The sequence below is a fragment of the Prunus dulcis genome, chromosome 3 (assembly GCF_902201215.1).
Source record: "Prunus dulcis chromosome 3, ALMONDv2, whole genome shotgun sequence".
Lineage (NCBI taxonomy): Eukaryota > Viridiplantae > Streptophyta > Magnoliopsida > Rosales > Rosaceae > Prunus > Prunus dulcis.
The window spans coordinates 3,742,362-3,804,469 of record NC_047652.1 but is presented as its reverse complement, the minus strand read 5'-3'; the positions used below and the strand labels follow the sequence as shown (position 1 = coordinate 3,804,469).

Sequence of the window (62,108 nt, the reverse complement as noted above, 5' to 3'; positions counted from 1 at the left end):
TGACCAGGACATGCGCACGAGCCTTTATTTACTTTCTTATGGTGGTTTTATTTATGTTCTACAATTAACAAGCTTTATCTGTTGTTGCATAAACCTGTCTATAAATGTGAAATTTGGTTTTTCAAATTGAATCTTCTGTTATATAGGAAATGGGCCTTATGGTGAAGTAGGGTGAATTGTTTAGAGTTCTGCTAGAGCAAGGAATTCAGGGGTTGAAAGTTTCTGAGTTGGCGAAGTCATTGCAAGTAATGTTCTTGAAAATATTGTTATCATAATCTCTCATTTGATATTACATTTGAATTAGTGATGGACTTTGTTTTTGTTTTGCAGATTTGTGAATTGAACCTTTCCAGTGGAATAGAGGAACTAGAGTCTTTAATTGGTTCTACTCTTTCAAGTGATATTACATTATTTGAAAAGATTTCATTATCCACATATCGTGTGCGTATTAATTCTTCTGAAAAGAAAGTGGAGGAATCCCAATCAGATACTGAAGACTCTTCTGGAGCAGTTGATGATGACCTCGGTGACAGTGGTACATGTAGCAGTGATGCTGATTCTGGGTGCAATTCAGGAAATTCCAAAATTAAAAAGCTGACTTATATGAACCATGGCAAAAGTAAAGATAACATGGTGATAGTATAACACCGAAATTGATGAGAGCCATCCAGGAGAAGTATGGTTGTTAGGATTGATGGAAAGTGAATATTCATATTTAAGCATTGGAGAAAAGTTAAGCGCATAGTGGCACCAATTGATCTTCTTCATGCATTTTGGGAAAGTGTAACACCCCGACCCCAAATTTCCCCAAATTTAACCTGTATTTAATTATTTAATTATTTAAGGGTATTTTAGTCATATTTTTAGCCGGAGAGAGTTTGGGACCGTGACTTGTATTTTTGGATAGGTCGTGCTGAGACGAGTTCATAGACACGTAGTGGGCTCGAATCGGAGTTGTAACGAGAGATATATGGTCAAAAGAAACCCAGTGGCACAACCGTAAATATTTCAAAATGAGATTTTTATAAAAATCTGGTTTTCTCTCTCTCTCTCTCTCTCTCTCTCCCGCGACTTCTCTCTCTCTCCCGTCGGCCCTCTCTCTCTCTCTCTTCGTATCTCCGGCCACCGGCCGCGGCTGCAGTCGGGACCGGTGCCAAAAGGACCGGCTCGGCCTCGGCGTCACGACCCAGCCCTCCCCCGAGATCGGCCGCCGCTCCAGTCGCCGGAAAATGGTGATTTTCGCCCAAAACTTCGCCGGCTCAGATCTCCCTCCTCCGGCCGCCATTTCTGGCGATCAAGGTATGGAAATTCATCCCCTCTGCATGTTCTAGCTGATGGTTGGGTAGGAATTGATCGATTCGTAGCGTAGGCAATTCGATTTTCGAATTGAAAATCGGCCGAACTTCGGCCGCCGTGATCGGCCATTTTCGGCCACTTTTTGGGGGTTGTTCAAGAACAAAAGTGACTCCAAATGGGGTGTTTTACCTAGGGTAGGAGTTTGGAGTCTCGGTTCCAAGATTTTTCGACGGACCGTAATCGCTTTGGACACCGGTCTGCCCGCGCGTGTGGAGGCGCGTGGGCGAGGGTGGTGGCGTGTCTCTGGACAGTTTTGAGGTCCTCGTGCCGTCACGAGCGCGTAGGATTTCGCGGATATCAATTCGGACGTCGTTTGACTATCGAACGGATATCGCCTATCGGGCGTTATCCGGGTTCGATAGGTTGGGACCGTTGGATGGTCTCGAAAATAATATATGTTAATTTAGGTATTTCTAGGATCGTGGAGAAATTCACGGATCGTGAATCGGAGCCCCGGATGTTCCGATTTAATAATTTAAAGTTTATATTTTATATTAATTGTCAGATCGTGCGATCGTGAGCAATCCGACCGTCCGATCTGAACCAAACTCACAGGACAAGTGTCCTATACCTAGTAGAACCCATAGGGACTTCCGGATCGGAAATTGGAGGTCGTGGGTTCCGCAGGTCCGTTTGACCAGGGTTAAGGTAGTTTGACCCTCGGTTGACCGCGAGTCTCCCGGTGTAATCTCACCTCTCTAGGGGGGATTATCAGATGCTAGATGGTTGTGGAGGGTTATACAATATTAAAATTAATTTATATAATTATAATTATATATGGTTGTACAAGGGTACAACAGAGTCTAGAATGTCAGTATGGAGTGCTATACGCACTACTTTAGGTACCTCCCCGGATGTTGGATTTACTACAAGTACCACCAAGTGAAAGTGAGGTCCCACGTGGCGTAGGTTATCCGGCGTTGGGACAGGACCCATACGTGGCGTTGGTTGTACCGGCGTATGGGGAGATTTGTAATATGATGTTCAGGTCTCACGTGGCGTAGGTTATCCGGCGTTGAGACAGACCTCATACGTGGCGTTGGTTGTACCGACGTATGGGGAGATTATGTGATACTGTGTTGAGGTCGCACGTGGCGTAGGTTATCCGGCGTGTCGACAGACCCCATACGTGGCGTTGGTTGTACCGGCGTATGGGGAGATATTGTGATATTGTGTTGAGGTCGCACGTGGCGTAGGTTATCCGGCGTGTCGTCAGGCCCCATACGTGGCGTTGGTTGTACCGGCGTATGGGGAGATATGTGATATGATGTGCAGGTCTCGCGTGGCGTAGGTTATCCGGCGTTGAGACAGACCCCATACGTGGCGTTGGTTGTACCGGCGTATGGGGAGAGATTATGATAGTATGGTATGGTCGCACGTGGCGTAGGTTTTTCGGCGTGTTGACAGGCCCCATACGTGGCGTTGGTAGTACCGGCGTATGGGGAGATTATGTGAATTAAAGAGAAAAGAATTGAGATATTGCCTATGTGGGTATTTAGGTTTTATGGGAGAACTACGTGTGGCTTGATCCCTCAAGGAGGGTACGTAGGCAGCCTAAGGTTATTAGGTGCAGCCGCAGACTAAATGTTAGTGTTAATTGGTATTTGAATCGTTTGGTAGTTGATTGAGAATTTTTGGAAGGCCGAAGGCCATTTATGTAAATTGCATGAATTTATATTGTGCATGCTGCCAGTTGGGAATATAAATTGTGTTTTTATGCAGGTATAAATTTTGGGAAATGTCCAATTTATAGGGGAGACTTTGCCGAAATTTCGGCAGAAAGTCTCGGTCTTTAGTAAGTGGGCCCGGCATCTGGGTGATGTCAGGAATTTCAAAGGGTTCGTCCCGGGTTTTGGAAAAATTCGGGGCGGGTCCTTTCAGAAAGCATTTGAGACTGTTGTCAAACCTGGAAACAAGCGTGACGCAGAAGATGGTGGTGGTAAAGCTGAGGAAAATAGCACATCCAGGGATGTCCAATTCAGTTTCTCCGGAAGCTGCTGATGCTCTGCTTCTCGAGTCCAAAGCCATCAGTTATAAGCCAAATAAACTGGCTCTTATTTGGGATTTGTCTGAGTTTTAAATATGAATCAAACAGCTTATATTTGAGCCTCTCTACCGCTTTTTTTTTTTTTTAATATAGGGCCATTTTAATACAATGTTTAAGCCCATTTTACAAAACCCAACCCGTTAGTTATATTAAAAATTAGGTTAGAAGTCTTCTTCCCTGCGTAGCCTACACTCCTTCCTCTCGCTGTTTCGACTTCGTCTCTCTCTCTCTCTCTCTCTCTCTCTCTCTCTCTCAGTCTTTCTTCATCCAGCGCCTCAGTGCCACCTTAAGCGTCGACGCCTCAACGGCAAAACGCCAGCCCAGACCAACCCAGGCGGCCTAGGCGGGGGCTAGGCGGCCAACTCCCTGTTGTACTTTATGTTTGTATTTTGAAGCTGTTGTTTTAGTTTTGCTTAAGTTTTCTCTATCTGGAAAATTCAAAATACCCTGTCTTGGTTATATCTTAGCTGAATACCATTGTACTTCCTTCTCTTTTAATTGTTGAAAATTTTTATTGTAGTCTTTTGCATTGTACTTTGTGGTTTACGAGTTTGAGCTGATGGTTTATTTGCACATTGCATTTTCTTTTTGTTTTTAATCATCGTCCACATCTCTGGATGGCGCATCCTATTAGGAAAGCACATAGTACATGCTAGGCTGAATTTCTGACCATGCCTGCCTGAACTAAACTTAGACCAATCTAGTTAATTTGAAGTAGAATGACTCACTGATCCAGGCAAGAAGAAGCTTATACAAGAAAAGAAAAGTTCAAAGGTTAATCTATATAGGACAATGGTTTGATTTATGGTTACGTAATGGCATAACATGCAGGCTAGTAAAGTCCTGTTGTAATTTATGTTTGTATTTTGAAGCTGTTGTTTTACTTTTGCTTAAGTTTTCTCAACACTTTAAAATTCAGGGGTGATCTGGAAAATTCAAAATACGCTAGATGCAGTGCACAGGTCCTGCTTATGTATCATACTGTAGCCTTCTGCTCTTCGTAGTGCTACCAGTGTTAGTTTTGTCATGTGTCTTACTGATATTTCAATTGTATTGCTTCAATTTATCGTTTTTAACAGTATTAAAATTGACAACGTGAAACAAACAAAATGAAGCAGATATTAAAGTACTGTTTTATCATTGTTTACTACATAAAAATGCTTTAATTGCTCACTTACCAGCTATGCATATACATGTGTAGAAGTTTGCATATGCATATGTAAACATGTCCTTGGTGTTAGAATATAAAATAACTATGGGCTTACATTCTAACAATTTAAGCTTTTAGGATTAGTGTAAACCAACAAACTTATCATGGTGTTAGAGAAGGAGATCCTAAGTTTGAATCCCTCTATTTTCATCCCTTAATGTAAGTTAAATACCACATTGGGCTCTCTACTGGTGGGAAGAGGTCCACATGTGAGTGGGACTGTGGGAGTGATTGAATATGAAATAATCGTTGGTTCATATCCTAATAGTTTCAACTTTTGAAAACATTGGTGAACCAACAAAATTTATCAATTGGTAGACTGCTTAGCATCACGAAACTGCTTTTAACTTTTTATTTTTGCTAGTTGAAGTGATAGTTTGGTTGTTCTCAGTTGGCTTGTTGTTTGAAAAGATTCTCAGTTTTTCTTTTAATTTCAGGTTTATATCAATGTATCATCATTTAATGCTCATTTCTCCCCATCCATATATGCTGCAACTCTGGGATTAATTGCTTACCTAGTTGCTCTGCAATCGAGCTCTGAATCTGTATCCTTGGAAACTATTGATTCATTTAATGTCGCATCAAAGAGATCGAGGAGTCCTGTTTTCGGTTTCTCTACCAATGCCAAACTGGAGAGAGTCAGCTGTCGTGTAGAACTTGAAAATGAGAAAGAAAACAGTTCATCCATTATGCAATGGAAATTTGGGTGTGCCTTGTAAACAAAATGAGAGACAGGCACTTCTAATGTTCAAGCAAGATCTTAAGGATCCTTCAAATAGGCTTTTATCTTGGGTTGGTGAGGGAGATTGTTGCAATTGGACTGGAGTTGTCTGCGACAATTTCACCGGTCATGTCCGTGAGCTGCACCTTGGAAATTATTATTCAGATGAGTATCTGAATTACAGTTTGTATCAAGAAAACCCTTTGGGTGGCAAGGTAAATACTTCTCTACTAAATTTAAAGCATCTGAGCTACATGGATCTAAGCAACAATGATTTTGGAGGAATACAGATTCCTAGCTTCTTAGGTTCTCTTAAAAGCTTAAGATATCTTAACCTCTCAGACTCAAAAGTTCGCTGGAATAATTCCGCATCAATTGGGAAATCTCTCGAGTCTACGCTCTCTAGGACTCCAGAGTAAAAGCTACTACTGGATGAAGGTTGAGAATCTCCAATGGCTTTCTGGTCTTTCGAGCTTGCAGAACCTGGACATGAGTGTGTAGATCTTAGCAAAGCATCTGATTGGTTTCAGGTGACAAACACACTCCCCTCTATGCTGGTAGAGTTGCAAATGTCCGGTTGTGAACTCAATCAAATACCAGTTGGTGTTGCAAACACGACAAGGCTTAAAGTTGTTAATCTCAGGTGGAACATCATCTGGGGTACCATATCTCAATGGTTGTACACTTGTAGCAATCTTGAGTCCCTATCCTTTTATTTGAATCTCTTGCGAGGTGAAATTTCAAGTTCCATTGGAAACTTGACAGCCATTGTCAATCTTGACTTGTCTGCTAATCAAATTGAAGAGAAAATGCCAAACTCATTGGGAAATCTTTGTAAGTTGACGGTTCTTGATCTGTCAAGGAACTATTTCTGACAGGACCCGCCCCGGAATTTCCCTGTAGACCGGAGCGGACCCCGTCTTTGTTCCGACATCACCCCGATGCCGGGCCCACTTACTAGAAACCGAGACTCTTTACCAAAATTTTGGCAGAGTCCCCCCTGTAAATTTAAGAAACCCAACAGAATTCAACCTGCATCAAAATACAGAACAATCCCAACCAGCAGCATGCTTTAAAGCGAATAAACAATTTACAATGAAATGGCCTCAAGCCTCACAAATCAAACCCTAACAGGGCGATAACAAAGCATGTCTAAGAACTTCAATTTCAACAAAACAGAGTTCAAAGGAAATAACATGAAGAAAGAGTCCTACGAAGGTTCAAGGCTCGGAAGCGCACGATCCGGCTCTGCTGCGGAGCTCAGTCAACTACTGGCTGGGGGGCGCAAAACAGAAAATTGTGAGTGGACAAAAATAAATTCAGTTCAGTGTAAACCAACGTAATATAACCCCACCGTTTAGAAAACCATGCAAGAAATTCCATGCATCTCAAAACCTTCATACTCAAGTATAAATATATATATATATAATATATATAAAAACAAATCAATACTCGATGCCAAGTCCACAATCCATAAAGAACGCTTTATAAAACCCACCATCCAAAACTTATAAATCCCACAACCAAACTCTCAAAAGCGTACCCATTGGCACGACCGGCAAGGAAGTATCCACACCGAGAAACAAGAATGAATGAGTAGATATAAATATATAATATAAGAGATATGTATATAATATAAATATGACCATCACCTAGTTGTACCGGGGAAACAATCCAACCGGGGGATTGTTTGACTAGTCACCCTGGCAGAGTCCTCATGATGAGTCCTCAATCCACCATGTGACTAGGGAACGAGCCGTCCAACTGGGGGACCAACTCTCAGCCAGCACGTACCGTCGATAACCTCAAAACCCGTACGTCTGTGATCAGTCCTAAGCGCGCAGACTACCCAATCAAGGGTCTACAGCAACATCCCGTCAAGGATGCCCCGGGTTCCGATTCCTCCAAGTATCTCAAGTATTCGTATCCAAGTTCCAAATCAGGGAGGTACATAGGGTAGTGCTTATAGCACACCACACTGACATTCTACACTCACCACTTTCCACAATCTCATCTCAACAACCCAAGTACCTCGCACATAACCAAATATATATAGAAATCCTCAAATCCATATATTCATACTCAAGATACTCAAATATGTTAAAACCCAAAATATATTTTCAATGCCTCATAAAAATATCCCTTTCAACAACTGAATAAATAATATATCCAAAAATACCATTTAAAACATCATGCATAATATTTCTCAAAATCCATATAAATATACTTTCAATATCCAACTATGCCAAAGCGCTATATAGACATCAAATTCAACCCATGAATATAATATATTCAATAAATCGTTTAAACATTATGCATAAATCTTTCATTAATAAAACCATGCATAAGATTTGAAAACAAAGTCCACTCACAAGTAGTCCCACGCTGCTTGACCCTGAGAGGGTCCCGCCTGCTGCGTATGCGTGGTCGGAGTACCTAATTCAGAATACGTACACGAGATTAATACGAAGCGTTTCGAACAAGTACTTTGAATTAAATATCCTAATTTCCCAGGTTTCTAGTAAGTGTACTAGGAACGCGACGTTCTAAGGTCCAACTACCCAATTTGGACGATGGAACAGCTTCGGGAGACACTCGGTCAACCAACGGTCAAACTTCCCAATTCGGGTCAACCGGGCCCACGGGACCCACGACCTCCATTTTACAATCCGAAAGTTCCTAAAGGTTCCCCAAGGTCTAAGATACCCGTCTCGCAAGTTTGGTCCGAAACGGACGGTTAGATCGCTAACGATCGCACGATCAGACGGTTAATATAAAACACAAACTTTAAATTATTGAATCGGAACATCCGGGGTTCCGATTCATAATCCGCGAAGTCCTATACGATCCTAGGAATACCTAGAACAACATATTTTAATTCGGGAAGGATCTAACGGTCGGAACCTATCGAACCCGGATAACGCACAATATGCGAAAATCCGTTCGATAGTCAAACGACATCCGAATTGAGATCCGCGAAATCCTATGCGCTCGTGACAACCTAAGGATCTCATCGGGTTAATTTGCAGCCTCACCAGCCTCGCCCACGCGCCGCCACACGCGCCGGCAGCGCGTGGGTGTGTAGAGAAATTTCCGGCGACGGAAAAATCTCCACACCCGAGCTCACCCTTCCGGCTACAGATTCTACTCGACGAGTGGAACACATTATTCAACTACACCAAGGTCCAATTCGGACGGCAAGTGGTCGGAATCGGCGTCGGAAACTCACGGTTTTAACCCGGAACTTCACGGCCTCGATCCGACGACCACCGCCACCATGGTCGTCGCGCAACCCAGGAAATAGCTAGAAGGGAAGGAGAGCTACCTGTTCCAAGTGACGGCGCAGCTCGAGATGGCCGGAAACGTCGCCGGCGACGTCGGCAGTTTCAGCTGGTTTTCACGTCGTCGCCACCGCCGTTTGCCGGGTTTTCGATCGGAGAAAAGGGGTGGGCTGGGTAGAGGAGGAAGAGATAAAGCTTTTGCAAGAAACGGCGCCTCAAACGGAGGTCGGACGGCGAAGTTCTCGCCGTCTGAAATTCCGGCGAAAAATTCAAAACGGGGAGGGGGAGTTCAGCCGCGGGAGAGAGAGAGAGAGAGAGAGAGAGAGAGAGAGAGAGAGAGAGAGAAAAGTCAGATATTTTAAACCCAAATTTCGAAATAATTACGGTTTTGCCACTGGAAGTGTTTTGATCGTAACTTCTTCGTTACAACTCCGATTCAAGCCTACCGCGTGTCTACGAATTCGTCTCAGTACCACCTACCCAAAAATACCAGTCGCTGCCCCAAACACTTTCCGAGCAATAAAATGACCAATTTACCCCTACCCTAAGGGTAAGTTCGTAAATTCGCTTAAATAATTTAAAATAGGAATTAAATTCGGAGTCGGGGTGTTACAATTTCAATGGAAGCGTATCAGAAGTATTGGGATGCTTGTCAGGGTGTAGTTCAGGTCAAATGGAGTCACTGAAGCTGTCAACAAATGATTTTTCAGGTCCACTATCCGATCAGCTAGGAAATTTCAGACATTTCCGCCTCCTTGCACTTTCGAGTAATTCAATATCAGGTCCAATTCCAGTGTCCTTGGGAAATCTGTCATTCCTAGAAGAGGCAATCATTTCTGAAAATCATTTTAATCGAACTCTTCCAAAAACTACTGGTAAAGGTGTCTTATATATGTAAAGAGTATAGCCGGTCGGATATACTATTTATAAATAAAAAATTTAAAAAACCCTAGTAAAGCCGGTCGGCTGTACGCTTTAAAAAATATATATATATATATATATATCCAGATTATACCCGGACGGCAATATATTTTTTTTATAAAAATAAAAATAATTAAAAAAAAGCCCCGCCTGCGCCTGAGCCCATTTCGCTAATTATCAAAAATATATAGTATAGTCGCGGCTATACTATTTTTTAAAATAAAATCCATAGTATAGCCGTCCGGCTATACTCTATTTATATTATTATAGATAATTATAAAGAAACCCATTTTTAGCTATAGAATCATAGAAAAACACTACATGAAACTGACTTTATAAACACACCCAATCCTACATGAAATAGATTTTATAAATATACCCTATTATTGCCAGCTATCTTTTTTTTGAATATACAATTTTGAGTATAATTGTGAATCTCCAATTTTTCTACTACTTTGATTTTGGGTTGCTATTAGACGTTGCTGCAAAAGGAATTTCACCATTTGTGAGGGAAGACTTGAACCTTGACTTTTGTTCCATTTTTAAAAATATCATAATTGAGTTGTCAACTCCTTCAAAAGATTAGAGTCTACTTTGACTTTGCCACCCATGAACAGAACAGAATCTACCTTAGAATTGCACCGTATGGGAAAGAAAAAAAAAATCAACATTTAGCCTGCCCTTTCTTTTTCCATTATAAAGTAGCATCAATCAAACTCTCAATTTCAAATAATGTACCATAAAAATAAAAATAGTTATACAAATTAGTTAGTAAATTGTGTTTACATATAGCATTAACTTATGATATCATGCACCTGCTCGTTGGAAATGTAATATCATCGCTCACTGTAGTCCTTGGTTCAGGATCAGGAGCCGACTCCATTTTCAAGCATTGCTCTAAATCCTTATAGACAACATCTATGTCTGGCCTTTCTGCTCCGGTTAGAGGCACACAAGCCATGGCAGTTTGTATAGCTTTCCTAACAGAATCCATCTTGCACTTTCCCTGTAATTTTGGATCCACTACGCTTTCGATACGCTGGTTATTAACTTCATTACGCACCCATTCAATTATGTGGATACATACTTCTGGTCCTCCAGGTTGTACTACTTCAGTGTTAATGGCTCTTCTACCGGTTATTAGCTCTAGCAAGACAATTCCAAAGCTATATACATCACTTTTTTTGTTAAGCCGTTTTGTGTTGTGATATCTGGACAAATATAGCAAGAAAACATGTCAACAAGGTCGAATCTAATAAAATAATCCCTGGGATAAATTGGCTATTGAAAATATATACCACAAGGTACAAAAACAAAAGCAAAAAACAAGATATATATAGTTAATTCTTACTCGGGATCAAGGTATCCAAGTGTTCCTTTGGACAAAGTTGATACATGAGTGATACTTTCAGTTGCAAAAGCTCTAGAAATACCAAAATCACCTATCTTGGCTTGCAATCTTTTGTCTAACAAAATGTTGGCTGGCTTTATATCTCTGTGAACTATCGGCATATTGCGGTGAGAATGCAGGTAATTCAGTCCTATAAAATTCAGCAGCCATTACTCACTACTACAAAGCTGGTCAAAGAGCAGGAGCTAGCATAAGAGGATACAGCAGTACTCATATCATATGAGCTAGCATAAGAACAAAACCGGCTTTATATCTCAACTCTCTCACACTGTTTTTCCTGAGCCTCACCGTATGTACAGTGACTACTCGTATCATTTCTATTGTAATTTACTAATCTGCTTACCTCGTGCGGCATCTAGAGCAATACCGAGTCTCTCCTTCCAAGTCAAAACTCTTATAATAATATCTGCACCCAAGAATTTGTTATCAATGAATCATGTAGTTATACAAGGAAAATTAAAGAGGGAAACTTACGGTGTGTTTGGATGAGGAAATTTAAAAGTATCTAAGGAATTCATAAACAATAGATTTTAAAATAATGTAAATTAATGTTCTATAATTTGTAAAGTTAAATGAGATTAATAATTCGATCATGAGTTTTGAAAGGAGATGTAGTACCTGATTCGGGGCCATGTGAATGTGCTGTGTGAAACAATGTGGCGCCGGTGTGAGGCGGCTGTGCAAGTGATGCAGATGGCGAAGGTGAGAGCTCTGCATTTGAGGTGTACACTGAAATTAGGTTTACTCTTTTCATTTGTTAATAACACTTGTCCAACAATTTGCTTGGGCAGCGTAATACTAACGGGAAAAAAGGGGGAGCGGCGGGGGGAGAAAGATCTCATCATAAATGCCATTTATGAATAAATAGCAATGGTATACCTGAGTCAGAGCGATGCGACCGTACAAGCAATGGAGCTGATGATATGTAGCGGTGGTCCGGTGACTGCGTGCTTGATGCAGGTGGTGAAGGTGAAAGTACTGTGTTTGGGTTCAACAGTTGTTCAGGATGAAAAATAGAAAAGATTCGGAAACTGAAGTTAATTAGCTAGGTTTAATTCTTTTTCCCAGTATATTTATCTTTTGTATATGATGAAATGCGATCAAATAGCAGCAGGTTCACTTGCAAAAGTCCATATGGTATTATATTTTACTTTATACATATGAATATACGATCATTACCAGCTGATAAATGCTGTTTCAAATTTCCGTAGGCCACGAATGCATAAACTAGTGCCATACAGTCAACGTCATCACAGTATCCAATTAGGGAAACCACGTTTTTATGATCAGCAACACTCATCAAAAGCGCAACCTGCAATTCGATATGCATGTGTTTCGTCTTTGTGAATCTTCAACAAAGAATCCAGACAAGAAAGAAATATATATAGTTGGATTATCTATACCTCGTTATTAAATTCTTCTAAGCCTTGACTTGATCTAGGCGAGAGTATTTTTACAGCAACTTCAACCTTATTTTCCAGCGTGCCACGGTAGACTTTTCCGAATGCGCCTTCTCCAAGCAGTGATGTATAATTACTGGTGATATTTGTGATCTCAACTTTAGTGAAGTGTTGACCCCGACGGGGGTCAGAAGGGGGCTTCAAAAGGGTGGGCTTAGTATCAGTATGGCCAACTTCTGGCGCCTCTGGCATTTTGTTAGCTTCAAAATAGGTTTCAACTATGTTCAGCACTAAATTAACAGCTCAGCGGATACGGATTTGATTAGCTTAGCCTAGATTAAATCACACTCATCTCGCGGCAATTAGTGTGGTGGTAATGCTCACCCCAAAATTTTTATACACTTTTACTCCAAACAACTCATGTGGGGGCTCTTTTTTGGCTATTCCTTTTTATGAAACACTGTGGCTATTCTATTTCGGCACTCTTACCTTTTTCTCCTTTGGTTTTAAAGCAGTGCCACCAAATAGCTGCAGCTGCTACAACTAATAATATGCCGATTGAAATTCCAACGGGGACTCCTACCGAAACACCGAGATTGTGCTTCTTCTTCTTCTTATTGCAAGAAACCTGTCCGGATAGATTTGGATTTCCGCACAAACTGAAAAAGTAATTCAAGGCAAATGTATTAAGATTTCCATGCATATACTTCTTCTTTTTTATATAATAAGTGTAGCAGATGCTAAGATTCTCAATAATCTAGTTATCTGAAAATTAATGTACACTAGAGAAATTTGAAAGTAGAAATTGAACATGCGCATGTTAAACACAATTTAGGCAGAGTTACACACAAAATTCAAAGATCATAGCTTCTTCTTTTTCTTTTTTCTTTTCTTCTTTTTGTCACACCCCGGACCGGCTCCGCCGTAGCACGATATTGTCCGCTTTGGGCCTGGCTACATTCTCACCAGCCCGCACGGTTTTGTTTCTGGGAGCTCACGAAGCAACTTCCCAGGGTGGTCACCCATCCTGGGATTGCTCCAGCCTCCCACTCGCTTAACTTTGGAGTTCTTACAACTCCGAAGCCAGTGAGCTCCCAAAAGGCCTCGCGCTATGAGGATGCGAGGTGTGCCATATAAGGCACATCACCCCCTCTCCGTTTGGTCGATGTGGGATCTCACAATCCACCCCCTTAAGGGATCCGACGTCCTCGTCGGCACACTCGCACCACACGGCAGAGTGGCTCTGATACCAAATTGTCACACCCCGGACCGGCTCCGCCGTAGCGCGATATTGTCCGCTTTGGGCCTGGCTACATTCTCACCAGCCCGCACGGTTTTGTTTCTGGGAGCTCACGAAGCAACTTCCCAGGGTGGTCACCCATCCTGGGATTGCTCCAGCCTCCAACTCGCTTAACTTCGGAGTTCTTACAACTCCGAAGCCAGTGAGCTCCCAAAAGGCCTCGTGCTATGAGGATGCGATGTGTGCCATATAAGGCACATCACCCCCTCTCCGTTTGGTGGATGTGGGATCTCACACTTTTTTTTTTTTTTTTGGCAAAATAAAGGAGCACCTTAATAGAAGCAAACCATTCTTGCTTCTGTCACTGAGTCTCACTGGAACTGAGCCTGTGAGCTTGTTGTTCTCCAAGTTTCTGCAGAAGTAAAGACATACTCTAACCATGCTTTCTCACTAGGGATTGTAATTAACTTAGCCCCATGTATGTACATAATCTTGAGAATGAACTTACAAGACATTTAAATTCGGCAATTGAGACAAAAAGTCTGGAATTGGTCCTGTTAAGTTGTTGTTTGATAAATCCCTGAAATCATGAGCATGAGCCTGACTGAGCCGAACAACTCATATGCTAAATGAAACCAATATAGGGGCGAAAATGAAATTACGATCTTACCATATATGCTGCTGTAGGCTACACCACATGCATTAGTTTTGTAATACTCATGACAGCATGTATATTAATTTACTTACAAAGTTTGTATCATCGTGAGATTGGATATAGAAGGAGCTATCAGCCCTGTTAATCCACTAGACGACAAATCCCTACAGATTGCATTGCATTTACCCGTAACTATAAACCAAGTTAAAAAGGGATAATTAAATCAAATCATCAATAATTTTGTCTGAGCACACACACACATATATATATATACACACTTACAAGGATTTGATATTTCGGGACTCATTTTCATGAGCACTACAAGTGACACCTTCCCACAAGTAATTCTTGGGAGCACACGGATCTCCTTGCCAGTTCTTAATAATTATATAAGTTGACTTGATGTTTGCGATTGCGTCAACTAATAATATTGTCATCATATACATAAAGAAGGACGTTATATGTCAAGAAAACTGAAGGGGTTTTTAGATTCGAGCCCGACTCATGCCACTATTATTTAGGGAGGCTATAATGAGGGGTAAAAATGTGGGCTTATAATGAGGGATTCCTCAATAGCCGTCCGATTTAGTGCAGAGCTATTATTAGATTTAATCATCGATTTAGAACTAATGACATTGTGTGATACATATCCGAAAGGTAGGTACGTAATAATCGAGGGAAGGAGTACTTACAATCTTTTTGGTTTGTTTCTGATTCTAAGAATTCTTTTACCATATAAACCTCGAACGCATTGAGGATAGGTAGGAGGAAAGAGTCTTCAGTTGTAAAGATGGAAAAATTATAGGATTGTGCTCCTCCTCCTCCTCCTCCTCTGAAAGCCAGGGTGCTGTTAATAGTATTTGTGTACAAGTAACGAGGAACAAATGGGTCCGAAGTGAGCTCTCCATTTATGGTAATAGAGATCTCTCTGATCTGGCTGGCTTGGAGCTTTGCAACTTCTGCAAAGTGAATGTAAGTATAATATTCCGCATATCTATCAGCAGGCACCCAGGAAATATTCAAGAATTGGCTCGAAATATCTTTTGGCGTGGCAGCAGTACGCATGACATCAGATGGTAGTTGGTATGTGTTTTGATCGTTGTTTATGATGGATAGAGTACTTAATTGTGCCCAATCATCGCGGGGATAGGAATACCATAGGCGATCATAAATATCGTTCGGATACCTGTATGCCATACAAATATACAACATCAGTTTAGTTTTCGGCAAAAATATACCATTGAATACTTGCAAATGTATATATTATCTCCTGCGCCACAAGTAATTTTAGAGTGCTATTAGAGTACGGCCATGTCAGATGGATAACTAGTTCACATCTTATAATAAAAGTAGATATTTATTGACGTTATTTTCTAAAAAGTAGGAAATATCTATTATGTCGTCTACCTTATGGCGGAACTAGGATTTCATGTGTGGGGGCCTCTCACTAAATATATATATATGAAAAGATTCGAAGTCACAATACATGCTAAAGTAACTAAGAGGACCAAAACATCATATATATTACATATATACAAAATATTTACAAATTTTTTCCTTTCGTAATCTACACATAAATTTTTTGGAAGACCCATTAAACTCAAGAGAGATAATAAATCAAAATTTTACAAACCTAAACAAACCATATGTGGAGAGAACACAATAAAAAATTTCACAAACCCAAAAACAAACCATAGTTGGAGAGAAAACAATAATAGATATAGTAAATTAATATATATATATATATATATAAAAAGTAGACCATATATTAAAAAGAGGTGAGGGGTCTGCGTCTAACCATATATTATCTTGACCAAAAAAAAAAAACCATATATTATAAACACTAGCTCCTTGGCACATGCTTACGCATGTGCCAATTGGTTATTTATTTATTTATTTTATTTTTAAAATTAAGAAAAGATAATATGAATAGTTATGTTTCATAAAAGTATGACATATTATCTTATTTTATTTTTAATATAAAAAAATGTGAATTATCATATTATCTTCATTTAATTAATAATTTCAATCAAAGGCATTTTTTTAAATTTGTTATGTTTCATAATTCTCTGCTTTTTGCTTTATATATATATAGATAAACAAATTATATTGTCGTATTTTAATACCATACATAAATTTTTCCTAAGCAATGGCTCACCTGTATCCAGCTGTATTAGCTGTTTGACCAACGTCATAGCGCAACAGAAGTGCCAAGGACTGTTTGGGCATCTGTGTTGGATAAGATGCAGTGGGTAAAGGCCTGAGTTCGATTGCTGATATAAACGGAACCCCAGTGCCGATATTGACCAAACAAATATGTATATGGTTTTGCGCAGGGGTATGCAAGAGCTCCTTGATTGTGATGCTGGACGCATTCGAAAACGCCACTGAATCCCACAAAGTAGCTCCAAGATGTAGTTCAAATTCTGGTAAATTACCTTTCTGGCTATCGTAATTTCCATACACGAAGCTTGCTCGGATCAAATATTTATCGCCGCCCGTAAGGCGTATGCTGTAGCAGTTTCTGGTTCCTTGGGGAAAGCTCCTAAGGAACCAGAAGGGCCGTGTATATTGATCTCTGTAATCGAGCGATATGGGCTTGCTGTCTCCTGTATCTGTTAGAGAGGAGTCTGAAATGTAGTAAATGCCGGTAGTTCTTTCTGTGTAGCCGGGACTTTGCTCTAGACCACAATCTATACTTACGAAGCCTGGGAAAAAGCATGAGAATTATTTACCAATTAAGATCAACTCTATTTTCTCACTGGAAACATGCATATATATTATATATTATATACCTGATTGATCCTGGGCATGAGCTAGGAGCATCAGAGCAATACCACCAAGCAGTGCCCAGAGGGGTGGCTTGAATACCCACGACATCATAATACTTGGGCAATAAGATTCGTATTTTTGTGTTTCAGAGACAGCATTATATATAGGGTTTTCTAGGGTCTAGTTGTATTTTTCTAAAGTACTTTGTTGTCTTTTTATATCTAAGTTTACTTTTCAAAGTAAATAAGTTCTGGTGAGAATAAATAATTCTGTTTACACACTATCCAAATTTGATATATATTTTGAGTCTAGGGGTGTAGTTGTATTCTTCTCTTGTCCTTTTTTGTTTGTTTACACACTATATATATCTCATGGATGTAATTAGAAATTTCAAATCTTTATATGCAAACCAATTAGCTTACTTCCCAATGTTAAAAAAACTGATACCGGTCGCAATGTGTCGCAACAAAGTCTAATTGGCAATGAGTAGCCCAATTCTTTACAAGATAACATTGCTCTGATATCATCAACAAAATTTAGGTTTCAACCAAAAATCAATTGGCAATAGAGATAGTAGCCTTCTTATAAGTCCATTAGTCATCTTAACTTTTCAACGTAGGACAAAATACTCTCAACATATATAATATAGATAAATTTTCTAAGTTTGGAGCTTATTATTATTTAATCCAAATCAATACGACTGTGTAAATCCAATAAACAGTTGTCTAAGGGTATTTTGGACATTAACTTCTAAAATAGAAACTAATTAGACTACTAAGTCAACAAATAATTTTTTTTTGGTTCGAAAAACTGCTAAGTCAACTAGTCGTGAAGGGACGTCATAAAAAATGTGTCATTATCCTCAATCTTGAAAATCCTTTAAACTTCTGTCCAACATTTTTACCTTTGTTTATAATGCCAAGTGGATGTTCACCACAATTTCCAATATAGTTTGATTATCAAATAAATCTAAGCGACTTTTTTTGGTACTGCTAGATTATGGAGGTTCAAATACGTCATGTATACACACGCAAATGCACGTTGAATATGAATCATGAGTGGAATTTTACAAAGAACGGGGTTGAAGTTATATATAGGTCACGTTTGATGGTTAGAACATGATTAATTCATCTTCTACGTTCAAGTTAGACAAAATTTAAAAATTGCACGCATTTTTTTTCTTAACATACTTTGAATCTAATGAGTTAACTCGCGTATTAGTATTATGTGTGGATGAGAGAGAGGGGTTTGAAGTTCATGGGATAATGCAATTACTATAAATTATTCATTATTCTTTTTACAAATTATGAAAATTATATGAAGCAATAAGAGTAAATCAATTTCTCATATATGAAAATTATATAAATTATTCAACTTACAAATCAAAGTGTGGTCGACGACTTTTGTGGTGGACCGTGGACGGGCTTGAAAGACCCATCATTAATAAATTATGCATTCTTAGTGTTAATATATAATTTAAATTATTATTGATTCCATTCATACAAATAGGTTGAACCAGTGGTCTTTCGAAATCTGGTCAATGAATACGTGTACGTACATTTCACTGATGACAAATTAACACTTGTTCAACTATAATAATGCATCTTTCTCCTCAAAAGGAAAAAACTAATACAGCATCTTGGCAAGTGTCGCTTATTTTACCAGGAAAAGAAACAAAATCGTTATCTCTCTTTTTTGTGGTTTCGGTATTTTGTAGTAGTACTTGCATGTTGTGGAATATTTGACCTTTCAGAAGTTTCACCGGTGACTAGCTAGCCTAAAAAGATAAATACCAAAAACAGTTCATGACCATACATTTCATAACATTTAATACATGTCATAGCTCACGTCAATTAACATACCCAATTAGGTTCATTGGAGGACTCAGAAATTTTTTTTACAGAGGTACAATTTTGAAAGATTAAAAGCTTTATTAAAAAATTAAATAAAATAAATAAATTATAATTGATCATACCTCTAGTTGTGTCGAATTTGCTTTTGAATACTGATCATAAAAGCCAAATCAGAAAAGGAAAAAAAAAAAAAAAAAAACAGATTACAAAAAAGGGGGAAAAAAAAAAACAAGCACAGCAAACTTACTTCTGGTGAAGAGGGAAAAAAAAAAAATGCAGCAATAGCAATCCAATTGATTTCCTTCTTTTTAAAATCTTTTTATAATCCTTGTTTAAATAAGAAAGAAAAAAATGTTTAAAGACCAAGAAATGCAGGCCTAAGCATATTGTTGAAAGCCCATGAATTGCAGTCTGCCTCCTCTTAAGGGTTTCTTTTTTTTGTTTTTTTTGTTTTTTTGGGGCCTGGCCCAAAACGACGTTATTTTGACCAGAACTTTTTTTTTTTATTTATAAAAAAAAAAAAAAAAAAAAAAAAAAAAGAAGGAGCGCAAGCAGCAGCGCATCAAACAGACTTTGGCTGAGTCATTTTGTCGAACACCTAGAGTGCACAACCATTAGCTGAGCAAATATGCAATTGAAGCACCTACAATGGTTTTTCCGGTGAGAGGTGCAATAGCACCTCTTTGCGCCTTAATAGGTCCACTACTGACTATGTTAGTATGTCCATTAACCTTTTCTCCATAGCTATTGCTTGCACAAGTACTCGTAGGCCTCTTTTGTTATTCAAGACTGTCTTAGCATAAACTAGTTAATCATCTCTTTCTACATGAGTTTATTAGTCCCCTCCTAAAGAGGTGTTATTGGTGGGCTCGGTAGTGGCAATCCCATTTAAGTCTAAGATTAGATGAAACAAACATGAGACTAAATTTAGTGCAGGCCAATCCAAGCCAAGCCTGTGTAACAAAAATTCCCGTAAAGAATTCAAAACTTTAAATAATATATTTTTTCTGTTACAAATGTTCAAATAATATTACAGAATTACCAACTAATAGGGTTACTTTCAGCTTCAGACCTGATGTGGGAGGTCTTTATAATTGAGCCGCTTGAACTGATTGTATCATCGCTCTCATAAGCTTCTGTAATCTTTGTTATTTCAGAAGGCATCTCAGTTTCCAAACACTCTTTCAAATCATTAAACACAACAGTTATATCGGGCCTTTGGATTGATGTTGAAGACACACATGCCATGGCAATTTCTATGGATTTTTTAGCAGAAGAGTTGAGGAAGGTTCCTTGTATTCTTGAATCCACAATGCTTTCGATTTCGATTTCGATCTTCTCAAATTTAGGCCTCACCCATTGACATATGTGAATAGGTAATTGTTCCAAATCTCTTATTATTGCTGCTCTACCTGTTATGAACTCTAGCAACACAATCCCAAAGCTGTATATGTCACTCTTTTTGTTAAGTTGTCCAGTACTGCAATATCTGGAGAGAATACGAAAAAATAATAACTGTGAACAATATATTTAATAAAACAACCCCTCAGTCAAAATGGTTTAAAAATATTGAAGTAACAAAATTTGAACTTGTCATATCAACAACTGGAAGAAGAATTTCTTGGTTTCTAGGCAACACCAACATATGACCCCAAACAATTTCTACGAGAACTCTAGCTATTAGCATGATTAAAACTTACTCAGGATCCAGGTATCCAAATGTTCCTTTGGCCGCGGTTGATACATGAATGGCACTTTCAGTTGCAAGACCTTTAGAAAGACCAAAGTCAGCTATCTTAGCTTGCAACTTTTCATTCAATAAGATATTGGATGTCTTTAGATCTCTATGCACAATAGGTGGCTTGCAACCATTGTGTAAATATTCCAGTCCTGCAAAAATATTTCTGCCATGAGCTATGGTAAGTAAACTAAATTAAAATTATATTTATATATACACGTGATATTCAGGGAGGAAAGTATCAAACACAGACCTATTAAGGGATCATTTCAGATGTTCAAATCTATTCATGAATCATGAATGTTCAAACACTAAAAGTATGAATTAGCTCTTATTTTAGTGATATTTCTCTTCTCAACATCAAGTAAAGGTACGGCATAACAAGGTTTGTCCTCAAGCCAATAGAAAGGAAAATTACTTGCCTCCTCCTCCTAGAAACAGGAACTCTTACTTCCTTCCAATCACAGTTTGACATGTATGCATAAATTTTTGTGTGTTTTTAATGAATTTTTTTTGCATATGTGTAAAACTGTGATTTGTAAAAATGAGAAGTATCTCCTTATTCAAATCCAAACATTCATTTAGAAGTACTTAAACATAAGGTGTCTGGACATATACACCAAACTTATATATACCTAGTATAGTTATTTATTTAGTGTTCAATTACCTCGTGCGGCATCTACTGAAATTTGAAGCCTCTCTTTCCAAGTCAAAACGTTTTTACCTACATCTGCACCCAAGAGTTGTCGATCATTACGATTCCATATATCTCTGAATTGTTCAAGTTCAAAATAAAATCATTTGCAAAATCATGCATACCAGATGAAATATGTTGTTCCAAGTTTCCATTGGCTACGTAGTCATAAACAAGGGCCATAGTGTCACCTTCATCGCAGTAACCAATGAGAGAAACCAAGTTTCTATGATGAGCACTCATTAAAAGTATAACCTGCAATTTTGTATGCAACATGTGTATATATTTACATCTGTACTTTCGGGATCCAGAGGTAAATATGAAGTAACCCATTGGCATATATCTACCTCATTTCGAAATTCATTTGAGCCTTGCCTTGATGAACCGAGTAACTTCACGGCAACTTGAGTCTTATTTTTCAGAGCACCAAGGTACACTTTTCCAAAACCGCCTCTTCCGATTATTGATGCAAAATTATTGGTAATCTTCACAATCTCTGAGTATGTAAACCGTTGACCTTGTGACTCCAAAAATTCATTTTTGTAGAAATTCTTCTTCATCTCTACACCAAAAAGGGTTATCAACTTACAGTAAAATACTCCCCAAAAAAAAAAAAAAAAAAAAAAGAAGTTATTTGGCAGTCTTACCATGTTGTCTTTTCCTTTTAAAGACCACCCATAAAACAGCTAATATTGTTGATAAGAGAATGAAGAATCCAAGGATATACACCGGTAGGTGAATATTGGTACGGTGTTTCTTCTTTAGTTCGCAAGGGACTTGTTCGGATTGATTTGGATTTTCGCAGAAACTGATAACAAAATGGTTGAGGCAACTGTTAAGATTTTGATGGATAATCAACCAAGATGTTGTTTCTGTGTTTATTTAATAAACAAACAGACCTGAATGATAGAAACCCATCCTTCCTTCTTTGAATGAGTCCTTTTGGAACAGAACCTGTGAGATTGTTTTTGTCCAACTTTCTGAAAAGCCAAAACCGCTGCATTTTGTCACCATAATTTGTACTTGATGAAGGAATTATAGTTTAGTCCCATTAGCAATTCAATAACTTACAAGATGGTTAACTTTGGCAGGTGAGACAGAAATTCTGGAATTGATCCCGTTAATTTGTTGTTCGATAAATCCCTGAAATGATGAACATCAACAAGTCATTCATTTGGTGTGTATGCAGTAGATATTTCAAACACAGTAATTGGAGCATACTTACAAAATTTGTATCATGGTGAGATTGGATATACTTGGAGATATCTCCCCTGTTAATCCACTTGAAGACAAGTTCCTGGAAGATTGCATGTGTTAGGCAAATTATTATATTAATTCACTAAAACATAAGTGGTTGAAAGTTTTTGTGAAGAGTTACAAGGATGTTATTCTTGGCTGCTGGCCATTTTCATAATAAGTACAATTTAGACCTTCCCATGAGTAAACTTGAGGGCTGCAGGGATCTCCTTGCCAATTCCTTTTGATGTTATGTGCTATTTTCATATGACAACACAAAATCTCGATCACAAAAAATCACTTAATATGTATCTATATATAGGAAAGTTTTCAAGGGAGGATAACATATGAGAACATCCTATTTTCAGTCTGTGTTCCAATGATTGTAATCCATTTTTTAGGCTCTCTTATAAGGATCGTCCCTGCAAAAAATCGGTCAAATTGAAAATTGTTTTACCCTTTGTTCATCGACAAAATGATTTCAGTTTTTATCTAAGACGGTGTCACATTGAACTTTGTAAGGAAGCATACAGTAATTACCATCTTGTTGGTTTGTTTCTAGTTCTGAGAAGTCTTTGACCATATAGGTCTCGAAAGCATTGAGGATCGGTGGGAGGGTAGAGTTCCCAGTCTTAGAGATTGAAAGAGTAAATATTGTCCTCCGCTCCAATCTGACAGGCTAAAAATCGTACTTACAGACAAGTAATCAGGAGCAAATGGCCCAAAATAGGGCTCTCCGTTCGTGGTAATGTTAAGCTGTCTAGACTCGTTGCCTTGGAGCTTTTCAACTTCTGCAAAGTGCATGTAAATATAATATTTTCCACTGTTATCAGAAGGCAGCCAGAAAATATTCAAGGAATCATCTACATTTTTTGGTGTGGCAGCAGTAGTCATCACGGCAGATGATGGTTGGTAAGTATTGTTAGTGTTAATTGAAGACGAGGTGTTTAATTGTGTCCACTCATCGCGGTCATAGCCATACCAGAAGCGATCATATATATCGTCTGGATACCTAAACACAGATGATATATTTCATGGTTAATGAAAAAGAATGGAAATTCTAATTTATACATATACATAAACATAATCCCCTTTAAGAGGGATCCCGTTCCAGTGTATCTGGATCGCAATACTCGACAACAGATTACACAACATATAGAATATATCAACATTCATATATCGAAAACATGACACCATCCACATGGAGCACATGCATGTACATGTCGACATCCATATTGGCACCAGACTGACACACCGTGGCGGATTTGAACTCACAATACATGCCAAAATAACCAAGAGGACCAAAACATCATATACATTACATACATTAAAAATAATAATATATTTACAACTATTTTCCTTTGGTATAAATTGGAAGACTCATTAAACTCAATAGAGAGAATAAATCAAAATTTCACAAATTCAAACAAACCATGGGTGGAGAGAATATAATAGATGTAAAACTCATAAGGGTGTCTTTCAAATAAGCTTATTTGAGAGATTTCTCAAATGAAGCTCTGTATATGTGTGTTATAATATTCATAGAAATTACTAGCCTAGACAATTGCTTTGAATTTGCTATTTGACCCGTGTCATACCACGAATCAAGTGCCAAGGACCATGCCTCTGCTACATAAGTTTTATTAGGCAAAGTCCTTAGCTCTATTGCTGATATAAATGGAACCCCCTTGTTTGTGTCCACCAAACAAACATGTATATAGTTTAGCAGAGGGACATGTATGAGCTCTTTGTTTGCGACGGTGGACGCATTCTCCAACTTCACTGAATCCCACAAATTAGGCCCGAGATGCAGTTGGAATTCTGGCAGTCTATACTGGTCGTCATAATTCCCATATAAGAAACTTGCTCGGATCAAATATTTGGTACCCCTTGTAACGTTTATTTTGTAGCAGTTCCGAGTGCCTTGTGGAAAAACCCTAAGAGACCAGTACGGCTGCATCTTATTTTGTTGATCAGTCAATATAACAACCTTACTCTCATTGGTTTCTATGAAGCCTTCATATATAGTTAATGCCTGTTTTCTTTTCAGTATAGCTAGAATTTGTTGCTAAGCCGCAATCGATGCTAATGAAGCCTGAGACAGAACATCCACATAAACATATATACATATTTTTCCCTATGCAGGCGTCTAGAAGTTATACATATATATGAAAGAGAGAGAGAGAGAGAGAGAGAGAGAGAGAGAGAGAGAGAGAGAGAGAGCACCAAGTTAACTTTTATTTATGTGCTCTTGCAGAGGTATATAATCATACCTGATTGATCCTGGGCATGAACAAGGAGCATAAGATTGAGAGCAAAACCACCAAACTGCAGTACTGCAAAGAGGAGGAAATGCTTCAATGTCCGCCACATATCGTTGAACTCAGGAGACACTTAGCAAATTTGTTTGTAATTTGATGTGATATCATTCAATATAAATTTTCCTCCATTTGTGATGGAGGAACACCACACCAAGTGCCATGGGATGTCAGCTTGAGGGTTGACCCTAATTAGCTACTTGGTTTAGTCTTCCCTCCAAGTGATTAAGATGCATGCTGTAGAATAAGTTTAAAATACTCGTTGTAAAATAAGTTGATAAAGAAACTTTAACCAATCGTTCTAGAACAGGTGGGGACTACAATGACTGAAGCCAGCACCAAGTCAAGGTTTTTACCTGTAAAACTAATTCCATAAACCCTCACACACACATGAAATTACATGAAAGAAAAGGTCTTAAATCACACTAGGACATCTCTGAAGATTTCATATTGATGAAAGCTTCAAAGAAAGTCTTCTACTAGTACTTTCTAGATAATATAGGTTCTTATGTTCAACTAGCAATAGGACTAAAATGTTTTTGAACTTATATTTCTAACAAAGATGGGACCTCATAAAAGGACTCCTTAGTATCATGTATTTCCTTATTCACACCCAAGGTTTTGAAAAGCGTATTATGTACGTATTTCCTAATATTCACACTTACTAGTACTTTCTATGTAGCATTTTATCTTTAGTCACGCTCACCTCTTTAATAAAATCCCCTTAGATTAAGCCAACAGCATATTTAATAAAGACCCTACTTTATAATTGATTATATATTTACATAATACTTTCTGTTTAGACAGATTCACTAACAGATACTACATAACTAATTTTCAATTTATCAATATGTGCAACACATGTCAAATCTAATATTTATTGAAATAGTTAAATTTGGCACACAAGAATATCAGAGCGGGGATAGCTCAGTTGGGAGAGCGTCAGACTGAAGATCTGAAGGTCACGTGTTCGATCCACGTTCACCGCAATTGATTTATATAATTTTGGTTTTTTTTTTTTTTTTTTTTTTTTTTTTGGGTGCCAGAGGTTTGTATATCTAATGTGAAGTACACTTCAAGTATAGCATTTATATCCTGCTGAACCTGAAAGTATGAGTTGAATTATTTTAAACCCTTATTTTACTAGTTTGATCCTGCTGAACCTGAAATTAGCCTTTAGACTTGGACACAGAGCAAAAGGGGAGAGGTATTCTCACATCATATAATCAAATCATCACGCCGAAGTTTTATTAATAGCTCACACAAATACACCATACATGAAAGATAATTTTACATGAAAACTTTTATGAACTAACAAGGAAATGCAGCTACGAATCGAAATGTCGTCTTCTTTGTACAGCTAGTTAGCAAGGTACTGGTACGCATAATCCACCCTCAGTACTCATCAAACGGCAGCAGATCTGAGAAATTTCACCATCTTAGATTGGAAGGGAAGTACTGCACAACAGGCATTGTTTAAATAAAAATTTAAAAAGCCAAATCATTAACGCGGTGAAGAAAAATCAGGTTGTGCTTGAAAAGGAAGTTGAACCAAATGAAAAATAGGTTGTGCTTGCTTACCTTTTCAATGAGAGAGAGATAGTATGGCTTCACCTTCTCAACATCAATCCGTTCCTTGCTCTTGCTGTAAAGGTGAGGTCATACTTTCTGCATGGAATTTTAGACGAATATTCTTTGGGGACGAAAATCGCTCCCACAAATTGGTGCTTTCATTGAGAGTGCGAAATAATACTCAAAAGGTGCTTCAAATCCATTTTCCACACTTTGTTTCACGCAAATCAATTCTTCGTACGTTTGAGTGAAACAAAATGTGGAAAATGGATTTGGAGCACATTTTGAGTATTATTTCGCACTCTCAATGAAGACGCCAATTTGTGAGAGCGATTTTCATCCCCAAAGAATATTCGTCTAAAATTCTGTCTTCCTCTTCGCTTCTCTTTCTCCCTGCAAAATAATACGGAGTAAAGGACCACATCCAGGGGTGTTGGCCAAAGGCCCTCTGATGCCTAAGTTAGTTCGAGTGTTTGTAGGAAAACAATAGCTAACGAAAGGATGAAGATTTCTCTAGGGTGAGAACCGAATGGCTGGAGCCATGTGTGGTGGCCAGAGTCTTGTGTGAGAGAGTAAAAGAATTATGGCAGTTAGGGTTTGTGAGATAGAATTTTTGCAGAGTTTCAGACAGAAGTTTAGACGAACCTCAACTCCTGTGTTAGACATGGATTTATAGGAGCCTCGGAGGCTAGGGTTTCGGAATAATAATTCCACAAATGGAAAGGAATTATTTTTTCCCGATTTAGAGAGATTGATGTAATTATGGATTTGATTTAAATCAAATCCTTAATTACTGCAAGAATCAAATAATTCCCAATTAAATCAAATAATTCCCATTAAAGTCAAATAATTCCCAAATTAATTGACTTAATTATTTGACCTAGGATCTGAGATATTTTGCTTCAACAATATAGCTAGAATAATTTGCTAGGCCGCAATCAAAGCTAATGAAACCTGACACACATCTGCGTTTGCACACATAAGAGAGAGAGAGAGAGAGAGAGAGAGAGAGAGAGAGAGAGCACCAAGTTAACTGTTATTTATTTTCTCTTGTAGAGGTATATATATATATATATATATATATAAATTATATAATATATATAGTCATACCTGATTGATCATCTTGGCAATGAATAAGGAGCATAAGATTGAGAGCAAAACCAGCAAGGTTCTGTGCAAAGAGGAGGAAATGCTTCAATGTCCGCCACATTGTTGTGCTCGGGAAACACTTAGCAAATTTGCTTTGTAGTTGATATGATCATTTTACATACAATTTCCTCGATATTGTGATGAACACAGCTTTTGTTTGGGTCGATATTGTTGACCCTAATCAGCTACTGGTTAGTCTTCCTTCCAACTTGTCCACAAGAAAAGCCTTCCCTTCTGAGGGTAGTACTTTGACTTTGCCACTCATGAAATGCGAACATTTTGGTGCACATATCAGAATATAACAGCCCACTTGAGGACAAGTTACACACATCTACATCAACAGCTCAATTCACCTTCTCAACATCACCAGCCCAATTCACCTAAACCTTCCATTAGGAATAAATTATCAATGCGGGCAACAAATGTCAAGTCTAATATCTAGTTAAATACCTAGTTTTGTCTTATGAAATCATCTAAGCGGGGATAGCTCAGTTGTGAGAGCGTCAGACTGAAGATCTGAAGGTCACGTGTTCGATCCACGTTCACCGCAATTAGCTTTTCCTTTTTTTAAAACTTTTTGCGTTAGAAGTCTAGTGTGAAGTCTGCTGAACCTGAAGTTAGCATTCAGACTGGGACACAGAGCCAAAAGGGAGAGGTTACCTCACTGACATCACCATGCTGAAGTTTTATTAAGCAATCTAAATAATAGCTCACATACACAATACATGAAAGATAATTTTACATGAAAACTTTTATGAAATAACAAGGAAATGCAGCTACAACTCGAAATTTCGTCTTCTGTGTACAGCTAGTTAGCAAGGTGCTGGTACATTATACACCCTCATTACTCATCAAATGGCAGAGCTGGGAAGTTTCACCATCTTAGCTTGGAAGGGAAATACTGCACAACAGGAATTCTTTAAATACAAATTTAGAGAGCCAAATAATTAACGCGGCGGAGAAAAGAATTAAGAGGATGTTGAACCAAATGAAATGAGGTTGTGCATGCGTACCTTTTCAATGAGAGAGAGATAGTATGGCTTCACCTTCTCAACATCAATCCGTACCTTGCTCTTGCTGTAAAGGTCATACTTGCTGCATGGAAAAATTGAAAATGCAGTGTGATATTAAGCATTTAGACCAACAGAGAAATTAGTAAAAGGTTAAGCACAAAGAGCATGAATTTAAAACCCAGGAATTACTTGAATACGTGAAGCCAGTTCAGGTTTTCGACATCCTCTTCGTTCATTAAGTGCTTATATGCTCCTGCCCTGTGTAAAGCTGCAATTTCAAAAAGATTTCATCACAATCAAATTATTCACACAATGAGTTTTTAGGGGTATAATTTATAGTGCTTTTCTATTATCTCACAGACCATAGAATGAGTGGTATCTAATGATGAACAGAGCTGCTGAGGGTAGAGTGCAATTATTCTCCTTGGCCACCTGAATAAAAATTTTATCGTATGAATACCAAAAGTGTTTGATTATACTGTCTAAAGGGTTACAGATCTAGGTTAGAAAATATACCAAATACATGTAGTCGTCATGCCCCCACGACATCATTACATTTTCGAGTCCACATCCCTCTGAGTAAACTCCAAATTTGGTGTTGTAAGCAGGATTATAGTAGTCAGGATTTTCCTTGAAATACTGCAATAGCAATGTCATGAACAGAATGTTTGATCAGCCAATTAAATTGTATATACGTTGTTTGAGTGTTTGTAGTAAGTAAACTTATGATAAAAGTACCTTGTGATGAACATTGGCTTGGTCAAAAGAACAGCCAACTGGGAATGTGTCACCTGAAAAATAAGGATCAGGATTGGTCATTTTGAAGTTGAAAATATACATATATATTTCTGCATAATATAACAAAAGTGTGATGCATGAAATTCGATTCGTACCGACAACAGCCCATTGAGGAAGCTCCCCAAATCTAGGAAGAAGAAGCACCTTCCCAAGATCTAAAAGCACATAAAGGATCAAAATTAGCAACTTACTTCACTTACTGGTATGAAGTCCAGAAGAGCAGATAATATTGAAGATACTAATACCATGGATGAGGCCAGTCAAGTGCAGCCAATCTTCATTGGGATAGTCCTTTCTAATGGCTTCAGCTGTTTGCAACAAGTGCTCGATTTGAGGTTCGTCCAAGTCCGGATCACTCTCATCCACAACCTCATTCAGAAGCTCACAGCATTCCCATATGCTCATCTCCACCCTGTTCAATTTGCTGTACTCTTTTCTCATTCTCTGAACCTGTTTTACATTTTTTTTTTTATAATAAATATTTGGTTTTAGCTACGCAGATGCAAATGAAAATAGACCTATGTTTCAATCTTTTCTCATACCTAGGAAGTAAAATGGTGTCACAAAAATGTATCGTGATGTTAGGGAAAGTTACTTACAAAGTCATAAGTCTGGTTGATGTGATTGATCTGGTAGAAAATCTCCACACTTGGTTGCCTCTCACCTTCTGCATCATAATCCCTGTTTTCCAATCCATGTAAAATTATTAATAACTAAATTTAATTGATAATTCAATGCAGAGGGGAAAAAATCAATGAATTTCCAAAACAAGACCAAAAAAAACTCTTTGTTGAAGGCAAAAGTATGGCCCTGGCCAAAGGCCCAGCACAGAGGGCTGCACAAGAAGCCTTGGTTGGTCAAAAATAAGATGAACAAATAGACCTTCACTATTTCTGTTGCTTGAGCTAATGATAAGAACTCATGTCTTTCCATGGTAGGAAAGGTTTTCATTTGCCATCGTAGGAAAGATTTTTTTTTTTTTTTTTTTTTTTTATTACCTTTTTAGTTGGGTAATTAGAAATGAAAGTGAGCAAATGCTTTGAAACCTTGGTGTCCAGGTTTCCCAATCTCTGTTCTTTTTTATCATTTTCCTCTTTTTCTTCCAAAATTCTTGAGAAAAAGGCACAGCTTCAAGGGGATCAAATTACCAGGTCATTTGTCTCTAAGTATGATCAATAATTAATTAAGTGGTCACATACATTTTATAGTGAATTTTACTTGTAGATGATAAGAAAAATAACTTATAACATAAGTCAAAGGGCTAATAGGAGACTATCCATATTTGCTCTAACTCTAGATCAGATCATCTCATATCGTATTAAATCTATTAGATCTAGACCTGGCAAATGAGTCGTGTTTGCCGTGTCCGTGACAAACGGGTCGTGATTCAGATCTCTATAGATATAATCCTGAAGGGTACATATAAAATAAATTTATGTTTGCAAAAGTGTATAACCTAAATGTCTGTCCAAATGAGTTGGTATGTGGCACCACAAATAATCCGTCATCCAACACCAATTCCTTCTCCTCTTCAAACACCTTTTTCTCCCCTGCCTCAGTTCCAACTTCAACTCCTGTGATTTTAAATCAGACAAAAATCATATATAAAAATAAACTGGCTCATATTTAAATCATTGATGAAAATAAATATATTTTTTTTCATACTGAAAACCCCAAAAGATCCCACCAAACCAAACTGGCTCAGATGAACCAAGGATAAAAATAAATAATAATAAAAAAAAACTAAAAATAGAGAATACCAACTTGGAAACTCATGATCAACAATGAAGAAAAATAATTTACAAAAATATAAGAAAATAAAAACTTGGAAGTAGGAATTAATAATGTACCAAATTCAGGCTGCTCAATGAGGATGGTCATCCTGAATCAAACCTGAAGCAGCAGAGAAACCCAAGAAAACAGAGGAAAATAATGAAGGAAAAAAAAAAAAAAAAACAGTTTGGCCAAAGAATTTGGACAGTGGTGGCATTTTGTGGGTTGGAAAGTGATAAGTATTTATAGTTGGCCGGAGAGTCCTTTCCTGACAATTCGGAGATCTCATGTCCTTCCCTGAAAAATCCACTTCCTTCCTTACAATATTTACTCCTGTCAAACTACAAAATATTATTTTAACTCCAACTCAAGTAAAAGCAGAAAAGAAAAAAAAAAAGGGAAATTCACTATAATACCCAATATTGGAGCCTAAATTATAAAAAAACTCTATATGAAATGGACTTTAGAAACACACCCAAAACTCATTTACAACATAACAATAAGGCTTTTAACTTCTTTTAAATTACAAAACTGCCGTTGATTTCTTAAAACAAACCCAACCCAAAAATCTCATAAAACAGCCCAAAACACTCAATGTGGTATCAAAGTAATTTAATAATTAAAATTAAATTCAATAGGGTCAGCTATTATTTTTTGGGTTTTTTTTGGGTATGTTTATAGAAATTAAATAGTGTAGGGTTTATTTATAATTTTAGTGCTAAAAATGGGTATTTGACTAAATATCTCAAAAAATAAACAGAGACAGCAGAAATAATTGATTTTTTTTATATAAAAAAATTCCACTCTGTGGGACCCATGGGGTTCTGTCAGGGCTGAGTCAGCCTTGCGTTGGACGCAACGCAGCACCACCACCTACGGCAGCGCGCGTGTTGTCGTTATTAGGCATTACTCTTTTTCACTGCTGTTTTTGCTAGTGGCGTAGCGTCGGTCGCAGAGTCTCTGGTCTGGTGGGTGCCACCCGTCCAGCTGCGAATCGCGGCTTGTGGTTGTTGGGAGCGTGAGATCCCGAGACAAGTGTAAGAGTGGCAGCTGTTAAGATCTTGTATTCGTCGGCGTGTAGTTTCATGAGCTCCACAAAGAAAAATAGTCGCCTGTACAACACACTATTGGCTGTAGGAATGTAGTGGGTTACACGTCGCCACGTAGCCATCAAGGTTTTGTTTCCTAATATATAATTTTTTTTTTTTTTTCCGGATAGAATGTGTAAAAGTCAAAATAACCATTTTATTTACTGGATTATGGGATAAGGATACAACAATTTATATGTCAAAAATGTAGAATTTTATGTATACAGATAAGGTTGGACTAGATAAGGGAAAAAATATAGAATAATTGGCAAAAATAATTTTAGCTTTGTCAACATTTCATAAGTTTAAATCCTTAATATATATTCTAATATAAATTATTTGGAGAGCGATTCGAACTCGAGTGTAGAAGGAAGCACATCCGTTTTAACTAATTTTATTAAGTCGATGTATGCATGATAAATTATATATTAGATTAGATTACAAAGGTCTTTGTGGTAGGTTAATCAAACTCAATTTAGATTTTCTCTGTCGTTTACTTTATTACGAGTACGTAGGACGGGATTGAATTTTTGACCTCTCCTAATAATCATTTGTTTTCATATTTTATTATTATAAAGAGTTGAGTCTAGACGTTATTTTTAAAGTTCGGTTCTTCACAAAAAGGTCCTTCAAAAAGCATTTGCAATCCACAGTGAAAATAGATCTGGGAGTGATACTTGTGTTGGGTGTGTGATTGATGACAATGACTTTCGCCTTACGAACTACCACTATTTTGCATTACGACAACGTCGGCCCGGTGCTTGTCCTTGATATTAAAGGTGTTTGATATTAGCCTAGATTTGTGTGGCTATTGTATGTAACAGCAATTTAAATGTGAGTGTGAGTTGTGACACTCGAACGGTTTGTGTAGTTATTGTATGTAACATGCAATTTAAATGTGAGTGTGAGTTGTGACACTCGAATGGTTTGTGTGGCTATTGTATGTAACAGCAATTTAAATGAGAGTGTGAGTTGTACAACAATTTAAATGTGAGTGTGAGTTGTGACACTTGAACGGTTTGTGTGGTTATTGTATGTAACAGCAATTTAAATGTGAGTGTGAATTGTGACACTCGAACGGACATCACTGAGGCCGAGTAGTACTCCAAGATGTTGACAAGAAAAAAATATGGGGAAAGGAAATTTATAAGCGACATCCATGCATGTCAAAGAAAAATCTTTGTGGTATTGTTAATTTTAATGTACCACTTATTTTTACATATGTGCTATATTGTGATGTACAAATATGGTGAAATAGTCTCTTATATGTAATCAGCTAAACAGTGTTCTTAATAATATATACGCAAGTATATGATAAGAGAACGTTAGTCGAGTTTGGCTCTATTAAGGATTTTATGTTTAAAAAAAATTTAATATCAGTCATCTAGTTGCATGTAAGTATATATTAAAAAATCCTTTAATTAACTAACTTATTTAATAGATGACTGATATTAACAATTCTTAATAAATCTATAACATAACATTTTTATTGGAGAAGCTCCCACGTTAGTGTATCTCTTATCATTACATTATATCTATTATACCTCCAATTTCTGAAAGTATTAGAGGGAAAAAGCTCGGCTCCTCTAACGTATTCTTATAAGATTTATTTGTCACCTCCCAACCAAAAATGAACACCTATGAAATGTTACGGTACTCAAGTTACACCTTATGGGGGAAGCATTTGTCAAATATTTTAAGCTATAGTTGAATAGTGTCACTCTGACTAATACGTAAGAAAAAAGAAAAAAAACAAAGCCATATGATATGAATTGCATGTTGTTTATTTTCTCCCAAAAGTTTTCCAAGTTTAGATAATATAATATAAATTATCAGTCAATGAGAAGATGTTTTCCTTCCTGTTTTCATGGTCGGCACGCATGCCCTTTACCTCTAATTTTCAGCAAATATCTTTAATCAGATTTTTCGGGCAAGTCATTTCACAGGCCAAAGTACATATATGTTCCTGCTCTGGTCACTTTATTTTAAGTAAATTTATATGTCCACATGGAGATGGAGTAAAAGGAAAAACAAAGACACAAATATTTTCACCTGCTCTGCTCATTTGCACGCGACAGGTGGCAGCTACCATGAAAGTTGAAACTGACATTAACACAAAATATTAGAGAAAAGAAAAAAAAAAAAAGTGATGCGACACCAGCGCACGACAGCTTCTGCAGCACAAGCAGCGCAGGCCCTAGTGTTTCCTCCTTGCACATGGCTGTGTGGGCTTCGCCAAAAAAAAATCCAATCCAGGCAATAGCTGATAGATTGGTATTTGGTTCAAGTTTGGGTTTTTTCAAATTTTAGCCCCTTATTTTTCTTAAATTGAGGGAGAAATTGAGCTAAAATTTAGGTTATATGAAATAATTGTCTTTGAACTCAAAATATTGTTAAATTAACCTAAATTTTCGCCTTAAACGTTATAAAAAAATATATATATATATCAAAGAGAATTATTTAAGGATACGAGTACTGCTAGAAAGTAACAATAATGTTTCATTGATACATGACTAATATCTTGTACAAAAGCCATTTTCATATAAGTATGTCAGTATGTTACATATCTAAACAGCATCGTAAGACCCTACCCAAGCATTCTGAGTACTGGTAATACGCAAACTCTGAATCTTCAGTTATAAATTTACAAAAGAGATTGGTTGATACTCTGTCAAAGTTGCAAAATAAGTATCCATTCTTGTCAAATGGGTAGTAGCTTCAGTGTTATACATAGTTTTCTACTCTTAACAGGATGCAGAATTGGAAACTCTACTCTAAAATTTCATTCTTTTGGCCGGGCCTTGATCAATGATAGGATCCATCTGAGGTTGTTGGGGCTCTCCAGCTTGCTGGGTTTCAGGGCCGTTCTCCGCTTCTGCTGTGGGAGCGGGAACATAGCCTTCTGGAAATGGCGGTGGTGGTGGGGCTGGTGGTAGCTGCATAAACAGAGTGATTGTTAGGAGTTATTCCTAGTGATACATTTGTGATGAGATAAAAAATCACAAGTTTCCCTCCCAGATAGCCTCCAGTACATTAGCTGCAAAGCAATCTTGATTGTCTTGCACATTGTCATCCATCATATTAATATTCATCCATTGCTTTAGTGCCATGAAATTTATTCATTTCAATATAGGAGCATGGGATAATATTTGTGGCAATACTATGGCATAATTACCTTGCGCTGTAAGGATTGAAGAATATGGTCTACTCGCTTTACTTCCTTAAAGTCAATTGTCTCTTTGGTAACCTTTGATTCAAAGGCTGCAGTCTCATTTTCAGAATCAACTGCATCAAAAAATGTGAACAAATTAAAACCATGAACACTGAACTCATAGTGACACACAAAAAAGCAACCACTTAAACATATGGAAAAAGGACAAGCAAAAACTAGTCTTCTCATATTTTAATTGTGCACAATATGCAGAAGGTTTTTAGCATTGCATTCACCAATCATCCTTATATGCATGATACTATATGAGACCATCTTTAAAAGGGTATGGTTTCAAGAATTCAACCAAGATGATCTGTGATCAGAGAGCAGTATGATCCAGGCATAGTTGCATACACATCAACCCAGCCCAAACTAATCCAACAAATTCTTGGATTCGATTGGTGAGCTTGAGTTGGCATTGGTTTTTTAATTTCTCAACTCCCTGAGGTCAATTTGGTTGGAATTTGACCTAAAATCTGATCTGAACTGTCCCATGTACACCCCTAGTGTCCAAGATTCTCATGTTCCTTAAACAAATCTCTCATGAAACACAAAAGCAAACCAGTAATAGATACTGCACTTCAGAAAAATTGATAACTAGAATACATGTCCCTAGAACTTGAAAGCAATGGTTGGACAACAAGAGGTGGTTGCAGGATTTAGTATGCTAATAAGCCCTATTCCAACTCTTTTCTTGCCAAAACTAAACCAAAGAAGTGTTCATTTTGAATTCATCTGTTTTGCATGATAAACTTTGATGAGCGAAAATATAGTGATTTATCATGATCGAACTTGCCTCTATTACTTGTAACTCTCAAAGACCCCTAAAGCCAAATAACAAGCACATGGTAAAACTAATCAAACCATGAGAATTTGGGAAACATCATGGTTTTGCAAGGCATTTCAATCTTCAACTTTCAAGCTTGACATATAATATAAAAATGAACAAAACTGATACGACTAGACCCTTCCCATAAACTTTTATGGAATACCAACAAAAGTAAGTTACTGTTGCTATAACAACAAAAACAGTGTTGAGAACCCTTCCCACTGCTGACATATTATCATTTGTTTAAGCTCATACTTATATAATTAAGCAAAAGGAGAAAATAGAACTCAAAATACCGTATCCAATCTTTTCCAGCTTCGAGGCAGCAGTGGTAAAAGCCTTAGATATATAGTAGAGAGCACGTCCCTGCAACATGTGTAGACAGAAAATCAGAATGAATACAGATTTTCCTTTGAAATATTAATCCCAAGATCTTTGAAACACACCAGATAATAGTACCACTATCCAACAAATGGATGGCATGCGCGGTCTTAACTTAGATACTAGACAGAACAATACCTAAGCACAGGTTCATACAAGGACTTTAAGCATAAATTTGAAATTACTCGAGGATAATAATTCTTTTATGATTTTCTTATGGCACCGTTAGGCAAATGCCATTCAGTTAAGTCCTAATTTGTTCAAACCACTCCGAAGAAAAAACTTACAATTCGAGCTGCAAAAACATTGCAAAGCTGTGGTGCTTGGTAAATTGTACCATCCAAGACATAATAAGTCAGCATCGGTGTAACTTTCTCTGGACCATCCCTCTTTTGCTTGCGGAAAACAAAAAGGTGTGGCTCCATTACTTCATTCAGCGAGTATTCAGTGCCTGTCATTTTCCTGTAAACCAATCAACTAACCATCACGAACTGTGCCTAATCCCAACCATATGGGGTCAACCACAATAGCCATATGAACAATCAGCATTCTGGTTGAGTGGGGTGATGCCAAGGAAACCACACAATTTTAAGTAGTTCTTTATTATATCTATATCTATTCAAATTGCTCCGTCGATTAACCTAGTCAGGTTTCAATAGTCCATACAACCAAAATAATTTGTAACTGGGTTCTGCTAATAACATTACAAACCTCTTCTTTTTAATGATCATGCCAATGTAGAACACACAAACACCACGCAGTAATGTTTCTTAAACCTCTTCTTTCAAATCCCTAAACTTCCACGCCCTTTAGCTTTAACCACTACACATGTCACACAAATTCACTTAATTCCAACTCCAGAAGAGTCCAACATACAGGACACTAATATAATCTTCCCAACAAATTTCAGAAACCCTAGCTGCCTAAAATTCACTAGAAAAGGCAAAAGCTGAAGAACATTTCCAAAAATTGGGGAGGCGGGTTTTACTTACGAGAGGTGAGAGGGATCGAGGGGGTGAATGGAGCGTTGACGAAGCTGTTCATTGTTGCAGGTCCAGTCGTAGAAAGGAGAGATAGCGAAGTAATCGAAGACCAAATTGCGATCGAGAGGATACGAGTTCAGCCATAGCTGGTCCTTGAAGCATATTCCGGTCATGTCCGTGCCCGGTGGCTGTACTGCCATGGGCGGTGGAGTGCCCTCCATGCTCGGCGGTGCCATCGGTGGCGTCGCCATTGATTCTCTTCTTCCTCACTCTGCCTCCTCTTCAGGCAACAGGCGGGCGGGTAGGGAAAGGTAATGACTTTCCTCACTGATTAATTAATCAAATCTCATGGGCAAAATTCCTGTAAAAATACAAAACAGGTTAAACTGTCGAAAATCCCTTGGACTATATCGACTATCGAAATGTCTTCATATATTATTTTTTCAGCCAATTTAGCATTCGAGTTAAAATAAATCGCCAATTTCACCTATGCCGTTAGTTTTTCCCCAATTTCATCCAAATGCCCATAAAAAAACACCACGTGAAAGGCACGTGAGTCGTCTGATGAGGGTAATATCGACATTCTATACCCTTAGCCCTCAGTCCCCTTTGACTGAATCGTTTGTAAGGTCAATTCCCAAATCAAAGTTAGGGTTTTCGAAAAAGGGTGAGAGTGAAAGAGAGAAAGTGACGGAAAGATTCGAAAAAAGGTGAGAGTGAGAGTGAAAGAGAGAAAGTGACTGAAAGATTCGAAAAAGGGTGAGAAAGACAGAGACTGAGAGATTTGATTTTGGGAGATATTTTGTGACTTGAAGATTCCAAACGAAGGCAGAATGAAAATCAGAGATGGTAAGGAAGCTCCCATAGACAGTAAGTTGTGTACTTTAGTTTATTTGTTTGATGCAATTGTTTGGGTTTTACTGTCGGATTTCATTGCTAGACTTCATGAAAAAGCATAATGAAAGGAAAAAAGTGGTCCCTATGGTCGTTGTTTGTTGACTGAGATGTAGGTTGGGTTTTGAATGTGGTCCATATGCATGTTGTTTGTTTATTGTTTGTCGGGTTCTTTGTCTGAATTTGTATTGTATAGGGTAAATAGTAATGTACTGTATATGGTATTGTATAGGGTAGATAGTAAATGTATATTGTACTGTAAGGGTAGATAGTAAATTAATGAGAAAATTTATTGTTGTGCAGCTAATCCTGACATGTTTCCACTTGAAGTACACCATAGGGGCTACTTTGTTGATGGTTTATATATGGGAGGTATTGTACAATGGGTTAATAGGCAAGATGCAGATGAGGTTTCAATGCTTGAGTTATTTGAACTGGTTAAACACCTTGGTTATGATGAGCAGAACATTCAATACTATTACAAGCACAGGACAAATGGCTGGGTTGAAATTAGGACATATAAGGATTATTTTGGAGCATTGAAGTTGGTGAAACCGAGCCAACTATTTGTGTTTTACATAACTGACAATCCAGCACCTAAGCTTCTAAATGTTCAATCCAGGTGAAGGTGACACTGATGGTTATAATAAATCAGACTTAGAGAGTTTGCATGAAGATAGTGAAGATGAAGATGGGAAGAAGAGAGGCTTGAGACAGCCAAAGTTTAAGCAGTACAATAAACAGCATGACCGTTTAGATCCAAAATTCCACTTGGGTTTAGAGTTTCCTAATATGCAGGAATGTAGAGGGTCCATAAAGTACTATGCATGCAGGTGTGCTAGAAGACTAAGGTTGTGAAGAATGATCCTAATAGGGTGAGGCTGGTATGTGATGGTAATAAGGAGGGTGATAAGGCAAAGAAGCCTACTAAGGGTGAAAAAGCAAAGAGGCATGCTAAGAGTGATAAGGCAAAGAGTCATAGTAAAAGTGATAAGAGTAAGAGGCATGGTAAGGGTGAAGAAGGTGAAGAGGGTGAAGATGAATCTGAAGATAAACTTGAAGACTGTCCTTGGTTATTGTATGTTTCACATGTTGGGAAAGGGCCCACTGTTAGAGTGAAGACATACCATCCAATTCATACATGTGGCAGATCTCAAAGAACTAGGTTTGCCACTTCACAATGGTTGGCTAAAAGGTTTGATGAGGATCTCAGAACCAATCCTAACATGTCACTTGCTCAGTTCATGACATTGGTGAGGAAACATTACAGTATAAATGTTACTAGGGACTAATGCTACAAGGCAAAGAATTTGGCAAAGGAGAGGATTCAAGGAAGCATTGAAGAACAATATGCAAAGTTGTGGGATTATTATGAGGAGCTTAAGAGGCAAAACCCAAGAAGCACAGTTTTAGTGAAGACATCATTGAGGGGAGATGATCCAGTTTTTGAGAGGCTTTATATATGTTTTGCTCAACTAAGGAAGGGGTTTATTGAAGGATGAAGAACCATGGTTGGTTTTGATAGGGCTTTCATCAAAGGACAACATCCAGGACAACTTTTAAGTGTTGTTGGGATTGATGCCAATAATGGCATGTTCCTAATAGCTTTTGTTTTTGTGGAGATAGAAAGCAGAGACACTTGGACATGGTTTTTAGAGATTTTATTCAATGATGTTAGGGTAAGAGGCACTGGAAATGGGTGGGTTTTTATCACTGACAAATAAAAAGGACTGGGGCAAGCAATTGAGGCTTTAAATCCAGATGCTAAACATAGGCATTGTGTTAGGCATCTGCACAATAATTTCAAACTTGCTGAGCATGGTAGTTTGACACTTAAACAGAGGCTATGGGTTGCTGCTAGAAGTACAACACTTCCTTGGTGGGAAGCTGAGATGGACAATATTATGGAAATATCTGCCCCAGCTCATGCATGGCTTCAGGATAGGCCAGCAATTCATTGGAGCAGGTCACATTTTACTACTGGGCCCAAGTGTGATATGCCGCTGAACAATTTATGTGAATGCTTCAATTCAACAATTTTGGAGGCAAGAGATAAACCAATAATCACGATGGTGGAAAGGATAAGAACCTATTTGATGTTGAGAGTTGCAGGACAAAAGGAGGTGAAATGGACTCAAAGAGTTGGGCCAAAGATATTTCAGATTATTGAGAAGAATTTGAAAGATAGTGGCTCATGCATTGCACAGAATGCAAGTGGAAACAGGTTTCAAGTCACCCATATGCTTGGTGGGCAATATGCGGTTGATCTAAATACTCACTCATGCTCTTGTAGAATATGGGATCTTTGTGGCATCCCATGTTGTTATGCCATGGCTGCTATATCAAGGCAACAGAGGAGCCCAATGACTTATGTGAATGAGGTGTATAAAAGTGAAGCTTATGATATGGCTTATAGCGATTACATTTCACTAATGCCAGCTAACATTTATGGAGGAAATCAGGGCATAGGCCAATTAACCCTTATTGTATCACAAACAGAGTGGTAGGTCAAAGAAGGCAAGGACTAGACCTGTTGATGAGATCCCAAAGGGTGCCACTAAGCTTAGGAGATATGGACTTGTAATCCATTGCTCAGTCTGTAGAGGAGAAGGCCATAATGCTACTAATTGTGGAAGGGTAGATGACAATATGGGAAGAGGGAGAGGAAGAGGAAGAGGAACCAGCTCAGTCTATCAATCTGAAGAGGAACAGGTAAATGATGTGAAATTGTGATTTATTTCAATTGTTTTAATTGTGATTCATTTCAATTGTTTTAATTGTGATTAATGTCATTTGTAGGCAATTAGAGGAGGGTTAACAAGGACTGCAGCCACTGCAAGCCAAATAGCTCTAACCAATGTTGCTACTCAATCAAGTGGAACCAATGTTGCTTCACAACCAGCTCCTTGCAATTTAGCTTCACAAGCAGGTCCAAGCAATGTCACTCAAAACACTTCCAGGCCACAAGGGAAAAGGTTCAAATTCCCTGCAAAAAGGGCAAGGCCATGGAGGTAAAATACATTATGGATTATGATGGATTTTGGAATGTATATTTTTAATACCTGGGCTGGTATATGTGTGTATTTTGAACAGATGGCTCTTTTGGATGGATTTTGGCTTATTAAGCAAGGTTGGAATGTATATTTTGTAGTAGAAGTTCCCCCATTGTATTTTGAACTGATGGCTATTTTGGATGGAATTTGGATGTATTTAGGTTGGGTTAGAATGTATATTTTGAAGTACATATGGCTCTTTTGAATGAATTCTGTTTCTATTGTAATTTTGGATTAGTGTCTTTCCTTTGCTTTTGTTGTATTATGTTTGCAGTTTATGAGTATTTTGCCTTGGCTTGTGCCAAAGGGTAAGTATCCAATTTAAACAAGCTTAAAAGACAATTATATGAAGTTGTGCTAGGTTAATTTGGTTTTGAATATGACATTGTTGAATGACAGGCAAACCCATCATTGAGTTTACAAGAACTAAATTCAGATTTGGGCCAAATTTCAAACTCATCAAGAAATTGTGCAATCTACATTTAACCTCAAAATGTACATTGAACCAAATTCAAATGCCACTGCATTGTTTAAGCCAAAACAAGGCACAAAAAGGCCACTACATTCAACCAAATCAACTAACCTACACTCAACCAAATCAAAACCTAACCTACTACTTAACCAAATGAAAGGCTAAGTAATAAAACAAACAACAACATAATCACAACCAATCAACTCAACAGCAGTCTTTGAAATTTTTTCTCTCCATCTCTTAGCTCTTGCACAATCTTCTTGTCTTTAGCTCTTTTCTCTTCCAATGAGTTGATTCGTCTCAACAATCGACATATGATATGTTTGGCCTGCTCAGACATTTTTGGGTCCTTCCAAGCCTTCCAACCACAGCCACCACCATACTTCTCTCTACAACACACATAGAACCTCCTCATTGCATTTTCATCAGACCAGCAAACAATCGTTTCAGCCTCAAATCCACATCGGCAGATACGCACCATATCATCCTCCATAATAAAAGTGGTCGAACTTGATTCGGTAAAAGTTGCACGTCTGTTCCTATGCATCCTATCTTCAACTGCAATTTCTTCTCTTCGTTGTGAAATTGATGAACATCAGTCAGGTGAGAAGGTTGGAACGCTTGCAAATAGGGTTGGGTTCTGTCATCAAGGATGGGTTCTGTGAAGAAAGGGTGGTTTCTGTCGATTCTCCATGGCTGAAACGAAGGCTTCGTTCGAATAAAAAGGGGCTGAGGGCTGAGGGTATAGAATGGCGATATTACCATTATCAGACGGCTCACGTGGCTTTCACGTGGTATTTTTGATGGGCATTTAGATGGAATTAGGGAAAAACTAACAGCAAGGGTGAAATTGGCGATTTCTTTTAATTCGAAGGCTAAATTGGCTCAAAAAATAATCCAGGGGGGACATTTCGATAGTCAATATAGTCCAAGGGGTTTTCGGCAATTTACCCAAAAAAAATCATGGGCAATTTCGTAACCTAACGAAAGTTTTGTTTTGCCTTGATGCGATTTGTTAACCAACCAAAAGCTTTCCTTGCAATAGAGATTGGATTCACTTTAGTAAATGTGATCGTAATACTTAGTATTTTATATTAACGATTGGTTATACACTTCTAATTTTAGTTATCGAATTATATTAATTAAATGTGTTGATAATCTCTTAGATTTAATCAAACGACCGAGATTAGAAGTATGTACTAATTAATCCTTAACTTAAATACTTATTGGAGAATCCCCCACTTAATTGATTCAATATGAATTAGTCAATGTCAAATGCATCGAATTGAATTCATACACTAAGTTTGTTATGGAAGGGATAGGTGTTGTTAGGATTTAAACTTATGAGACCATTGAATTGCAAGTAAACACTCTTACCACTGAGTATCAAGAGTCAAGACAATATGAAGTACATTTACCCTATCACTCCCTAACTTATTCAATGGAATTATTTGGTTGATCTATGAGCTCCTTAAATTTGACCCCAATATTCTGATAATTGTTTAAAACAAATTAAGTTTTCAATTTAGGCTAGGAGCTTTGAGTGCTCTATTGTGCCCATGAGCACCAAGAAAAAGAAATGAAAACATATTGCCTTGATTTTTGTTAACATTCTTCTTTAAATAATTATGGTAGGTTCACAATAGTTTGGGATCAATTTCCGGCTTGGTGCAACTCATCCGAGTTCAAATCTCCAACGTTTAGAAGACATCTTTCTTTCAAAAATTATTGAACCATGCTTTCAACCCAAACAATATTATTGGCTCATTAGAAAAAAATTCTCAATTTTTGCATTTTAAATTTTCCATGAATTATAAGTTGTAAATCTTATTTTAGGATTGTCTGAATCGGAATAAAAATTTGCCAAAATTTTAAGAACTCGGAAAGAATATTTCCATTAAATTCTAAAGTTTTGAAATTCCAAACTCACCTTCAAGCCTTCAAAATTCTTAAATTTCAAAGTTTTCAAATTATGGAGGAAAGAAGAAGAAAATGGGAGATATAACAAATTTAATAAGCAAGGAGAAAGAAAAATCAAGAAAACACACGGATCGACAAACTTGTTTATCCGAGCACGAAAAGAAATTGAAAATCAAATATTAACCAAATAAGTATGAAAATTTTCTCACAACTTTCAACCCTAAATAATTCAAAGCTCTCAACTTTTCTCTACTCCTCTTTAACATGTTATCTTACTATTAGAGCTAGACACTAGCATTTACACATATAGACTTGTATCATAAGGCAAAATAAAAAAGAAATGTACATAAAAACAAAAAATGTAAATAAAAAAGTTCATAGTGTTGTAAAATGAACAGTATATGCGGGAATATTGAGCTGCACGTAAAGTAAATGAGACAATATTTAACGAGGTAGTTCACGACTGGTAGGCCTTCTACCTCCACGAGGCATTGCTCCGTTAGGCTTTCGTCCATTGCGGAAAATTCCCCACGTTCAGCCATGCTTAGGTTTTCGGAGAGCAGTAGTAGTAACTTTTTCACTATATAAAATAATAGGACAACAACTTTAGTGTTTACAATTTATGTGGCTCACTGATTTTTCTCTCCTCTCACTTTCCTTTCTTCCTTTCTTCCTTTCTTCCGCTAATTGAATGAAAGCAGCCAAGCTTCATGTAGGTGTATAGAAAATTCCTCCAAAATGTGGCTGACATAGAATCCAATATATTTACAACACATGGTGCTTTGTTGAGAAGGATGAAAATGTGACACATGGTGCCATATTTTATTGGCTTTTTATCACAAAACATCCATGATGTTTACGAAACTATCATATTACATCCTTAAAATTTTTTTGTATCACTCATGGTCCCTAATGTTAATATGGGTGCTCTTAAATAGTCCATCTATCAAAAAAACTGTTAAATTTGGGGATATAATCGTCAAATCAATCCAAAATTATAAAATATATATATCTTATTTCCTTCCCTTCTCTCTTTTTTTTCTTTTTCTTCTTTCTCTCCGCCAGATTCCTTATCTCTTCTCTCTCTGTTTCTCTTTTTTTCCGCTATCCTCTGTAACTCTCCTTTTTCTTCTTTCCTAGCAGCGGTCAACTATTACAAAAGAAGAAAGAAGGCTTGTGATTATTTTATTGAATATAAATCTTTGAATATTATAATCAATGATGACAAAACTAAGGCTTGTTTCTCAAGAACATTCGCAGTGGCCACCTAAGAGCTTTCGCCACGCCAGGCTTGAGAGCTAATGCTGCTTTATCCTTCCTTGGATGTATGAGATTGCAAAATAAAAATACTCTGGTTTTTTAAATTTGATGCTGTAAATTGGTTTTCTGCATGGTTTCTAGATTTCCATTAATGTTGCGAATTGTTTTTAAAATCTAGCATATTTGATTTGGCAAAATTTATATTTTCTTACAGTTTTAAAATCTCATTTAAATGTGCTGTATGTTTGGTTTGAATTGTTGACGTGAGTCTCCTAACTAATCAAGGAGATTTACTTCCTTGATTAATTAAGGATTTACTTTCCTATTTTTTATATAAGTGATAAATCATTGTACAATTAGGAGATACTTTCCTAATTCTTTACTATATCTAATTCCTTGTAAAACCTTCATATGTAAATTCCTATATATATCTCCTTATGGAGAAGAATAAAGAACAACCTAATACATTCAAACCATATTCATATTTTAGCATAGTATCAGAGGAATCGATCCTCAGTTGTCTCTAAATTCTCATATCAAATTTCTTCAAACTCAAACCTTACATTATATTCCTCATCCTTATCTTTCCCAAATTTAGATCTCTGTACACATATCCCTCATACCTTTCAATTCCTAAACACATTATTTTTATCCTTCTGCTGCATGGATACCGTCTCGATTTCCGAACCCACCCAATCCACTCCACCATCCTCCCAAATTGTTACTATTCATAGTGACAACACTCCATTTTCGACCGGCATCATCTTGACTGAGACCAATTATGCCTTATGGTTTCAGGTCATGGAGATGCGTATTGCTGCCCGCGAAAGATTGGGGTACCTCACCGGCAACACCCCGCAACCTTCTGAGCTCTGCAAATCGACACATCTTCTGACTCAGCTTCTGTTAGTCCTGTAGTTCCAACGGCACCAGCTCCTGCCTCTGCCTCTGTAGCCACGACAGGACATCCTCAGCAGCAAGACGATTAGTTGTGGTACTAGGAGGGGCAAACTCTACCCAAAAAACAAAAAAACAAAAAAAGTGAAAGGGCCATGTTTATTGACGTATCCCAAGAATATGTTGCTTATTTATTGAGTCTGACGACCCCTTCTCTTCAAGGGGAGAAATGGTGTGAAGATAAGTTGTTTTGTCTCTAAACCCTTATCTCAAATTTCTCATATTCAAATCCAAAACCCTAAATCAAATTCCTCATATTTTTTTTCCCCAAATCCAAATCCCTTAAATCTAAATTCCTCAAATCCTCTTATCCAAATCCCTAAACACATACCATTAAACCTTATACACATACCTCTTATGTAATAACCCAAAACAAAAATTCCTATTTAATTAGTAATTTATTTTAAGAAAAGACAATTTTGCCCTTGGAATATTTTATTAAGGAAAAATTGACTTTTTGACCGAGAAGGAATTTGACAATTCTACAGACACCGTTAGGTAGAGCACGGTGAAATGAGTTCATAGACACGTAGTGGGCCCGAATCGGAGCTATAACGAGAGAGTTATGGTCAAAAGAGTCTCAGTGGCAAAACCGTAAATTTTTCAAAGTTGGTTTTTATAAAAACCAGCTTTCTCTCTCTCTCTCCCTCACTCTCTCCTGCGACTTCTCTGCCCCTCCTCCTTCTTCAGCTTGTAACTCCGGCCACCTATCACGGCTGTGGACGGGGCCGGTACCAAAATGACCGGGACGACGTCCTCTTCATACCCAAGCCACCTCCCGCCGCCAGCCGCCGCGGATTCGCCGGAATCTAGAGATGAAGCGGCCGACGTCGTCCAAACTTCAAAGCCGCCGATCACCCTCCTCCGGCCACCAATTCCGTCGACCCAGGTATGAATTTTGAACCTCTCGAGCTGTTCTAGCTGCCTGTTGGGTAGGAATAGATCGATTCTCAGTGTAGCTATTGGATTTTTGAGTTTGAAGTTTAAGCCAATTTTCAGCCTCCGTGATCGGCCACTTCCGGTCAGTTTTTGGGGTAGGTCCAAGAACAAAAGTGGCTCCAAATATGGTGTTTTACCTAGGGTAGGAGTTTGGAGCCGCGGTTTAAAGTTTTTTCGGCGAGGCGTAATCGCTTTAGACACCCATCGCTGCCGCCGCGTGTTGCGGCGCTTGGGTGAGGGTAGTGCAGTGGCACTATGTCTTGTTGCGATCCTTAGGTTATCACGAGCGCGTAGGATTTCGCAGATCTCAATTTGGATACCGTTTGAGCCTCGAACGGATTTTCCATATTGTGCGATTTCCGGGTTCAATACTGTTGAGCCGTTGGATCGCGCTCAATTTCAAATATGTTGTTTCAAATAATTTCAGAATCGTGTAGGATTTGACGGATTGTGAATCGGAGTCTCGGATACTCTGAAATTGCGAACCCTGGGGCTAGGGTTTAGAAATTTTACGATTACACAATCGTGGTCAATCCGATCGTCCGTTTCAGACCAAACTTGCAGGACATGGTTTCTTAAATGTGAGGAACTTAAAGGAACTCTCAGATTGGTAATGAGAGGTCGTGGACCCCACGGGGTTCCATATCGACCAATATGGAAGTTTATCGCTTAATGAAGTCTCGAGTTTTTTCAGACGATTTTAAACATCTGAAATGCCTAAGTGGGCCGAAAAATGACTTTAAAGTTAGTGCACGCACTTCTAGAAGTCGGGGGTCAGGGTTTTACTTAAAATCTTATACCGAGCAGTTTTATTAATTAAATATTCATAATGGTTTACCCAGGCACCCGGGACCAGGCAGACCCACAGAAGAGACCTTCAGGAGGTCTAGCTAGCTTGGACCAGGAGTGAGTGGACTTTCTTTCATAAATGATTTTATATAAATGAGTTTACATAAATGAGTTTCATTATTTGATCTTGAATAAGTTTATTAATTGTGTCCTAGCATGATTGTGAAGTGAAATAGCTTTATTTTTGTGCTGCTTAGTTGAATATGCTAAAGAATTACAGAAAGTAGAGTTTGAGACTTATATCAGATAAAATAGCAGCACAGCTTTATATTTAACAAAATTCAGTTATTTATCAGACTTTTCAAAAAAATATTTTATTTTAAACCACCGTGAGTATCCAGCTACAGTTATTACCCTCAGTTATACCGATGTCTACAGACATCCAGTTTACCCTCAGTTTTGTCAGTGCACTTGACATTTGCCTCACGAGTTTCAGGGACGCTCGAACCGTGAGTGCCAGGATTTGGGCTTGGATTGACTTTGTGTCACCGAGACCTGCCAGAATTGCGGCTCGGGTTGACTTTGTGTCACTGAGACCTGCCAGGATTGCGGCTCGGGTTGACTTGGTGTCACCGAGACGTGCCAGGATTTACGGCTCGGATTGACTTGGTGTCACCGAGACCTGCCAGGATTGCGGATCAGGCTGACTACGGTCCCCTGAATTCTGCCAGTTGCGACTCAGGTTGACTTTGTGTCACCGAGACCTGCCAGCGGATCAGGCTGACTGCGGTCCCCTGAATCCTGCCAGTTTGCGGCTCGGATAGACTTTGTGTCCCGAGACCTGCCAGGGGAATTGACGGAATTACAGGGGTACATCCGAGTGGTAGTTTTAATTGATTGCAGTGCTTTTATGCAAGGTTTGAGTACATTGCTTTTATGCAAGTTTGATTACGGTGTTTTTATGCAAGTTTTGATTTAAGTGCTTTTATGCGAAATTTATCAAGCGTGAATATGATTTACATATAAGTATATAAATATGTGAATGCCTTGAGTTTAGTATGCTTCAAATGCAGAGTACATATTTAGTTTTACTTAACTATTTTTACAATTGGGGTAAGTATATTCTTAGGATATTTTATGAACCTTTATTTTTGTCCACTCACATTTTCAAATGTTTTGCGCCTCTAGGCTGTAGCGTGCACAGGAAATCCACCACCGGGCCATCTTGCCTTCCGCGTCTTCTTGTTACAAAAAGTGTTGGTTTGTAAAAAGATTAACTTATCTGTAAACTATTAGATCTGCTCTGATATTTACCATAGATTGAGAACTGGATTGAGTATTGTATCTTAAGTATGCTGGCAGTTGGTTGTGTGGATATTATTGCTTGTTTTGACAGGTGAAAATTTTGGGATTGAGTAAATTACAGGGGAGACTCTGCCGAATTTTCGGCAGGAGTCAAGGTCAAAATACAGTTCGAAAGGCAAATAGGTCAATTGTGCCCGACATTCGCCAAGTGTCGGACACGCACAGGGTCCGTCTCGAATTCCAAAGCGAAATTTGGTTCGGGTCCTGTCATCTTAAATCCAATTCATACATCAAATTCATACATCAAATTTCTCACATCACCTTCCTCACCTTTTCATATCACATCTTACTTCCGCTGCGATGTCAAGAACCCATACGATTCTCCATCTTATTGCAAACTCACAGAAGTATACGGTCAACCCAAACTCCTTCTTCTATCACCATCACCAAAGGTTCTACTCTTCATACGTCCTCTAAGATCAGATATTGCATATGCTGTGAGTGTGGAAAAGTATTTCATGACTCACTTACCAAGTTGGGCATTCGTGACATATATGCACCAACTTGAGGAGGAGTGTTGACGTGAGTCTCCTAATTAATCAAGGAGATTTACTTCCTTGATTAATTAAGGGATTTACTTTCCTATTTTTTATGTAAGTGATAAATCATTGTACAATTAAGAGATACTTTCCTAATTCTTTACTACATCTAATTCCTTGTAAAACCTTCATATGTAAACTCCTATATATACCTCCTTATGGAGAAGAATAAAGAACAACCTAATACATTCAAATCATATTCATATTTTAGCATGAATCACCTGTGACGACAAATCTAAGGCTTGTTTCTCAAGAACATTCGCAGTGGCTGCCTAAGAGCTTTTGCCTTCACCAGGCTTGAGAGCTTGTGCTGCTTTTATCCTTCCTTAGATGTCTTAGGCTGATTTTCTTATACAATCAATCAAATTGGCATTCTAATTATGTTTCTTGTTTTACATCTACTGTTTTTTACAAGTTGGTGTTGCTTTTCAACTGGTGCTGATTAATCACATGAAACAGTCCCTGATTCCTATTTCTACTGGAAATTTTAGCACGGGAGACATTGAAAATAACAACATTTATAATTTAAAGTAAAGACATTGAGAAGGAGAAGTTAGAATACTTTGATGCTTGGGACAATTGGTGGTTGAACTTGCAAGTTAAAGGCTTCCATGCATACTGTTGATGCGAAAAAGTGGTTTATCCACGTGGCTCGCCCAACTTAGTGATATGATGTCTTCGGAAGGGAGTTAGTCTTCGGAAGATCGAGGTCCTGCAAAAGGACACGTTCGGTAAGACCTTGGGGTACCGGTGTGGTACCGGCCGAAGGCTCTCCGATGCTTAAGTAAGTACGGATTTAGTAAAGATTAGACTACAGATCAAGCGGTAGCGTACCGTTTTGTGATTCTGTCCCTCTTTTTGGGAATAGGGTTATCCTTATATAGGCCTTGGGAGGCGTGCTTATATCCATTTTTCCGATGTGGGCTGCACGCCGGGTACAGAAGACGAAGAAAAGATGGGAACAAGTATTATTCAACCATGCCATTAATAAGTTGTCACAAACTTTTTTTGTAATAGTTGACCGCTGCTAGGAAAGAAGAAAAAGAAGAGTGACAGAGGAGAGGGGAAAAAAAAGAGACAGAGAAAAAAGAGATAAGGAATCTGGTGGAGAGAAAGAAGAAGAAGAAAAGAAAGAGAGAAAGAAGAAGAAAGAAAGAGAAACGGAAAGGAAATTATATATATATATATATATATATGATTTGACAATTATGTCTTTGGATTTATCAGTTTTTTGACAGAAAGATTATTTAAGAGCACTTATATTAACGTTAAACACCATAAGCGATACAAAAAAATTTTAAAGATGCAATCTGAAAATTTCGCAAAGGTCGATGACGTTTTGTGATAAAAAAACCTATTTTATTATCTGAAAGAGTGGCACTGGTCAATGGTCATGAGATCGGATATTTCCAATTTGGATCTACAGTATAATTCCATCAATTCTGGATCGACTTGCTCTCATCAGTTTCCAAACTATTTTTTAGGCTAAATTTCTTCTTTCATTCTCTTAGCTAGAAACAACGAAAATTCTACGGTGCCATTATTTTTTAATAATGGGCAACATCTTCTCGATCTCTATATCATGTGATGGCATTCTTTCTGGCTGCTGGGATTGCACTGTTGGGCAAGCCGCATACCCATGTAAGCTGAAATCCAACCTTCATGATCTGCAAACTGCTTTAGAAGAATTAGCAGACCAAAAGAATGATGTGCAGAGAAGGGTTGAGAATGCTGAGCAGCAACAGCATTTGTAACGTTTAGACCAAGTACAGAGATGGGTATCAAGGGTGGAAGCCATGGAAGCTAAAGTCAGTAGCTTGGTAAGAGATAAAGATAATAGCACTCAAAAAGTTGAGAAATTGTGTAAATTTGGAGGGGGGTTATTCAGCAACTGCAAAACCCAATACAAATTTGGGAAAAAATTGACTAAATTGTTGGTGGAAGTGAATGCTTTGCAGAGGAGGGGAGTTTTTGAAGTTGTGGCTGAAAGGGTACCTGCAGCTATAATGTATGAAAGAAGTACTGAACCAACTGTGGGCATGGACTCAACATTTGGCAAGGTTTGGGGTTACCTTGAAGAAGAGCAAGTGGGAATTATTGGCTTGTATGGCATGGGAGGTGTAGGTAAGACTACCCTTTTGACCAAGATCAACAATAACTTCCTCCATACCCCCAATGATTTTGATATTGTGATTTGGATAGTGGTCTCTAAGGACCTAAAGCTTGAAAATATTCAAGATAGCATTGGGGGAAAGACAGGGTGTTGTGATGACACATGGAAGGATAAAGATTACCTTTGAAAAGCTGAAGACATTTTCAGGGTCTTAAAATCTAAGAAATTTGCATTGCTATTAGATGATATATGGGAGAGGGTTGATTTAGCCAAAATTGGGGTTCCTATTCCTGACAGACAGAATAAGTCCAAGCTAGTATTCACAACTCGCTCTGAGGAGGTGTGTAGCCGTATGGGCGCTCACAAAAAGATTAAGGTAGAGTGTTTGGCATGGGACAGAGCATGGACTTTGTTTCAAGAGAAGGTGGGTGAAGAAACACTTTATATTCATCCAGATATCCCTAAACTAGCAGAAATCGTCGCCAAAGAGTGTGATGGTTTGCCATTAGCTCTAATTACAGTTGGTCGGGCCATGGCTTGCAAGAAGACACCCCAAGAATGGAATCATGCAATTCAAGTTCTAAAAAGATCTGCCTCTGAATTTTCAGGTATGGGAGATGAGGTATTCCCTCTTTTGAAATTTAGTTATGATAATTTACCTAGCGAGAAAGTTAGATCTTGCTTCTTATATTGTGCATTATTTCCAGAAGATTTTCTCATTCACAAAAGAAGATTAATATATTGTTGGGTTGGTGAGGAAATTTTGGATGAGTATGATGACATAACTGGAGCTCAAAACCAAGGGTATGATATTATAGGTACTCTGGTTAATGCATGTTTATTGGAAGGTAGAGAAGATTATGTGAGAATGCACGATGTGATTCGTGACATGGCAATGTGGTTGGCTTGTGAATGTGGGAAGGCCAAGGAGAATTTCCTGGTGCATACAGGTGCTCATTTGATTGAAGCTCCCGATTTCGAAAAATGGAAAGGTGTGAAAAGGATGTCACTAATGGCTAATCAGATTGAGAATCTAGTAGAAAGATCCATATGCCCTAGTTTGTCTACCCTGTTTCTCACTAATAATCGTTTGAAAATGATTAGTGAAGGCTTCTTTCAGCATATGCCCGGTTTAAGAGTCTTGGACTTGTCAGAAAACAAGGGTATAACTCATTTGCCAGTGGGAATATCAAAATTGAAGTCGCTACAATATCTCAATCTATCGCAAACGGGCATAAGAGACTTGCCAATTGAGTTGAAGGCCTTAGACAAACTCAAATATTTGAACCTGGAGTTTACCAGTAAATTGAATATGGTTCCAAGGAATGTAATTTCAAGTTTTCTGATGCTGAGGGTGTTGAGAATGTATGATTGTGGTTCATCAGACGATATTCTATTTGGTGGAGAAGAATCTTTAGTAGAAGAATTGGTGTGTTTGAAACACTTGGATGTGTTGACTATCACCATAAGGTGTGTCTCTGCTTTCAAAAGATTCTTCACCTCCCTCAACTTACTGACCTGCACTCAAGTTCTATGCCTTGAGTCCTTCACGTGTGTGAGCTCCCTTGACATATCGCTGTTGACAAACATGAAACGTCTGGATATCCTTAATATTTGTGATTGCGAAAGCATGGAAGATTTGAAACTTGATTTGGTTCAGGATGGAGCGGCTGCACAAGCACCTAACGGTCCTTGCAACTCAATCACAATGATCAAAAGTTGCTTCCACAGCCTTCAGCGGGTAAGTGTGTATGAGTGCCCCAAACTAAAGGACTTAACATGGCTTATTTTTGCTCCAAATCTTGTAACTATAGACATACACGACTGCCCTGAAATGGAACAAATAATCAATTGTGGGCAATTAAGCAAAGTTGAGGAAGTGGTAGAAGATTTGAGTTCATTTGCAAAACTTAACAACCTGATATTGATCAATCTGCCACAGTTGAAGAGCATATATGCAAATGCATTGCCGTCTTCATATCTGAAGACAATTGTTGTATTTAACTGTCCACAACTGAGGCAGCTCCCACTGGATTCCAGTGCAAGCAAACGTAATATCGTCATCGAAGGAGAGGAAGACTGGTGGAATGAGTTAGAATGGGAGGCAGAAGCTACTCGAAATGATTTTCTTTCCTCCTTCAGAAATTTAAAGCTTTAACATAACTGGCAATTGCTGTATTAGTGTTCCTTTCATGCCATGATATGTTTGCTCCCTTCTGTACATATATCTTTACTAAAGAAGGAATTGATAAATGCTATAGTCGTAGCTTTTGTCAAAAGTTGAAGAATAGTGAATGGTAAACAATCTCAGTACAGGGTAAACAAGTTTCTGACTTAAATATGTAGGAATTTTTTAAAATTAAAAAAAAAAAAAAAAAACTGAAATATCTAGAATTAATTTTTACCAAATAATGCATGGGAGATTCTTCAATAAGTACATAAGTTAAGGATTACTTATATATATATATCTAATCTCGGCCGTTGAATTGCATTCATTAGACCAATTCTTAACATAAAATACTTATGTAAGAATTTTCCAATAATGCATATATAATATAATATCGGATTGAATTTAGATGCGAGCAATGTTATAAAATTTTAGCCCAATCCAACTCCTATGGGCTAACAATCTACAGCCCACGCCATATTCCTTAGGTAACAAGGAAAAGGAATCTTTATCTATATAGAAGGCTCGCGAGTAACACATCATCTCCGAGAGGGAGGCATAATTCGCAGACTTTAGGGGCTAGGCCAGCACACTCGAGTATTCTCCTCCATGTTCACTAGACTAGTTTACAGTATTTTTTTGTCAAAAAAAATAACAAAAAGAAAGAGAAGAAAAAGAAGAGGGAGAAATGATTCAAGCATTCATCCAATTGAGTATCCTCTGAATCGAATATCGGATTTGCCGGATTCGATTATGCAGAAAATCCTCTGTCGATTGCCTGCCTATGAAGATGCTGTCCGCATGAGCTTCGTGTCGAAAACATGGCAAACCCTATGGAGCTCACTACCAGCCTACTATTTTGATTTCAATTCTGATACGGGACAAACCCATCTCTTATTATTATCAAGCAGGCCGGTATCCTAAAAGGAAAAGGTCTGCCGCCACGGCACTGGACGAATCGCTGCGAATGCTCCGTGAGTATGACGATGATCAGAAAAAGGTAATCAATTACTTTAGGCTGAGAGGGAGAGTTCCTTTGCAAAGCCAAGCCTGGAATGTCGACCGTTGGATCAAGCTGGTAACCAAACACTTTGTCAAAGAGCTACATCTCCGCTTCAGTTATGTTGCCGGGGTCCCAAGGTATCGTTTTCCTCCTGCAAGCTTTGATGTTGGGTCATTACTTGTGTTGAGTTTAAGCCATTGTGTTTTGGACCAAGCTTTGGTTCAAGAGGGGAGGAGGTTTTGTTGCCTAAAAGAGCATAGTTTTTCTTATGTTGATTTGAATGAGCTAGTCACGGACCTCCTTTCTAGATGCCCTTCACTTGTAACACTGGAATTCTACCGGTGCGAAAACACTCAGCATACTCAACTTGGTGATCTTACAAAGCCGATCAAGACGGTGAACATTGAATTTTGAACTCAATTTTGTTATCCAGTTTTGAGTTACTACTTGAAATATTAAACGATTTAGCAAATGTAAATTACCATATTTATCTCATATAAATAGCAGAGAGCTAATAAGTTTGACTCTATTATTGGGGGGCGATGTTTTGATGAGTTTAAGTGAACACCTAAAAAAGGCCCCAGCCTTAATTTATGCATAGCACCCCATAAGTTTTAGGACTTCACCAATGTGTTGGAGCAGGTTTTGGGTGGTTTTCGCTTTTCGTTTCGATTCTATGATTTTCTTTGGATTTTAGTTCAATACAAGTATATAAGCTTTAATGATCAATTTATGTTTGTTTAACTGTTTACTGTTATTGATTTTGTTTATGTCATTCAATAAGGTAAGATCACAATTTGTGTTTGTTTTATGTGCAAAGATCGTATCGGTTAAGCATGTATATATACACTACTTGGTAATTTGGAAAAGTGTTTGGCAAGCAAGAAATAGAGAGAAACTGAGAAATTTTTCCAAATCTCTTTGTATTCCTGAATTGCTTGATTTTATCTTTAATTTTTTCAGAGTAAAATTTGATTACCTATTTTAGAAAAATTAAGGTAACTTCACAAACGCAATTACATGAACATAAACTGGAAAGACCAATGTGTCTATCTTGAGATTTTCTAAGAAGATCTGCTCCTACACGTTTTACCCTCCATATCAGATATCTCAATGAATTTCAAATTGCAAAATATGAAAACAATAAGTCACAGATACATGCATGTTGAAGGCAATGACGTTTATTTTTTCTTTGGAATTTATTTTATTACTTGATATATAACTGATATTAACTCCTGATGAGTAGCTAGCACTCTCTAGCTAGCTGACTATAGGAACCAAGACATGTTTACACTCCCTGTGTCCATGCGGAGAAAGCAAGAAACGGGTGATGCTCTCCTGAATGTGCCTATGCCGATTTTAGCAATGTATGCAGATCCCAGTTGATGATCAACTATGGGACGCAGAACATCAACATTGGAATTGTTGTGCTTGGCCTGAAAATCTTTGCGTAAGTGTTTGAATAGGAAAGTAAGCTTTTGGATTGTTGTTCGGCTGTGAGGTTGGGTTGGTACAGGGGTGATTCTGGGGAATCGCAGTGGATGAGCTTATAGAATGTAGAGACAAAGAAATATGACTGTGTTGGCCATGGCAATTTCAATGTTTTGTTGAGCAATCTTTAACTTTTGAAACTCAAACACTCATAAGATGTTTTATTAATGGCAAAAAAGAAACCTTTAATCAACAATAGAGATTTGGTAATTAAGCTTCATCATGTCAGAGATATCATGAGTTCTTTTTAATTAGGCATCACTACTACATTTTACACTTTGCGCGACGAAGAAAATTTCGTCGCGCAAAATACATTGTAGTCGCACAAATTTTTACGCGACAAAAACTTCGTCGCGCAGAATCCGTCGCGCAAAGATCGTGAAGAAAGACTTTGCGCGACCAAGTTTTTTCATTGGTCGCGCAAAGTGACTTTGCGCGACGAAAAAATATTGGTCGCGCAAAGTAACTTTGCGCGACGAAAAAATATTGGTCGCTCAAAGTAACTTTGCGCGACGAAAAAATATTGGTCCCGCAAAACTTTGCGCGACGAAACACATTGGTCGCGCAAAGGTTTGCGCGACGAAAAATTGGTCGCGCATTCGTATTCGGCAAAGTTTTGCGCGACAAAAAACATTGGTCGTGCAAAGTCTCAAAAAAATTTAAAAAATAAAAAATTCCCGCGTTCCATTTTTGGTACCCGCCCACATTTTTAGAGTTTTGCGCGACGAACAATAACGTCGCGCAAATATTTGCGCGACGAAATATTTTTTTGTGTTTTAAATTTTTTTAATTAAAATAAACTAATTTTTACTTTTTATTATTATTTCTTTAATATTAATTTATTCAAAATTTTTACTTTTTAAATATAATTTAATTGTATGATTTTTTTTTAAATCACTTTAATTTAAATTGATATTAATTTAATTCTAGTAATTTTTTCAAATTTTTACTTTTTAAATTTAATTTAATTGTAAGATTTTTCTTAATTACTTTAATTTAAATTGACATATTCAAAATAAAATTACATATGAAAAATAGTGATCAAATTATCCAATAAATATTTATATATATATATATATTCAAAATGTACACATGAATTAACAAAGTAAAATCCTAATACAAGCATATTGTGGTGGTAGTGGTGGATAATATGTTTTGATAGCTTCCTAATCCTCAACTTTAGCCATCAAAGTCTCAATGATTACCTACAAAAAAAACAAATATGGTCAAATAACAACAACAACAAAAAAAAAGAATGTATAATCTCCCCTAAAATTGTTATACCACAAATCCAACCCAAACTTCAATCTCTCCCCTTTACTCAACCCCAAACCCCACACAAACTCAAAACTAACTCCAAAAACACATATTAATGAAAAAAATTTAAAATTTGGAGAGAATATACCTTTTGGCAAGATTGAGAGTGAGTGAGAATGAGAGGGAGAAGTGAGATAGATAAGATAGTGATAGAGAGATGAGAGAGTGAGAGATAGTGAAAAGATAGATGAGAGAGTGAGTGAGAGTGAGAGATAGTGAAGAGAGAGATGAGAGATTAAGTGAGAGGAGTGAGTGTGAGAGAAAGGGTGGGATTTGGGGAGAGGGAAAGAGAGAGGAGAGGTAAGAGTAGAGAAAGAAATTGAGAAAATGGTGGAGGAGTTATTTCGGTTTTTAAAAACCGTATCACTTTGCGCGACGAAAATACGTTGGTCGCGCAAAGTTTTGCGCGACGAAATATATTGGTCTCGCAAAGTTTTGCGCGACGAATATAAAAATATTGGTCGCGCAAAGTCTAAAAATAATTTTTTCAAAAAAAAAAATTCCCGCATCCCATTTTTGGTACCCGCCAAAATTTTTAAATTTTTGTGCGACGAAAAATACATATTGGTCGCGCAAAGTCTAAAAAAATTATATAAAAAAATTCCCGCGTCCCATTTTTGGTACCCGCCCAAATTTTTGCGCGACGAAAAATATATATTGGTCACGCAAAGTTTTGCGCGACGAAACATATTGGTCTCGCAAAGTTTTGCACGACGAATATAGGAATATTGGTCGCGCAAAGTCTAAAAAAATTATTTTTTTAAAAAAAAATTCCCGCATCCCATTTTTGGTACCCGCCAAAATTTTTAAATTTTTGTGCGACGAAAAATACATATTGGTCACGCAAAGTCTAAAACAATTATATAAAAAAATTCCCGAGTCCCATTTTTGGTACCCGCCCAAATTTTTGCGTGACAAAAAATATTGGTCACGCAAAGTCTAAAGTTTTTTTTTAAAATTTTAAAAACCCGCGTCCCATTTTTGTTACTCGCCCAAATTTTTTGAGTTTTGCACGACGAACTGTTGGTCGCGCAAACTTTTGAGAGACGAAAAATTGGTTTGTAGCACAATATTTATAAAAATAATTGTTATGAATAATAAAAAATAAAAACATTTTATTTTATGATTTAAAAAATAATTAAGGTGAAAGCTACTTAATAAATGTATATACTATTCAATTTCTTAAGTGTTATATGTACAAAATAAATAAATTTAAAGCTACTTAATAAATAAATATATATATATACACGCACACACACACACACACACACACTTCAACGATCTAACCATAAGACTTGTTTGTATATACTTCAAGATCGTATACCCCAAAAAAAATCACAAAAAACAAACATTCAGAGATCTAGTAACGGGACAAAACTTTTCGATAGTTATAAATGAAAAATCACGATTTAACGGTTATTTTAACTCCGATTTTGATGATTTTTTTACAGCTACACTCTTTGACCCTATATGAATACAATGACTGAATTTGATCTTCAATTTAAAACATTTGCACTAGTGGATACCACAAAATGTTATGTTATATTTAACTAAAGTATAAATAAACTCTTAATTGTTAGTGAATATATTGTTTTGATGGCATATGCATTCTACGAAATTAGTTTCAACGATCCAACCGTCAAACTTGTTTTTTTATACTTCGAGATCATATACGCCAAAAATCGAAAAAAATAAACATTCATAGATCAAGTAACGGGACAAAACTTTTCGACGGTTATAAATGAAAAATCATGATTTAACGGTTATTTTAACTCCGATTTTGATGATTTTTTACAGCTACACTCCTTGACCCTATATGAATACAATGACTCAATTTGATCTTCAATTTAAAATATTTACACTAGTGGATACCACAAAATCTTATGTTATATTTAACGAAAATATAAATAAACTCTTAATTGTTAGTGAATATATTGTTTTGATGGCATACACATTCTACGAAACTAGTTTCAACGATCCAACCGTCAAACTTGTTTCAACAATCCAACCGTCAAACTTGTTTGTTTATACTTCGAGATCATATACGCCAAAAATCGGAAAAAATAAACATTCATTGATCAAGTAACGGGACAAAACTTTTCGATGGTTATAAATGAAAAATCAAGATTTAATGGTTATTTTAACTCCGATTTTGATGATTTTTTACAGCTACACTCCTTGACCCTATATGAATACAATGACTGAATTTGATCTTCAATTTAAAATATTACACTAGTGGATACCACAAAATCTTATGTTATATTTAACGAAAGTATAAATAAACTCTTAATTGTTTGTGAATATATTGTTTTGATGGCATATGCATTCAAAAAAACTAGTTTCAACGATCCAACCATCAAACTTGTTTGTTTATACTTTGAGATCATATAGCCAGAAATCGGAAAAAATAAACATTCAGAGATCAAGTAAGGGGATAAAACTTTTCGACGGTTATAATGAAAAATCAAGATTTAACGGTTATTTTAACTCCGATTTTGATGATTTTTTTACTGCTACACTCCTTGACCCGATATGAATACAATGAAATAATTCGATCGTCAATTTAAAATATATATTTTCTAACAAAAACCCAATCCGAACAACAAGAATATATTTTTCTAATAAAAATCCGATCCGATCTAAAATAATAAATTTAAAGTTACTTAATAAATATATATACCGCTTAATTTCTTAAGTGTTATGCATACAAAATAAAAAACAAAAATAAATTGGTTTAGGTGACAAAATGTTTGGATTACGTCATGCAAAGATTTTAAAAAATATTTTTTTTATTTTATTTATTTTTATAAGGACTTTGCGCGACGAAGTTTACTTTTCGTCGCCAAAGTCACTTTGAGCGACGAATTATTTTTCGTCGCCCAAAGTCACTTCGCGTGAGCGACGAATTATTTTTCGTCGCGCAAAATCGGTCACGCAAGACTTTGAGCGACGATGTATTGTCGTCGCGCAAAAGTTTGTTGCGCGAAGTGACTTTGGGCGACGAATTATTTTTCGTCGCGCAAAATTTGGTCGCGCAAGACTTTGAGCGACGAAGTTTCAAGTTTCGTCGCGCAAAGTGACTTTGCGCGACGAATAGTCTTTCGTCGCGCAAAATTTGGTCGCGCAAGGGGTTTTTTTTACTAGTGCATGTCATAGAAAGTGACACGATCTGTTGTTCTATTCTAGATAACGCTTTTCAGATTATAAAAAAAAAAAAAAAAAAAAGGATCTGGTTATTGCACATTATGTTTGGGGGATTGATCCGAAAGTGCTAAAATTTTCTGTGCTAGGATCTCCTTGACTCTAGAAATAGAGATGACGCCTTACTAAAATGTAATCTAAAGGTAAAAACTCTAACAATATATTTTAGAGGAATGAAAAAACAGTAGGAAATCTGTAACACTTGTATATATTTGTGTCATTGAGTAACTGAACAATGTAAAAATAAGACCTCTATTGCCAAAATCACACTAACATGCTTCTTGATATATAGCAACTTGTGCATAATTTTGAATAATCAAGATAGTTATTTAGACAAAACAAGCAGCATCCATCCATGCTAGTATTCTTTTCAAACAATAATAGGAAGCTACCACTGAAACTACAAACTACAATTGTCAATAAAAATAGCTACCCTAATGCTAGTACCAATATAGGTCCCTATAATTTTTATTTCATAGACATATACCCATCAATCTTACAGGTCATTTAAGTTTAAAATTGGGTTTTACACAAAGATTTATAGAATGATAGGTATATGTCTAGGAAATAAAAATTGTAGGGACCTATATTGGACAAACCCTATATTTACCTATATTGGACAAACCCTAAATTTTATTAAGAAACCACAAAAAAGCACAACAATACAACAAAAAGTAAAATCCAACCAAGCTCAGCAACAAGGATATAATTTTTAAGTGGAAAATGTTGGGAACACTGACTTATATCATGATTTGATTTTTCTTTGGCCTACAAATCAATTCTTTTCTGTGGAAAATTCTTTTGACTTTGTCACTCAAATTGTACAAATATGGTTGTGTGAATTTTAAAAGGCAACGTGACATGTGGGATGGGCTGCCAATTTTGAAACTTATTAGCTTCTTTGAGAAGCCAATGCAGCATTTATGCGTGTGGGGAACACTCGACGGATTGATCCATTAGAGAAGATAAAATAATGGT

The 62,108-nt window shown here is 37.4% G+C and overlaps 3 protein-coding genes, 1 long non-coding RNA gene, 4 other non-coding genes and 2 pseudogenes across 8 annotated transcripts; 5 read left to right on the top strand and 5 right to left on the bottom strand.

The window, feature by feature from the left end:
* Positions 1 to 6,381: 6,381 nt before the first annotated feature.
* Positions 6,382 to 8,940, bottom strand: LOC117622598. The gene is made up of 3 exons (XR_004585009.1): positions 8,660 to 8,940; positions 7,707 to 7,770; positions 6,382 to 6,609 (listed from the first exon to the last, which is right to left on the bottom strand). It is a non-coding gene; the product is annotated as an uncharacterized LOC117622598 (long non-coding RNA).
* A 1,395-nt stretch (positions 8,941 to 10,335) lies between these two features.
* On the bottom strand, positions 10,336 to 17,122 carry LOC117620994 (probable LRR receptor-like serine/threonine-protein kinase At1g05700). Its single transcript, XM_034351252.1, has 15 exons — positions 17,038 to 17,122; positions 16,401 to 16,950; positions 14,935 to 15,428; positions 14,525 to 14,663; positions 14,335 to 14,406; positions 14,096 to 14,167; positions 13,919 to 13,999; positions 12,837 to 13,006; positions 12,351 to 12,607; positions 12,127 to 12,259; positions 11,827 to 11,925; positions 11,566 to 11,676; positions 11,291 to 11,353; positions 10,888 to 11,077; positions 10,336 to 10,747 (listed from the first exon to the last, which is right to left on the bottom strand). Exons 1-15 carry the CDS (start codon positions 17,120 to 17,122, stop codon positions 10,336 to 10,338), a joined length of 2,928 nt encoding a protein of 975 aa, XP_034207143.1.
* A 2,783-nt stretch (positions 17,123 to 19,905) lies between these two features.
* On the bottom strand, positions 19,906 to 24,908 carry LOC117620993 (annotated as a pseudogene).
* An 861-nt stretch (positions 24,909 to 25,769) lies between these two features.
* On the top strand, positions 25,770 to 25,842 carry TRNAF-GAA. Its single transcript has one exon. It is a non-coding gene; the product is annotated as a tRNA-Phe (tRNA).
* Positions 25,843 to 28,051: 2,209 nt separating this feature from the next.
* On the top strand, positions 28,052 to 28,124 carry TRNAF-GAA. Its single transcript has one exon. It is a non-coding gene; the product is annotated as a tRNA-Phe (tRNA).
* A 109-nt stretch (positions 28,125 to 28,233) lies between these two features.
* Positions 28,234 to 31,538, bottom strand: LOC117621483 (inositol oxygenase 1-like). The gene is made up of 11 exons (XM_034351985.1): positions 31,236 to 31,538; positions 30,842 to 30,959; positions 29,985 to 30,066; positions 29,631 to 29,835; positions 29,481 to 29,540; positions 29,326 to 29,378; positions 29,104 to 29,226; positions 28,950 to 29,019; positions 28,777 to 28,855; positions 28,588 to 28,669; positions 28,234 to 28,475 (listed from the first exon to the last, which is right to left on the bottom strand). Exons 1-11 carry the CDS (start codon positions 31,264 to 31,266, stop codon positions 28,449 to 28,451), a joined length of 930 nt encoding a protein of 309 aa, XP_034207876.1. The 5' UTR covers positions 31,267 to 31,538; the 3' UTR covers positions 28,234 to 28,448.
* Positions 31,539 to 34,732: 3,194 nt separating this feature from the next.
* Positions 34,733 to 38,022, bottom strand: LOC117623434 (mediator of RNA polymerase II transcription subunit 6). Its single transcript, XM_034354411.1, has 5 exons — positions 37,660 to 38,022; positions 36,955 to 37,129; positions 36,583 to 36,652; positions 35,422 to 35,531; positions 34,733 to 35,182 (listed from the first exon to the last, which is right to left on the bottom strand). The coding sequence occupies exons 1-5, from the start codon at positions 37,899 to 37,901 to the stop codon at positions 35,021 to 35,023; spliced, it is 759 nt and encodes a 252-aa protein (XP_034210302.1). The 5' UTR covers positions 37,902 to 38,022; the 3' UTR covers positions 34,733 to 35,020.
* A 7,180-nt stretch (positions 38,023 to 45,202) lies between these two features.
* LOC117623674 lies at positions 45,203 to 45,324 on the top strand. Its single transcript, XR_004585199.1, has one exon. It is a non-coding gene; the product is annotated as a small nucleolar RNA SNORD14 (small nucleolar RNA).
* A 4,732-nt stretch (positions 45,325 to 50,056) lies between these two features.
* LOC117623675 lies at positions 50,057 to 50,180 on the top strand. Its single transcript, XR_004585200.1, has one exon. It is a non-coding gene; the product is annotated as a small nucleolar RNA SNORD14 (small nucleolar RNA).
* Positions 50,181 to 51,274: 1,094 nt separating this feature from the next.
* LOC117620562 lies at positions 51,275 to 54,256 on the top strand (annotated as a pseudogene).
* Positions 54,257 to 62,108: the final 7,852 nt, after the last annotated feature.

Bases quoted from the DNA above. Each gene is read 5' to 3' on its own strand.
- LOC117620994 (XM_034351252.1), bottom strand. From the start codon at position 17,122: ATGTCGTGGGTATTCAAGCCACCCCTCTGGGCACTGCTTGGTGGTATT. The intron at 15,429-16,400 runs GTGAGCCATTGC...TATGGCATACAG, and splicing joins GCTAATACAGCTGGATACAG to GTATCCGAACGATATTTATG. The intron at 14,168-14,334 runs GTAAGTAAATTA...TCATGATTTCAG, and splicing joins CTCACGATGATACAAACTTT to GGATTTATCAAACAACAACT.
- LOC117621483 (XM_034351985.1), bottom strand. From the start codon at position 31,266: ATGACCATCCTCATTGAGCAGCCTGAATTTG. The intron at 29,836-29,984 runs GTAAGTAACTTT...AATGTAAAACAG, and splicing joins TCAACCAGACTTATGACTTT to GTTCAGAGAATGAGAAAAGA. The intron at 29,541-29,630 runs GTATTAGTATCT...ATGTGCTTTTAG, and splicing joins CTTGACTGGCCTCATCCATG to ATCTTGGGAAGGTGCTTCTT.
- LOC117623434 (XM_034354411.1), bottom strand. From the start codon at position 37,901: ATGGCGACGCCACCGATGGCACCGCCGAGCATGGAGGGCACTCCACCG. The intron at 36,653-36,954 runs GTAAGTTTTTTC...CACATGTTGCAG, and splicing joins ATGTTTTTGCAGCTCGAATT to GGACGTGCTCTCTACTATAT. The intron at 35,532-36,582 runs GTATTTTGAGTT...TTTTTGATGCAG, and splicing joins GCTGGAAAAGATTGGATACG to TTGATTCTGAAAATGAGACT.